The sequence below is a fragment of the Alligator mississippiensis genome, chromosome 1 (genome assembly GCF_030867095.1).
Source record: "Alligator mississippiensis isolate rAllMis1 chromosome 1, rAllMis1, whole genome shotgun sequence".
Classification (NCBI taxonomy): domain Eukaryota; kingdom Metazoa; phylum Chordata; order Crocodylia; family Alligatoridae; genus Alligator; species Alligator mississippiensis.
Genome location: NC_081824.1, coordinates 116882551 through 116954639, shown reverse-complemented (window position 1 = coordinate 116954639; position 72089 = coordinate 116882551). Strand labels below are relative to the sequence as shown.

The following is a 72089-nucleotide window of genomic DNA, read 5'->3' as shown; positions in this document are numbered from 1 at the left end:
GAGAACCCTGCTTCTTCATACATACTTACAGGAATGCTGCACTTTACAAATACTCTATAATTACAGAGAAGTTTTGTAACACAAAAATAAACCCTTTAATTATATGTACTGCTGGCTGCAGATAATGATGGGGATTTAGTTGGGAATGGATTAAAAAGACGTGAATGTATTCTTCACTCAGACACTGATGTTGTTTGTGCCAGCCCATTAGGGCAGCGTAGAAGAGAGAAACCGAATGGCCATTGTCTCCGCATTCATCCTTATGTAGCTGAGATGGTGTCTATCTTGTTTTTCCCCCCCTTAAAAGTTCCTTCTGCTGCAGTCATTAGTGAGACAGCTGGTGCAGACCAGTCACTAGAGCAGGACTACCCAAAAGCTAAAAGTGTTGGTTGCCACTTGGCCACTCTTGCTACTCCAGTTGGAACTGGGTAAGAGGGAATTAAAAAAAAAATGCTTCATGTTAGTAAGATGTATGAGCTATGTTGTTTGTCTGAAGCTCTTAAAATGAAATAGATAGTTGATTCTGTTGAGTTAGCAGGATAGTACACTGGGTAAGAAGGCCAGAAAGCTCAGTTTTTAGGATCCAATTCAACTGGCTGTCTTTGGGCCTGATGCCTTTATGCAAATTTTACATCAAATGACTCTGTTGAGCATGTGGTAACAGAAAATGCATAGTAATTCTCTTCACCCTTGTATCTAGGATCACATCAGGAGACATCAGGGCTGGCTTTAGGGAAAATGGCGCCTTGTCTGAACTCATATTTTTGATCCTTTTCTTTAAGTATTTAGTAGTATTAGCAAAAGTTTCAGAAATAAAACCCCGGGGGAACTGCTGGGTTGGATTGGGAGACTTGCTTCTCCAGAGGCAGGCACTGCCACTGCTGTGGGGGAGCAAAGTGGGTGGACCAGAGCAGGATGGTTATCTTCCTGAGCAGCAACTGGAGGTGAGGGCAGGCTGGGCTGGGCAAAACTTCACCTGCCTGGGACAAGGATTGGGTGGGATGGGCCAGGGCGAGAACACTACTGCGAGTGTGTGCTGATCACACGTGTGTGTGTGTGTGTGTGTGTGTGTGTGTGGTGCTCCCTGACCATGGTGGCCTGGGCAATTGCCCACATGGCCCACCTGCAAGGTTGGCCCTGGACATCAGGGCAAGGAGAGAGGGCAGCTGAATTCCATCAATACTCAAGTGCCACATGGTTCCATAAATAAAGGCTGTATGCAGCTAGTACAAGATACACTTTTCTCCAAACTGATGAAGTTCATGCCACAGCCAGATCCAAAGCCTGCCTACAGTAGCTGATAAGAGTTAGGAGCTATGATAAGTTCTCGGATGCACCCTACCTCCCCTTGCTCCAATCAAATTGCAGTTCAGGAGAGAACCTGCCACTTTGCCCCACTGAGCACCAGACACCCTCCTCACCCACATCCTTGAACTCCTTGCCAGTTGAGTTTTCCCTTCACTTTCCAGCTAGAGAATTATCTAGCAACTTTTCAATGCAGAGATTTTATGAAAGACTCATGTAAGTCTTAAGTTGTACTAAGCTGGTTTTGCAGGCTCTAGTTTGAAAAGGTCCATGGACAACTGATGGCAAAAAAATATTTGACCTTACTAGGCCACATTCATCTTGGCTGTAACCTCCCTAACATCACTGTGGATACATCAGAGATGGGTTTGGGTTTTTTGGCAAATGAAATATGCAGAGAAATTTCAAAGCTGCATGAAGGAAAAGGACTGTAAAATGAAAGGTTTGGGTTTGGAAAACCATAATGATTTAAATTAAGAACATGTTTAGATACTTTATTAAATGATTTACTCAGCTTCAGTTTAAACATAGAGCTGGACCCTTAGCTGGCATAGCTCCATTGAACTCCACTGTACTTTACTACAGTTACAATGATTGGAATAATCTGAGAAGCCTAGAAAGTTTAACCACATATTGGCACAGTTTAGGTGTCACAGTATCCTGAGTGTGGACATAGTTATGGCAATACCATCGTGTTTGTGTCAGTATAGCTGTCCTCATATGGGAAAGGGAAGAAATGTTATGGGCCAGATCCTACTTAATCTTCTAGGTGCCTAAGTGGTATCCTACATTAGCCTCCTTGAGTACCTGCAAATCTATTAATGAATCTATTTTTGTATCTATTTAGGTGTCAGCAATGAGAAGGCGAACCCAATCACATTTCATATTAACAGTTTGCCAAGGCCTCAAGTATCGTGGAATAAGATCACACTTAGGCACCTAGGTGGTAGAGGAGGATCTGACCCTATGTGTGTAGTTGCACTTATGCTGCCACTTATACTTGCCTTAGGGCTGTTACTAGTATAACTGTTTTGATATTAAGAAAACAGAAAAAAAAAGAAAAGAAAAATCACATGCCTGACCAGGCCATAGTGGATGGAACACTTATTGAAGTCAAGGTCACTAAAATAGGAAGGGTCTATGCCAGGGGTTCAACCCACATTTTGTAGGCTAGATCTGGCCTGCATCCCCATGCCATCCAGCCAACATGGCTCCCCATGGGTCAGGGGTGGGCCCAGGACCCAATTCATACATGCTAGGGAAAGAGGGGACAGTGCAAGGCCCCTGGGAACCAATCCCAGTGCGAGGGAACAGTGCAGGCTCCAGGGACCAATCCAGACATGTAGGGTCAGAAGGGGACAGTGCTGGGCTCCAGGGCCTGATCCAGGTTCATGGGGCTTGATCTAGCCCATGGACCAGCCCCATCCCATTCATTTGGCCCACAGGGCCAAAAAGTTGAGCACCACTGGCCTATGTTATATTAAACACAACTATTAGTAGTTTTTCCTGCAGTGTGCTTGGACCCTGCTTAGTGAATCTAACCTGGTACTAATTCAACTGTGGAATAGGTGTGATTAGAAAGACTAAAGAGTTTGTTTCATTTGACCTTTTTTGACCCTTCACCTGATGGTCTCCAAGCACTGTACAGCACCTGTATGAGGTAGGTAGGCAGTATTATGGTTATGAATGGGGAAGCAGAAGCTCCCTGTGCACCTAAGTTACATTTTTTATATTTATTTCTGGCCTTTTCCTGATTTTTATCCAGACCATTATGTCACCAGTTTACATCACATCTAGACCTTGATCTATATTTCTATTGTGTACTTCTATTGCACTGCCATGGAGCCTTTACCTTCATCTAAATTCATGATCAAATCATGATCAAGCCCTGTCCTTGTGTTCTCTCTACCTTTCAGATGATTCCTTCCCACTCAAATTCTTGATCATGTCTGAGAACCTTTCTTACTGTTCCTGATTTTTTTTGTCCCTTCTCCCTTTCCAGATATCCAAGCTGCTTCTCTGCACATTTATTTTGTTCTGAGATTCTTCTGGTAAGAGGGAATATTTAAACTTTCAGTATATTATTTAGACAAAAGGACAGAATGACGTGGTGAAATCTTAGGTGACTCAGTGTTCTTTTGACTTTAGCTGATACTTATTGACCTTGATAATCAGAAGTAATTAAAATCATTTCTGGCCAGGGATCTCTGAACACTCATTGAATATTAATTAAGCATCATAATACTTCTGCGGGATGAACTAAGTTAACATATTCATTTTACAAAGGGAAGAAAGCAAATCACAAAGTGGTTAAGTGACAGTCTCACAACTATACAACAAATGAGTGTCAGAGTTTGGGAGCTAAGGAAGAGGGTGGCCTTTATAAATCCAATGACTAGGACATCTAGTTTCTTTTCCTGACTGATAATGATTTTGCTTGTGACCTTAGACAAGCCAGAATTTTTTGGTGTTCAGGCCCCCCTCTACCTATTACACTTAAGGTGTGATTAACCAAATACTCATATTTTAAACTGTGACCCAGCTACATGTTTGACTAATTAATAGCATGATAAAACAAACAATAAGCTACAAAGATATTCCAAAAAAAAAGTTTAATGACTTTGTAGCTTGTTCTAATCACTACATTAATTGAATGTATGACCAAGTGCTCCCCGGTGGCTGGGAGTCCCATCAACTGAAGGGCTCCCAGCCACAGCCAGGTGTCATATGAAGCCAGTCCCTCAGCTGACAAGACTCATATGTGGCAGGTGTGGGGCTCGCAGAGGGGATAGCAGGGAGAACACTGCCATCTCTGTGATCCTCATGAGATGCAGGGCTCACAGCAGCCACAGTGTTCCCTTTGCTGCCCCTGCTGTGAGCCCTGCAGCCAAATTCAGATGCAGGGCTTGCAGTGGAGGCAGTGCAGGAAATGCTGCCCTCACTGCGAGCCCCACCAAGCCCCATCAGGCTTCTTCAGGCAACCTCTGCTCCAGTGATAAGGTGCAATGGGATCTAATGTGTGATCCCACAATCACACCTCTTGCCATGCCACATGCGCATGGCAGGAGATGCACTTGTGGGCACATCTGCACAAGACTTTACTGTGGAGCTGAACTAGTGCTGCAGTAAACATCTCAGCATCTACACATATGCCACTATTAGGGCAAAGACAACTAATAAACTCTGCAGCAGGGCAGTACTTGTAAATACAAATACTACTCTGCTGCAGAGTTTTTTCATGCACAGCAGCACACGTGTGAACGCTGACCCAACTGCTTGGGGCACACATGTTCTTCAGTGCAGGGACTGCCTGCCAGCTCGCCCCGCTGCCTAGCACCCTCTAGCCCTAGCCAGTCTTCCCATGGCACACTGAGCCTGGTCGGAGCAGCCCCTGGGCCCCCCAACAGTCAAGGCTCCCCCTCCCTGGCTCAGTGTGCTGTGTTCTGGGCACACATAAATGGTGCGCCAGGGAGCTTCCCGGGACCAAGAAGCTCCGGGGTTCATTGCTATGCATTAATGGCATGTGTAGATGCACCCTGTGGTGTCGCACATTACATTCCATCATGCCTTTACCTGCACATGGGTCCTCAGTTTCTCCATGCTTAATAGTGAAATAGTAATGCTTTCCTATCTCTTATTTCATTGTAAAGTGCATTGAGATCATCACCCAGATTGTCAAAAGGTTTTAAAACACAACAGTAATGACCAAACTGCTTCTACAGCTGTCCTAATTCTGGGTTCTGATGCCAGAATTGATTTCCCAGCCCTATACCTGCTGTTCTGTATTCATACTAGTCCTGAGGAGTACAGAATTATAGTTTTCAGTATGATTGTGTGAACGGGTTTGTTGTTGTTGTTGTTGTTTTGGGGTGTCTTTTTTTAAGAAACAACACTTCTTTTCTATGGACAGTATATTTTGCACATCTATACAAATTCATGTAGCTGTTGCTGTAAAGTATTTAAAAAAAATTAGATGCTTCATATTTGTGATGCCTGAATCCATACTTGGGAACCTAAATAAATGACCATATGCACTGAGCAACTAGCAGCTCCAAATACCCATATTTTATAGCTTTGGCTTTCAGAAATGTTATTTAAACCAGAATGATCTAGGAATAAATACATGTGTATTTAGTAAAATGACTAGCATGTGCATACAGGCATAACTTCTCAATTTCAACAGCTGTAATATTTCTGCCCCAATAGGAAAACATTTCCTGGTATTAAGCACTTCTGAAGTGACATGGAAAAGAGAAAGCCTTTCTGTTTTATTCCGCTTCTCCTTTTGGATGGAAACTCACAGCAGTTCATTGTAGCTGAGTCAATAAATCCCCAGCTGGGACTCAAAGCTTATGACATCAGAGAACAAAGCATTTTTGCTGTTCTAATGTAGGCAATGATGATGTGTCATAGACTACCACGCACATATTACTGTACCACAAGAGTTTATTGCTGTTTTGGTGACAGGGAGCCACCTAATACTTTGGTATTAGTTAGACACTAATTCTATTCACTGCCTCTCTCTTTTTCTGTGTAATAGCTCTCACATACAAAGCAGTAATATGGAAGATTAGTTCAGCTGATGAATGAGTCATTTCAGTTCTTTCATTTCATTAGTTTTACCATCCTTAAAAAACCCTCAAAAAAACAAAACAAGCTTCTTTCCTATGGGAAAGGGATACTAACTGAGAGTTAAATGCAAGATTATATATAAACAGACATGCTGGAACTTACCATACTATGGAATTTGGAGAAAGCTGAAGGTTGGAAATAGTATACAGAATATGTTTTGTTCTAATTATGAAAAAGTAAGAGTCCTAGAACCCCAAATGGGACCAAAGGAACTTGCATGCTAGATCAAATCAGTGATGTATCTAGTCCAGTGTCTTGTCATCAGCAGTGACCTGTAACCAGCTTTTCCAGAGGAAGGTTCATTAATCCCCAAGTAAATAAATTAGTCTGGATATTGCAGTAGTAATTGAAAGATCTGGTCATAGACTAGGTTTCAACTGTGGTAGACTTTGTAGAGACCTGGAACAAAAAGATTGCCACAGATGCTGCCTTAAAGTATTTACATACAAGTGATCAATTATCTGTCCTGGGGACAGTTTCCTCCAGAGCAAATCACTAACACAAGGATGGGTGGGCAAACAGGGTATGAGCCCTGAGGGAGCCTCATCCTCTGGTGCCCCACTCCTCTTCCTCCTGCATCTTCCAACTTCAGCTCCAGTGATGGTGCAGGAAGGTGCATGAATGGGCCAAGGGGATCCTAAGAAATGTAGTTCTATCATGTGGCAATTTATGGCAATGAAGGGAGAGTAGCTGGAGTTCACTGCTAATGGGGGGAGACATTGCCCCATCTTTTTGCCATCAAAAGCAGTTCTTTTGACCACTCAGCATAGGCATCTGCAGCAAAAAAAAAATGAGGTGACACCTTTCCTCAGCAGCAGAAAACTCTAGCTAATGCTCCTTTCATTCTGCCCACTGCTGAAGGCTCTGGAGCCAGAGCCCTGCAAAGAAGATTCAGGAGGATTGGTCATGAGCAGGGATCCTGGTTTTCTCTGATTAAAAATTGCAAATTCTGTGATTTAAAATTGCAGATTATCTGATTAAAAACCCAAAATTCATGATAAAAATTAAAGGCCCCCACAGTCTCCCCCAGCACTGCTAGTGCCCCACACTCCCCCCACAGCCTCAACAGCCCTCCTGATGCCCCTAGCAACAGCCCCCCAGACCCACAGGCACAGACATGCAGACACAGCCACTGACACCCACCCCAGCAGGTCAGTGTGTGTAAGGGGAAGGGAAGGTGCTGGGAGGGGTAGATCAAGAATGGGGGGTGGGGGGAGTGTGCCCCTGTACCCACTCCCAGGAGCAGGGCCAGGGGGTGAGGGCAGGGGTGCCACTCTGTGGGCCACACACATGCCAGCTGGCCTGACAGGAGGTTTGCACACGGAGTCCACCACCACAACTCTGCCACTGCACCCTGCGCTACCATCCCACGGCCACCTGCACAGCTTTGTGGGCAAGTGGCGCAGGCCACGGCAGCACAGTGGCTACCACTGTGTGCGGGCCATATATGTGCCACCTGGCTGAGGGGTGAAATGGGGGCTTACATACAGCGGCATGCCCCACAACCGGCTGCATGGCTCCATTGCGGCGCGGGGTGATGGTGGCTGCATGCTGGTGGGAGGGACTTTGCGGACAAGTGCTGCCACCGCGAAGCCATGCCCTTCACCCCTGGATCCTAGAGGTAAGTGGAGCTTGGGGGCTGTGGGGCAGGGTGGGGGAAGATGGTTGGGGGCTGAGGGAGTGGGGGGTGTTGCTGGCACCAGGCAGCACACCACAGCTGGGAGCAGGGCCAGGGGGTGAGGGCGGGGGTGCCCCCTCTGTAGGGGGGCTTTGTAGGCAAGTGATGCAGGGTGCAGTGTGGTTGTGCCTGCCGTGTGCAGGCCGCACACATGCTGCCTGGCTGCTTGCCCAGGGGAGGGGGAGAGGGAGGCTGGCATGCGGCCGGAGCAGAGCTCTGCAGCCACAGTGAGGGACGGGGACGCGGGGTGGGGGGTGGGGGGGGCGAGGGCTTGCACGTGACGGCTGCTGCCACTTACCTGGAAGGCAGTGATGGACTCTGCTTACAAAACCTCCAGCTGCCACCGCAGAACTGTGCTCGGAGCTGTGCGGCTGGCAGCAGCAGTGCAGCAGGGTGTGGGGTGGTGGTGGGGATGGCTGCGTGCTCTCCGGCCACCACCACACTGCCGCTGCCACCCGGCGGCCGGCTGCACAGCTCTAGGCATGGCTCCATGGCAGCAGCAGGAAGTTTTGTAGGTAGCAGCTGTCATGGCCCTCCAGATAAGCAGCAGCGGCTGCTGCGTGTGAACCCTCACCCCTTCCTCCCCGTGCCCCCATCCCTCACTGCGGCTGCAAAGCCGGTCATGGAGCTGTGCTCCGGCTGCATGCCAGCCTCCCTCTCCCCCTCCCCCAGGCAGGTGGCTGGGTGGCATGTGTGCAGCCTGCACATGGTGGGCACCACCATACTGCCCCGCATCGTTTGCCTGCAAATCTCTCCCACAGAGGGGCATCCGTGCCCTGAGCCCCTGGCCCTGCTCCCAGCTGTGGTGTGCTGCCTGGGGCTGGTAACACCCCCCACTCCCTAAGCCCCCAACCATCTTCCCCAGCCCTTCCCCACAGCCTCATTTTTCTCCATGCTCCAGGGGCGTAGGGCAAGTCTAAGCCTAGCCCACCCTTGGCTGCCTCAGAGGCTCAGGCCCTGCCCTCCCCCCTCTCCCTCCCCCTCCAGCCAGGGCTGGGGGTTTCCCGCCCTTTCTGCAATTGGCTCTTGCAGGCTGGAGCTGTGCCAGCCTGCAAGAGCACTTTGCAAAAGCAGAGAATCCACAGATTCCTCTGCTAAAAAGGGAAATCTGCGTTTTCTCCAATAAAAACAGAGAATCCATAGTTTTCCATGTTTTTCCATGGGAAACAGAAAACCCGGATCCCTGGTCATGAGGAAGGGGCCCAATGTGCAGCCCTGGCCAGTTACACCTCTGAAGTGAATCCCAACATTTTAGTGGGATTATTGCTGTTATTACAATTACTACTACAATTCAGGGTCTTCTCTGCATCCCCTCATCTCTCTAACTGTATTATTAGCTGTAAAGCAGACCCTAAGGGAATCTCTCTCTCTAAATGACACAATTAAAGTAAAGATAGGATGGTGAGCTGTATAGGATTTGCAGTCATTACTGAAGGAGTTTGTAGTCCTCATTAAATGGTCTATGTTAAATATTATCATGGAAAGCAGATTCATACTATGTCACAAGTTGTAAGAGTGCAAATTCTCAGCATTAGAAAGTTCACAATATGAAGTGACAAAGGATGTCCCAGACACTAGAAGCTGTTAAAGACATTCTTCTCCAGTGATATGGTAGCAAATAATGGTGATTATACACATGCATTAAAGAGAAACTCGAGAATGCCTAGTACAAAATAGTCTCCATAATTAATTTCTGTGTTTAGGCACAGAGAAAAGGCCTTGAATTTACAGCCCTCTGCATGGGAACAAAGTGTCAACATTTCAATGTAATGATTACAATACTGTTGGCACTTAAAATAATACTGCAATAACTGCCATCTGTGAAGAATGGAAGGGTAGCGTGCTAAAAATCAAATGTAAACTAATCTAAGGTTTGTACTTCAGTTTTTGTTGTTGCTTTCATAACAAACAGTTGGCATACAGGCAAAATTACACTTTGATCTTATCAGGAAAAAAAATCTTGAACTGCTGAAAAGAAAATATATATGGAGGGGCTAGAGGAACATATAATTTAACTTCTGAACCCATATACAGCACACTGTCTTAACTCCATACTGTAACTCACTCAGGCTTTTCTGAGTGATAGAATAGTCTAGGGAGACTGTGTGGTTATCTTTTCTGTCAAAGATAGAGTGATAATCCCTGTGGTAACCTGAAATGTTCACAGTGCAATCAAGTGCTGGTAAGGAAAGAATTGGAAAGCCCAGAGATCATTTGGGGGAGGGGGAGTGGGGAGGAAGCTTGAGACAAAGTGTTTCCATGCACATTATTCCCAGCAGAAATGTGGAAACCTGTTTAGCTATTTATTTTTAAGAGGAATATGAGAGGCAAGAATGTTTATGGCTTTGTTGGAAGCTGCACTTGAGATTTCTCTGCATTTAGGACAACTTGAGAACAGAGGTGTAACAATGCAGCCAGGTGTCCAGGGCAGCTTCCACTTGCTGCCATATTGCACAACTGTGTGGCTGCAAAAGCAGCCATTTTTCCCTGCTCCTCCCATCTGCCCCTATCAAATCAGCCCAGGGTATAGATCCAGTTGTCCCACCCCAGTCACCCCTTTGCTTGAGAAGCATAGGTTGAGTCACTTACCCAGTGAGGCATTAAAGGGTAAACTACTATAACAGAGACTGTGCAAAGTTATGTGTATCTGTATACATAATATCAATGAGATTGCATAGCCAATATACAGAATTATAGTAAAGGGTTTCGTCCTGGGGATGTTTCTGTTCAATATCTTCACCAACAATCTGGAAGATGGGATGGAGTGTACCCTCAGCAAGTTTGTGGATGACCCCAAGATGGGGGGAACAGTAGATATGCTGGAGGGTCAGGCTTGGATTCAGAGAGACCTAGAAAAATTGGAGGACTGGACCAAAAGAAATCTCATAAAGTTCAATGAGGACAAGTACAAAGTCCTGTGCTTGGGATGGACAATCCCATATACTGGTACAGGCTGCAGATCAACTGGCTAAGCAGCAGTTCCACAGAAAAGGACCTGGAGGTTACAGTGGACAAGAAGCTGAATATGAGCCAACAGTGTACCCTTATTGCAAAAAAGGCTAATGGCATACTGGGCTGCATGGGTAGGAGTATTGCCAGCAGATTGAGGGACGTGATTCTTCCCCTCTATTTGGCATGGGTGAGGTCACATCTGAAGTACTGTGTCCAGTTTTGGGTCCCCCATTACAGAAAGGATGTGGACAAATTGGAGAGAGTCCAGTGGAGGGCAACAAAAATGGTGAGGGGGCTAGGGCACATGACTTATGAAGAAAGACAGAGGGAACTGGGCTTATTTAGCCTACAAAAGAGGAGGCTACAAGGGGATTTAATAGCAGCCTTCAACTACCTGGCGAAGGGTTTGAAAGAGGATGGAGCTAAACTGTTCTCAGTGGTGGCAGATGACAGAACAAGGAGCAATGGACTCAAAGTTGCAACAAGAGTTTAGGTTAGATATTAGGAAACATTCTCTCACTAGGAGAATAGTAAAACACTGGAACAGGTTACCCAGAGAGGTGGTGGAATCTCCATCCTTGCATTTTTTTAAGACTTGGATAGACAAAGCCTTTGGTGGGATGATGTAATGGGGAAGGTTCTGGTTTGAAAAGGGGACTGGACTAGATGACCTCCTGATGTCCCTTTCAACCCTAATTTTCTATGATTCTAAAGCTGTGCTACAGATCAGGAGTATCCAGTCTTTCAAACCTAATGGCTAAGTGAATCATTTCAAAGAAGTCCAAGAACCACAGTAAGTACTTTGTAGTAGATCCTTTATCCCTTCCACTCTTTTTGTGTACTAATCAGGTCAAATTTTGCCGTTTAGCAAGTAGAATTTTACAGTGAAATCTAATACTGCTCCCTCCCCCTGCCAATATCCCAGTTTAGCCTTGCTGGCTAAATGCTTGTCCAAACAGGAAGATGTCCAAGTTTATCAAGAGTAACCCCATGTAGAATGCACTGCAATAGTCTAGCAGCAAGAAAGGGACAAGTCAGTTAGTGTACTTCAAGCTGCTCCTGGAGCTGCAAGCCAGGTATGGGGAACTGGCTGTAGTGGCAGTGCCCCTTGCCTTTCTCTCTGTATCAGGACCTTTAAAATCCACAGGGGGTGGTTCAGGGAGATCATTTTCATAATGAACATTTTCCCAGCCCTGAGTGACTATGGCTAGGGCAGAAATTACACATAAACTGGTTTAGGTGATCAAAAACTGGTTTAAACTAGTAATAGAACAGATGTTCGGTGAACATAAACCAGTTTGGAAATGGCTAAAACCGGTTTGAGATAAACCTGGTTGAATGTAATATCAGACTTGACTGATTTGGGTCAAACCGGGTTATGCAATGTCTGTTCCAGACCCCTTACTGGTTTAAGATAAACCAGACACCCCCAGCATCCTGGCATGCTCTCTGGGCCTCCCCCCTGCTCCCTGGCTGCAGCTCTGGCAGAGACTGCAGCTGCTGCCCCCTGTCCCTCACTACTCCCTGCTAAGCAGGAATTCCTCCCTTCCCCCTGCCTTGCTGAGAGGTGTCTGTGTATTAGCTAGCAGACCACATGCTGGCTACGGTCTGTGCTGAGTCAACAGGTAGAATCAATAGGCAGAATCAACAGGTATCTGGTAATGTCCCTCTGTTGCTTCCTTAATGGTGTGATAAACACTATTTTAGGGGTGATAAACACTGTTATCAAGTCCCTGCTGGGCTAATCAGAGAGAAGTGCTGGGGCCTGGCCACACCCCCCTCAGCTCAACACCGTGAAAGGGAATGGAAGGCTGCTCTAGTGCTCCCCGCCTTCTAGCCTGAGCCTGCAGGCATGTGCTTGCAGGTATGGGATGTCTATGAAGTTGCAAAGTGATTTAGCCTAGCCTAGTTAGACTAACCTGCAAAGATTGAATCAATTCAGGCTCAGGCTTTTTGAACGTCTGTCACTACCTAAAGGGCCTTGAAGACCACAAATAATCAATCCCTAAGCCAGAGGTTGGACAACTCGGTTGTTTCATTAGATCCCAGGTACAGTACTGTGAATTACTGTAAGTTATCCCACACACAAAACAGTAAGAAAATGGTCCTTATTGAGCATGCTGAGAGTCCATCTTTACATGCTGCAGTCCCAATGTTTGTATGCTAGCAGCCTGACCCTGGCTTATGTTTTTGGACCCTTGTATGACACCAGGCCTTGTTTCTTCAAACCTACTCATCCTTGTACAGTTGGAACATAATGTTTATGGAGATTCACAATATTGGTCAAGGCTGCTTAAATATAAAGTTATGCCGCATGGAAGCACAATAACTGAAATAGATTTCATAGACATTAGGGCTGGAAGGGACCTCGGATCATCGAGTCCAGCCCCCTGCCCCAGGTACAGGAAGTCAGCTGGGGTCATAGGATCCCAGCAAGATAAACATCCAAATTTCTCTTGAAGGTGTTCAAAGTAGGTGCTTGAACCACCTCCGGTGGCAGCCTATTCCAGACCTTGGGGGCTCGGACAGTGAAGTTCTTCCTTATGTCCAGCCTGAGACGGTCATGGAGGAGTTTGTGACCTTTCAACCTGGTCATCCTTTGGGGTGCTCTGGTGACCAAACGTCCCTCAGATCCTGGTGAGCACCCCTGATAAACTTATAGGCAGCCATCAGATCACCCCTGAGCCTGCGCTTTTCCAGGCTGAAGAGCCCCATAGCTCTCAGCCTCTCATCATGAGGTCTGTTTTCCTGACCTTTGATCACGCGTGTGGCTGTCCTCTGGGCTCTCAATAGGAATCACAATAGGAAGAATGTAGGGTAAACTAGTTTTGTATTTTTTTTTAATATTGACATTCTGCAACTAAAGCATAAGGTTACAGAGATAGTATATAAAGCAAAGTATTTTAATTTTCAAACTAGATTAATAATATATCTGTTCCATACTCCATAAAATTCTATATTTTTTAAACTGTACAAAAGCTTCTTTGTGGTCTCAGACCCGTAAATTGCTGATCAGACCCCACTCCCACTGAACCCAATACTTTCTGCACTGAGACCTTTATGTAGTTTTCAAGAGGTACTCAGGAACTTGTAGAACCATGTCTACCCCGTTTGATATGCTCAGATAGGCTAAAATATGGTCAAACAGCTAAATTGTTGGACATCTCTCCAAAACGAATCCAAGCTCAGAAGCTTGCAAAAATTGTACATCAATTATTTAAACTCCCCCCACCTTTTAAGAATTCAAGAGGTATCTAATTTAACACATTTATTTCTATAGGTCTTCTCAATAGGATTGTTTTGTCAGCAGAGGCTATTTTTCTATTGATGAATATTTTAGGAGAAAAAAAATATCTAGGAACTGACATGGCCCCATTTCTTACTCTCTCTTGGGAAATGATATGCCAATTCTTAGAAAAACACGTACAGAAGATAAAGTCTGTTTTGAATTTGGTTTGTATCCTATTCATATCAAAGTGTAGGCAACAATTTTGCTTGAAAAGTGTTAACAAGTTGTTGAGATAAAGTACACTTCACGTGTTGATGTTCTAGAGAGAAAGGCAGGCCTCGAATAACCAAGGTCACATCAGGACCAGTTGCTGAACCCCACGCTAACCACTAGAGGCAGTCAAGGAAAGGGATTTTATTTTGAGAAAACTTAACATGTCTGTAAAAAAGCAGAGGAATTTTCCATCAGGTGGAAACAACAATAGAAAAGCCATGACCTTGGGATGGCGCCAGGAGGCTGAACAGTTTGGCTATTGTGTGGAAACAGCTGACTTGCACAGGAAACAATCACTGTTGATTAGAGACTGCAAAACCTCTGCCTCTCTCTGTCTCCTCTTCTTCTTCTTTTTTTATAAAAAGGAAAGCTTCCTGAGGGCTCTTTGACATCTCTTAACTTCATCCACTTGGCTGCTACATTGACACTGGTACGGGTCAACCTCCCATAAACCAACAGACACTAGAGGAAGATACTCGGATGGATACTTTACTCTTCCACAGTAGACATGGCAGGAGTTGTATGTTATATATATGGGAACAGCTTAGGAGAATGTTACCATTCTGTCCCTGTTATTTCGGTACTCGCTGCTCTGTTATTGCCTACTAATGTTATATATTTCCCTTTCCTACCCCACACTGCTCACTTTTTCCAGATTCTTTGCTGGAGTAAATGGAGAAACACCCGTGAGTGGCAGTAAGTATTTGAGCACTATTTTTGAGTAACAAAGTAAGTTTGTTCTAGAATTTCACAGGCTAGGAAGCAATTTCTTTTTGTTTTTAACATTAATAAACTTTCCCTCCTGTGATATCTCCATAGACATTAGAGAATAGAGAATAAATAAACAAGACACAGGGCAAGGGTAGGAGAGGAAAATATGTATGATTCTTCCATACCTGGTTCTTGGATAGGATCTTGTAAATATTATCATTTCATGCAGGAAAACTGGCTCATTCCAAAGATGTGAGAGTGCTGTGCCCCCAGATGAGGTCAAATGGGAGGGACAGAGAGCAAAGACAGGCCTCGCAGTATGTTGGATACGTTTTTACTTTCATCCCGGTACAACTACCAGGAAAGAAAATGGCAGGGTTAGTGGGGCAAGTTCTAGTTAATGGACCTATGAGAATTAACTGGAGGTCCAGTGAAAATTAAACAGGATTGACTACATGTACCAAATAGAGCCTAGTACAAGAGAGCTAATAAAATAAAGGAAAAGGAAGGAGGGAGACAAACTAGGTAAAACAAAACCATCCAACATAGTCAGTCTTGATCTTTGTGTCTTTTAGTTCATGGGAAATAATCAGACTACCCATTATAGTCTTTTCACTGGGGCCTGTTTTTACCCTTTACCTTGGCCTATGAAAAGGGCAAAGTTGAAATAGCCTAGTAAAATGAAGAAAGGTCCATTTTGCAAAACAAGATTTCTCAGCATCCTTTTAGCTACATGAATTAAAACCTTTCACTGAGCATTCTCAGATAACAGTTCTACTGCCTGTACATGTTAGAGACAATGTATGGTTTCTTTCCTTCAGATGGTAGAATCTGCTTGTCTGATACAAAATGGGTTCAGTTTTCTTTTAGTGAAAATCTTAAAGGGCTCACAATAATTTTTCTCCCCCCAGGATTAAAAGTGTCATTAGCTTTATGTCCTGGCTCAGTTCCAATGTGGTTATTGTGGTCTTCATAAATTTCCTGTAATATTACAGTCACGTATATTATGCAAGTCCTATCAATTGTTTTTTAGAGTTGCTGTGAGTTTTTACACAGTGGTTGTGTTTCAACTCACACATGACAAAATTTCAACAGCAGTTGAAATCATCTCTATATATGATAGAAAAGTGACAGCAGACAGAAAACATGGTTCTGGAAGCTGCACATTATACCTCTTTGCATAGGATAAGTCTTGCTTCCCAGAGGGGTATTCATCCCAAGTGGAATGCAACTGTTGTTATCATTGTCACACTTCATAAAACTTTCTGCTAGAGAGGCAACTTTAAATTCTCTAAGGGGCAACAGGGACTGCTGGGGGAGTTGTTAAATGGGCTAGGGTTAACAATGCAAGCGTTATTTCTTAGGCACCTTATTTCAATGAGGTAAGGAGACCAGTTGGGGAGGCACTGAGGTCCTGGAGGGGAGGGGAGTTGGGAGTCCAGGAAAAGTAGTCATTCCTTAAGGAGACAATCCTCCAAGCCCAAAGTGGTCACCCCCACACGGATCAAAGGGGGCAAGAGTGCTCAAAAGCTCCCATGGCTCACCAAAAGCACCCAGGGACATCTGAAAGCTAAAAAAGCGATGTACACACAATGGAAGGGAGGGGCTATCACCAAGTAGAATTATACCTCCATTGCTCAAGATTGTAGGGGGGCTGCTAGGAAGGCTAAGGCGGAGATGGAACTGGGACTAGCAACCCGGATCAAGGACAACAAGAAGTCCTTTTTTTAAATACATAGTGGGTAAAAAGAAGGTACTGGGTGACATAGGGTCCCTGCAGGGTACACTAGGAAATCTGGTGGTCATGCCAGATGAAAAAGCTAACCTCTTTAACAATTTCTTTGCTTCCATCTTTTTGAGCAGGGACTGGGGCATCCCCCCCACTGGGACCCCCAATGGACCCAGGGGAGGTGCAGCCAGGCCCAGGGTCAGTGAGGACCTAGTCAGAGAACTTCTGGTGGGTCTAGATGTGTTCAAGTCAGCAGGTCCTGATGATCTACAACCCAGAGATGCTGAGGGAATTAGCAGAGGTCATTGCGGGACCCCTGGCACAGCTTTACGAGCACTCATGGTGCTCTGGCCAGGTGCCAGAGGACTGGAAAAGGGCCAATGTGACCCCCATTTTCAAAAAAAGGGAGGAAGAAGGACCCAGGAAACTATAGGCCCATTAGTCTTACCTCAGTCCTGGGGAAGCTCTTTGAGAAAATTATCCAGGAGCACATCTGCGAGGGACCAGCAAGGGAAACCATGCTTAGGGGCAATGAACATGGGTTCGTTCGAGGCAGGTCCTGTCAGACCAACCTGGTTGCCTTCTACAACCAGGTGACAAAACCCTTGGATGCAGGTGTTGCGGTAGGCTTTCTGGACTTCATGAAGGCCTTCGACACTGTCTCTCACCCCATTCTCATTAAGAAATTAGGTGGCTGTGGCGTCAATTCCTACACAGTCAGATGGGTTGCAAATTGGCTGGAGGTCCACACCCAGAGCGTGGTGGTGGATGGGTCTTTTTCGACCTGGAGGGATGTGGGCAGTGGGGTCCCCTAGGGCTTGGTCCTCAGGCCCGCACTGTTCAACATCTTCATCAGCGACTTGGACAAGGGGGTGAAAAGCACCTTGTTCCAATTTGCAGATGACACTAAAATGTGGGGAGAAGTGGGCACACTGGAGGAGAGCGACAGGCTGCAACTAGATCTGGACAGGTTACAGGGGTGGGTGGATGAGAACAGGATGGGATTCAATACGGACAAGTGCAAGGTAGTGCACCTGGGGAGGAAGAACCAGCAGCATACCTACAGGCTGGGGAACTCCCTTCTTGTCAGCACAGAGGCAGAAAAGGGTCTTGGTGTCATTATTGATTCCAAAATGAAAATGGGCCGCCAACTTGGGGATGTGGTCAGGAAGGCTAACCGCACCTTGTCATACATCCAGAGATGCATCATGAGCAGGTCCAAGGAGGTGATCCTCCCCCTCTATGCGACACTTGTCAGTCTGCAGTTGGAGTACTGCATCCAGTTCTGGGCGCTGCACTTCAGGAGGGATGTGAACAGCATTGAGAAGGTACAGAGGAGGGCCACTCGCATGATCAGGGGGCAGCAAGGCAGGTCCTACGAGCAGAGTCTATGGGACCTGAACCTGTTCAGCCTCCACAAGAGAAGGCTGAGAGGGGATCTGGTGGCCATCTATAAACTTACCAAGGAGGACCAGCGGGGAATGGGAGAGACCCTGTTCACCTGAGCACTACCAAGAGTAGCTAGGAATAATGGCCATAAGTTGACCAAGAGTAGATTCAGGCTAGATATCAGGAGGCACTACTTCACAGTCAGGGCAGCTTGGATCTGGAACCAACTTCCAAGGGAAGTGGTGCTCACTCCTACCCTGGGGATCTTCAAAAGGAGGCTAGATAATCACCTTGTTGGGGTTGTTTGACCCCAGCTTTCTTTCCTGCCAATGGCAGGGGGTTGGACTTGATGATCTGCTCAGGTCCCTTCCGACCCTACCAACTATGAAACTATGAAATTATAAGCAGCTGGATGAATGGGGTGTCTTAGGTATCTAAGAATGGGATTTACAGGATCTGTCCATAGGGCTACAGCTGACCCAAGCAGGGTGCGGGGTCTGGGGCAAATCAGCCCATGTGGGGCCCTACCCCCACTCTGATCCTGTGGGCTTTGCACCTGAAGAAGGAGGGGTGGGATTTACGAGCAGCTGGATATGGAGCCATTGCTCTGCCCAGCTCTACACCATCACTACTCTGCCAAGCTCCGCAGGGCCTCCCAAAGCACGGGACCCGAGGTGGTTGCCCTGATTCACACCCCCCCAGGGATGGCCCTGCTTATGGCTACTCCAAGCTTACCTGTTAGCCCAAACTTGTTGACTATCCACACAAAACCACATAGCTCATCCCTTGTTAGCAGTCCAGTCCACCCACCTACAGAAGGTCTCCTGAGTATCAAGGCCTGAGGTCACGCCTGCTTTTCCCCTACAGTTTTCAGCATTCAACTCTGTACAGGATGCAGCACAGGGACTCTGAATAGAGCCTTTTTGTGCCCCACCTCCTTTTGCCCACAATTCGAATCAAGTACAGAAGGAAAGATAAGTAATGTGGTTGATTCCTTGAAGGGCTTGATTTGAATTTCCTATCCCTCCTCTTCTAGGACTTTGCACACTACTTCATAGAATCATAGAAAATGAGAGTTGGAAGGGATCTCAAGAGGTCATTGAGTCCAACCTCCTGCTCAAAGCAGGACCATTCCCAACGACACTATCCTAGTCAAAATTCTGTCTAGTCAGGTCTTAAAAACTATAATCTCTCTGGGTAACCTGTTCCAGCATCCAATTCAGCCATTACTACTACCTAAGCTGCCCTTGCTGCAACTTGAGACCATTGCTCCTTATTCTGTCATCTGCCACCACTGAAAACAGTCTAGCTCCATCCTCTTTCAAACCTCCCTTCAGGTAACTGAAGGCTGCTATTAAATCCCCTCTCAGTCTTCTCTTCTCCAGATTAAATAAATTCAGTTCCCTCAGCCTCTCCTCATAAGTCATGTGCCCCAGCTGCCTAACCAATTTCATTGCCCTCCGCTGGACTCTCTCCAATTTGTTCACATTCTTTCTGTAGTGGGAGGCCCAAAACTGGACACAGTACTCCAGATGTGGCCTCACCAGTGCCGAATAGAGGGAAAGAATCACTTCTCTTGATCTACTGGCAATGCTCCTACTAATGCAGCCCAATATGCCATTGGACTTAATGGCAAAAAGGGCACACTGTGGGCTCATATTCAGCTTCTTGTCCACTGTAACCTCCAGGTCCTTTTCTGCAGAGCTGCTGCTTAGCCAGTTGGTTTACAGCCTGTACAAGTGCATGGGATTTTTCTGTCCTAAGTACAGGACTTTGTACTTGTCCTTCTTTAAACTCATGTGATTTCTTTGTCTAAGTCTATGAATCCTATTCTTACCCTCCAGCATATCTACTACTTCCTTCAGCTTGATGTCATCTACAAGCTTTCTGAGGGTGCACCCCATCCCATCTTCCAGGTTGCTGATGCAAATAGTAAACAAAACTAGCCCCAGGACTGACCCCTGGGGGACTCTCCTTGATACCTGCTGCCAGCTAGAAATCAAGCCATTGATTACTACCCTCTGAGCCTGACAATCCAGCCAGCTTTCTATCCACCTTATGGTCCATTCAGCCAGCCCATACTTCCTTAACGTGTTTGCAAGAATTTTGTGGAAGACCATATCAAAAGCCTTGCTAAAGTTAAGGTATAACATGTCCACTGCTCTTCCCACATCCACAGAGCCAGTTATCTCATCATAGGAGGCAATCAGATTGGTAAGACCTAACTTGCCTTTTGTGAATCCATGATGACTGTTTCTAATCACCTTCTCCTCCTCTTCCAAGTGTTTAGAAATGGACTCCCTGAGGACCTGCTCCATGATTTTTCCAGGGACTGAGGTGAGGCTGGTCTGTAGTTCTCTGGATCCTCCTTCTTCCCTTTCTTAAACATGGGCACTATATTTGCTTTTTCCAGTCATCCGGGACCTCTCCCAATGCCCATTATTTTTCAAAGATAGTGGCCAGAATCTCTGCAATCATACTGGAGAGCTTGTCTCTCCTATGCTTCCTTCATGTTGCTGCAGCAAGGTAACATGGATGTGGAAATGTGGCTCATAACTCTGGGTAGCAGAGGACGGAGCCATTTGCTACTTGTTTAATCCAGGATCCAGCATGCAGAGCAAGGATCTTTTTCTTCTCTTGTCTTGACACTACGTTTGACCATTTTGATATACATGCTTGTGCTCATTTATTGTACTTTGCAGGATCTTTCATTGTACATGAGCCTTCGAGCAGTGGGCATTGAAGCAGGTATTGCATAGTCTGGGGCTATGTACCACAGTCACAGATGGTTGAACCAATGGTATAGCCCCACTTCTTCACTAGTTCCTTGGAACGTCCACCTGTGCTATGTAGGCAGTTGAGACATCACCACCTTTGCCACGGTGTGCAAGGATTGAAGAAGATAGCTAATTGGAAATGCTGAGGAGAGGGGTCCAGCTTAAATCATTTTTCCTAAAGTTAGTTAGGTACTAAGGTAGAGGGAGGCACCTTCCTTCACTTGGGACTGACATCCATGAACTCTGTCATAGATTTGAACTTGTGTCCCACATCCCAAGTAGGGATTGGTAATTGGGAATAAGGAAAGGGCAGCACCACAACCATTTCCTTCTCAGGGTGGCCTTTTGCGAAAGGTCTGACATGGTGCCTGTGCTCTCAGAAAGACAACCAGACAGTTTCCCATAGCTGATGCAGAAGGGAAATGCCTACCTTAAGAATCTTGTTTGGGCTTAAGCAGTGGGATTTGGGTTGGTATGTGCAAGACCAATAGAAAAAAATGTATGTACCCTGGGGGCTTTACTGGGAATTTAGTTTTTCTCTCAGGTTTAAGCCTCAGGTACTTAAAGTAGCAGCTGAGACTCTAAGGGTACATATATATATGAACAACTTACCACAGAGTATGAGGAAGCAGAGCTTTGCAGCACATTGGCTGCTTCACAGCAACTCCCATATTCACATTCTTATTCTACAGTATGCAAAGTTAAATGTCACTAATTTAGCTCTGTTTCATTGACTTCCACTTCCACTGCAAGGTCAGAGCATCCATTTAGACAGTTAATGCCCAACAGCTGATGTGTGGTAAACCCCACGCTAAATTGTCTGTATACCCATACTCTTATGTCCCTTTGGAGAGCTAATAATTAGCCCTTAGTCTTCCTGGCCATGCCCCTTTTTGTCCAGCACCACCCATTTTGGGGAATGTAACAGGGAGCCAGAAGGCTTCTGTTACTTCAAGAGAAAACTGTAGCAGGCAGGGATGGCAGCTAAGAGGCAAGCTAGTTGCTAATAAGCTGGTTGCCGATGGCTAGCCACAGGTAGAAGCTAACCCTAGGAGGGTAACTCACCCAGGGAGTAGGGGCAGAGCTTCCTGAGTGAGTTACCTTCCTAGGGTTAGCCTAGGAGACAGGTAAGCAGCTCATAAGCAAAGGGATGCAGATAGCTGAGCTAAGCCATAGCGAAGAAAGCAGCTGGGTCATCAGGCATAGAAGGGCAACACCTGTGAGTGGCTGCAGAGGCACATGACTAGCTGGGCCAGGGCTTAAGAGGCACATAAAGGCAGTGCCTGAGAGCAAGCAGTCAGTCTGGCCCTGTAGGTTGTAGAGAAGTCAGCTCCTAAGCAGAGGTAGCAATGGACAGCCAGGGTGTCTCCTGAGCTGCCATGGGCTACTGCAAGTAAGGAATAGATGGCTTGCAGAGGAATGTGACCAGAGTATGGGCAGGTGTGAGTTTCTCCACCAAGGAGCTGGGGTATCTGTTTGGATGCAGTATAGAGCAGTTTGTATTACAGCCAGAGGGCTTATGATTTTTTTTTATAGTTTAAACTGCTGGTTTGGGTTAGGATTGTTTAAGGGTGGTCTGGAGGTCACTTTTGTGTACATGGCAGTTTTAAGCATTGCCTGGGGCTAGGCTCAAGATGAAGGCAGACAGGGCGAGGGCAGCCAGTAGCTGAGAGGACTGGAAACTAAGAGAGAGAAAGTGAGAGCTAAGAGATGGCCTGAGGCCAAGAATGCTAAGGCCAGTATCCAGAAGAGGTGGAGACCAGAGCCAGGGGCCTGAAGCCTGACAGAGGGAGGACTAGAGAGAGAGAGAGATGTGCCAGGGGCCCAGAGAGAGACACACACACGCAAGGGCCCAGGGCCCAGAGATACTGACAGCCAACAGGGCTGAGGCTCAGAGAGCTGGACCCAGAACAGTGGGTCCAGGCTGGATGCTTGCAGTCGGAGAAAAGGGAGGCTAAAGCCAAGAGTGCTGGGGTCTCTACAAGGAACAGAACTGTGTGTTTGAAAAAAACCTGTGGGGTGTGGACATGGTTCTAGGGGAGTTTGGAGACTCTGAATAGCTCAGAAGGCAGCAGGTGCCCTGGGGGACACACATGGGTCAGGAGCATCCATTTAGTGTAAGGATAGGATTTGAGGCTAGAGGGATTCAGAGAGGGGATCCACTATAGGACTGAGGTTTGCTCTAGGACCCTTAGGCAACTTCCTTTAAAACTGACCAATTATATCAAGGCATGGCAGAAAAACGTTAAAGGAAGGGTACCTTAGAGCCAGAGCTGGGCAGCTGCCATTAGGCCACCAGGGGGGCATCAAATTACAGGTGTGGGGGTTGCTATCTATCTACATCCCACCTGACCTGGTGTTGTTGAGACTGTGGCCACTTTGCCTCACTGCTTCCTTGTTCTTACAAAGATTTTCTGCTAGTAGATACTTCTGGTAACCCCTCTTGCTCTAAAGACCCAAATTAGCTGACCACACTTTTTTACAATCTGTTATGAAAATTTGCAAAGCAGATTAGGATCAATTTTGAAAATGGGCACTTTCTGAATGAGGTGTTGCTGACACTTAATTTTACTTTATGTGATTTGGATTTGAGTATCAGCTTACAGAAAGAGTGACCTGGAGTAAAAATTCCTTCTCCAAATGGTCTTCCTTGTGAGGTTAATTTACATAGCATCCTAGATCATGGTGAGAAAACAGGAATATAAACAGTGGCCATGATGCTGTGCATGCCACTTTGTTATTCTATTTGACAGGTTAAACTTTTGGTTAATAAGATGCTGCCAGCCATGATAATAGTATAACTTAATTATCACCATGATTTAACGTCATGTTGCGGGGGGAGGGGGAAATAAACAAAATACAAAAGTAGGAACAGCTGCTGAGTCCTGGCAAGACCATAGAAGGAAAGCTATTGCAGGAGTTGAAAAAAATAACATCACAACAAGAAACAAGAGCACTGTTCAAACTCACATAAAAGACACTGGCTTGTCCCTCCATCTGTCTATTGGACCCCCCCTCCTGTGCTTTCCACCTCGCTTTTCTGGCTCAACATCTAACTGAGGCACTCACTGTCATGCCAGTGGGAATCTTATATATTTCCAATCCTCCTGAAAGAATGAATTTGGAATTTAGGAGAATTTAGTGACAGAAATGTTAACAGTAATGAAAATACAGCACATCCGGGTATTGGATTCGGTCATCAAAAGAAGGATTACATTTAGAGAACTGTTTCTCTTAAAGCCTTTAAAACTTCATTGCATCTAGTCCTGTTCCAACCCTGTGTCAGAGTTACGCCAGAGAAGATGCAGGTTTACATTTACTTTCCAAATCAGGGATGACCAAGATCTGATCTACAGAGCTATATTATTCAGCTCACAGGGTTCCCCATGGCTCCAGAAATTTGATGTTGGGGGAATGGTGGCATCATTAATTTCCATGGCCCCTGGAGTGGCAGCATTAATTTCCATGGCTCCTGGAGTGGCAGCAATTAATCATAGAAAATTGGGGTTGGAAGGGACCTCAGGTCATCTAGTCCAACCTCCTGCTCAAAACAGGACCATCCGCAACTAGATCATTCCAGCCAGGGCTTTGTCTAGGCAGGCCATAAAAACTTCCAAGGTTGGAGATTCCACCACCTCTCTAGGTAACCTGTTCTGGTGCTTCAACACCCATGTGGTGAGAGAGTTTTTCCTAGTATCCAAACTAAATCTCCACCCTTCTGTCAAATTTATGAGTGGGGAGCCCTGTGGGCCAGACAACGCAGGTTCACATGCTGGGTCAGGCTTGTACACCAACTCCATGGGCTGGATAGGGATCAAGGACCAAATCTGCACACCAGATATGGCCTACAGACTGTCTCTACAACAGTCATATGGCCTGCATGGCTGGATGACTTGAGCACAACTCTTTTAAATGGAGACTAAATTCAAAGATCTCTCTTATTTTGAGGAAATGGAAATACACAGAGGGTCTCTGCGGCATCTAGCCTTTGCCAGTAATATCTCCTTAAATCTCACATGGTCTATTCTTGGGGGGAACAGACCACCTCTCAGCAGCACATAACTGTTAGTAGGATCTCCTACCATGCTAAGCTTGAAGACTATTATGACTCAATTTCCTGTTCTAGGTTCTTTATGGTACTAATTGCTATTTCCAGCTGATTTGGTTGTGTTTCTTAATAGGACAACCACATCATGAACAGCAGCAACCCCTGTTCAGTACACCAACCTAGCAATCAACTACATCCTGAGATAGCTGAAGAATAATTCAGCTTTCTTTTGTTCTTTGGCTTCTCCCTGGAAAATATTAACAAGGATGAAAATCACATTAGTGGGTTCATGATTATGGCTCTAGATTAGTGGTTCTCAACCTTTGGCACCTTACGTACCCCCTGCTGATTGACACGGCAAAAGCAAAACCAGAAGTCCCACCATGGCACTTCTGGTTTTGCTGCCATGAGCCGAGTCCCACTTTTTCCACTGCAGCCCGGGGCAAAGCAGACTGTGCAGGGCCTCCCTCCCTGTCCTCTGGCACACTGACGCTGGGAAGTGAAGGTCCCGGCACACCAGACACGGCGGGAGGGGTGGCAGCCAGAACTTCTGGCCCAAGCAGGCAAAGACCAAAACACAGCACCTGTGTACCCCCTGCCCATGTCTTGCATACCCGTAGGGGTACGCATACGATGGGTTGAGAAACACTGCTCTAGATGATATGTCCACTCAGGCAGACAGCCAAATAACTACCAGATAGTACTGGTGTTTGGCTACTGCCACTATAAGATGATTCTAATCTGCTGAAAATGCTAAATTGCTGAAACGTGAAGGCAGAGAAATTCCTCACCATCCCTCTCATTTAAAAATGAACTACAGGGGCTATAGCAAAGCAAAAAAAAAAAAAAAAAAAAAATCAGTTGCAGCAATTCTACCCACAACAGCTATAAACCATTTCATAGAATCACATAATCGAAGGTCCAGAAGGGACCTGTAAGATCATCAAGTCCAGTCCCCTGCCATGGGCATTGGGCAGGAGGTTACTGGGCTCAAATGATTTCAACAAGGTGCTTCCTCTTGAACACCTCCAAGGATGGTGACTGTGCCAACTCTGCTGGGAGTGTGTTCCAGATTCTAGTTGCTCATATGGAAAAGAAGTTTTTCCTTATGTCCAGCCTAAATTTTTCCTTTTGTTGTTAGCTTGTGCCCATTGGTCCTCATCCTCCCAAGGGGTGCCTTCCTGAAGAGTTGCTCCCCTAGATCTTGGTGTTTACCCTGACATACTTGTAGGTGGCTATCAAGTCACCTCTCAGTCTTCTCTTACTCAGACTGAACAGACCCAGTTCCCAGAATCTCTCCTCATAGGGCCTATCCTGCAGGTCCCTAATCATATAGGTGGTCCTTCTTTGTACCCTCTCAAGCTTATCCACATCCTTCCTGAAGTGCAGTGTCAAGAACTGGACACAGTACTCCAACTGCAGCCTCACCAAGGCAGAGTAGAGAGGAAGAAGCACCTCTCTGGATCTGCTGGCAACATATCGGCTGATACACACCAGAGTTCTATTCGCCCTGCTGACGACTTCGTTGCACTGTTGGCTCACGTTCATCTTCTGGTCGATTGTCACCCATAGGCCCCTTTCAGCTGCAGATGCCATTTCATAGTGGTTCAGGCACATGCTGGCACATGAATAACTAACTGATTCAGAGAGGCATGAGCTTTCATTGGTATGGTTCAGAGGTTAGTAGAATAGACTGATTTAGGTTCATAGTAGACTAACTACCTATTATAGCTAGAAAATGTTAATGTCCTGAATACAAGATGGATTTTTACTGTTCACATATACCCAAGAATAATTTGGCATAGAATGGTAGTTAGCTGTGTTAGTCTGAAGTTAGGCAGAAGACAGTATAGAGGTACGCCTTATAGACCAAGAGTATCAAACTCCTTTGGCCCTCTGGGAAAGATAAGGGGTGTGGGGCTGGTCTAAAGATTGGATCAGGGCCACAGACCAGCCCTGCATGCTGGATCCAGCATACAGAGCCAGTCTGGCATGGGTGCTGCATGCAGTACACTGGCCCAGGCCTATGCACTGTAGGTTGGATTACAGGGCTCCATGGGCTGCATTTTGACACCCTAGTTATAAACTAATTGAATCAGAGAGGCTTGAGCTTCTGTGTGCAACAGCTCATTTCATCTGATATTATTATTTAGACAAATGATACGGTGGCTAGATGTGATAATTTAGTACTCATCTACTTATTAGGATCCAGAATCCATCTTGTTTTATGATGGACTGCTGCTTACGGTGTGGTTTTGAGTCTTTTGTCAAACCTGTTGTTAAATGACTGTGGTAGGAAAGCCTTAAAACATGTCTAGAGAGATGTTATGTTATTCCTGTGAGGGCCGCGCCCTGATCCCACCTTTGTCGCCATGTGCGGTGGCGATTCCGATCTCATTCCCGTCGCCATGTGCGAGCCGGGGGCGAGCCGGGCCCGTCTTCATTGCACAAGGGCTGTGGCCGGCAGCCTGGGCACACGGGGCTGGAGAGAACCGCGGGGCAGTTTAGCGCGCGCGAGTTAGAATTAGTTATGGAGGCGTAATGGTTGATTGAAAAGATTGTTTACTTACACCCAAAGATGGTATTGGTGTAGGCTGGACAGGTTTCCAGGCACAGCTCCCGCTTGGATCCTCACTAGAGGAACACGACAAATCGATTGCTCCCACAGCATTGTTCAGGCTCCGCAGGTCCGGTTTGGTTAGATTCGAAAAGTTTCCCCGGAGTTACTTAGGCTCCATGGGTCTGAAGTTACAGGAAAGGGATACGTCTAGGATTGCGCTCGGCAACGGGGAGAGGCGAGAAGCGAAAGCTCCGTAGGCTCGGTTCTATTGCCTCTATTGCCTGCTTAGGGGAGGCGCGTCGGGTCCGTGAGGGTCCACAGCGCTTGGAGATCTTCACACAGAATCTCTCTCGTCCTCCCTCCTCCGACTTGGGCGGAAACTACCCAAGCCTTTTGTACGGCTAGCAAGCCAATCGCTAGCCGCCACGTGTGCCTACATTAGGAATGAGCCAATAATGTGGCGCGAATCCTAATACAAATGGTGGGAACTTCTTTGCAGCGTGTATCACTATGATGCAAAAGAAATGCACCCTGCAAAGAAGCTGTAATCTGGCGGGAAATCCCCCGTTGCACCAGAGTTCTATCTTGCAGCAGAGAACTGTACCGTGCAAAGAAAGCGACAAATAGCGGGAAAATAATTTAGCAGTGCCGAAGCACACACACAAACAAAAAATCACACCTTTGGGTTGTGACAATTCCATAGTGTAAAAGTTCTTTGAACAAGGGTTGTGTGTTTGTGCAGCACCTAACGCAAGGAGGCCCAAATGTGGTTGATGCCTTTGAACCCTACTACAATACCGATGATTACTAATGTGCCTCACACATCAGCCTGAATTATCCTTTGATTATTGGTCTGAACCTTGCCACTTTCTTTGCCCCTGCCTTCTGGCCACTTGTTTTCAGTCAGCACCCAGGGAGTGAGGAAAACAACACTTCAAAGTTACAGAGCGTTTAAAGGCCATTTGAGTTCCGTCTTTGACTCATAACTTCTAATTTGTTTTCCTCTGATCTTGTGGTTCACTTCTCTGTTTTTACTGATTTTTCCATTGGCTCCTGTCTAGCACAGCTGCCGTACATTCCTTACTCCCACCGCAGTTCATCACTTACTCATGAAGTCTCATGACATCTGGTATTTGAGATGAAGGTGCTCAAGAGCAGGATAAGATTCTTCTTCCTTCTGCCCTCCCCTTCCCGCAAAGCTGAGTAATACTTATTCACTAGAGGCTGCTGGAGCTCAGACTCCTTTCTCACAAATTCTCTGTGGGCAGCACGGCAGGGGTTTGTCGGTGAAGTGTTTAGAGATATGACATTTTTAAAATAAACTTTGTTTCTAAAATGAGCTGTGAAATGATTCTATTTTGGAAACCGCTAATCTCCCACCCGCCCACGTGCACACAATCTCCTTCTGGCCTGGAATTCTCTTTTCTGACTGATAAATTGTCAGCATGGTAAGTAGTGGCATAGGGCCCAAACGTCAAAATACATTTTCAGATCTGGATTGCAGATCTGTTTCAAGTGCAGGCCTAGTCTGGTCCAAGGTTTGGTGTCAGGCCCAGATCTAATGAGTAGTGTACTGAAGCAGAGTTCCCTCTTATCGAGGTCATCCTGCTGCAGTTTGAATCCTTTTGACTCATTTTCTGATTAAGGGATGCCAAAGAAGAAGTAGACGTGCCTGTGTCTTTATGCTGTGCCCTGCTGTGCTTGTAACACAACGGGCAATTTATTCCCTGGGACTCACCAAGAACATTAGCTTCTTAGAAGCTCCTACTGTCCTTATACTGGCATACTTGATCATATACCTACATGTTGCACATAAACAGTAACACATAATGGTAATGCAGCTTTGTCCATGAAAGCAACTCTTTGCTTAGATATTTGCTAAGCACTTACAAGTGCATTTGATTATAATTTTTTGCAAATGACAACAAAGCCAACAAAACCTGAAATAGCACTTTAAGTTGTAGCACTGTGAAAAGTAAAGCACTAAGTAAAAGTAGAAGCATGGAGTTATAGTTTCATGGGTAAAATGACTTTTCCTTGATGATGGTGATTTTCTACACTGGCTTGGCCAACCTGTGGCAGGTGTGCCAGAAATGGCATGGGCAAGCAGCACAGCAGTAGAAAGGGGAGGAAGCAGAAAGCACAGCCTGAGTTTTGGGCAGGGTGCACAGAATAGGGAACAGAAAACAAGAGTGGCAGATTGGGCAGAGGAAAAGGATTGGAGTGGCATTTCGGGAAGGTGTGAAGCTAATTTGTGGCACACTTGCCAAAGATTTTGGGCCCCACTGTTCTACACCATCTGTAACATGCAAAACATAGTGATGTAACTGTAAATCATAGCAGTTTCTAAGTAGCTATAGTTTCCTCCATGTAATAGCACTATTCTCAAGCCACGTACCCTTTAAGTCTTACAGCAATGTGAGCATACATGACCTTTGCTTGTAGTGAAAAACTATCCACTAAGCGCAGATTCTCACAGGATGATTGGCAATAGATTCACATGCCTTCAACCTGTTTTATCAACTAGTGCAGTACTCATTAAACAAGTGCAATATTCATGCAGAGAGGGGAGGAGATGGGGTGACAATTAGGAATATCATCTGCTTTCACTATAGGCTAAGACACATTTGTTACCTCACCCTAATATTTTCCAAAGCACAGACTAATGCTTTTTACTTAATTATACTGTGTGTCTGCTTTAAGGTGCTGCTATCCCTCTGGAACAAACAAAGGAAATGCATCAGAAGAACGCAGCTACACATGGAATGCACATCACCAAGCGGTAGTTAACACTATGAGATTCCTCAGATGAAAGCCAATTTCAATGAACATTGTGTTTCAAGGCCCACTTCCTTTTGCTCTGTAAGGCTTAGGATGGAACATCCCACTTGTGTCTGCCGACACAAAGGAATGCTGTGGCTTGAGCGATGTTATCAGGGCTTCCCGTGCCCCTGCAACACTGTTCCAGTTGTGTGTCATAAGAATTACTCATTGTTTCAAGGGAGGACTGACTCCTTTGGGTGGGATCCCATGGCATCTAATTCATTGGAAGTAGGTGGTGCTGGGAGGTCAGCCAGGCGCATGACACAGATCTCCAGCTACAGAGGAGCCAAATAAGGGAGCCAAGCTAACAAAGCTCTTAGTAATCATAGATTTGGAGATTGATTCATAAAATGCATACTTTTATGTATTTTTTCAAATATAGTTAGGAACAAAAAAAAAATCATTGAATAATGCTAGAAATACTTTCCTAAGACTGCAACGCCCTTGTTCAGGCTGTTCTCTTTTCAGTTGCAGAGGCAATGTTAACTTCTATAAACTGTTTAGCCTATTTCTTAGGGTGAGGCTCAATTCTCTCACCATATCCTGAAGTGGGAAAATAACTTGATTTGAAGTTAGATGCTTTTGAGTAGATTTATAGGCAAATTCCCAAAGGCTCTGTATTCAGGTTTCTTTCACAGCAGTGTGGATGCATATTCAAATTACCCAAGTCTATTTAGTCTCTAAATTTAGACTGGAAGTACTATAAAAGGCTTCCTTGTAAGATTTCTGTGCTGGTATCTCCAGTGCCAGCTGGAGTATGTAGTGATCAATAGCTTTTCTCATGTGACCTCTAGAGAACTGGAAAGGTAAAAAAAAACAAAAACAAAAAAGAAAGAAAATAAAAGGAAAAGGATCTGAACATTTCAGGGTTTCTGTTCACCTTTGATTCTCAGTGGCAGGTTTGTGCTTACACTAAGGTCTCCTTCCTTCCTTCCTTCCTTCCTTCCTTCCTTCCTTCCTGTAAGTATTTCTAGTGTGTTTAAGGAGGTCAGTGGCATATCAACTGCAAAGGAAAAGATGATTCTTCATAGGAAACTGATAGAGATTGAATAAGATATTTTTTTATTGGAAGGAAATGGACACAGGCTTTCCAAAAAGAAAATGTTTAGTTCGCCTTCAGAGCAATGAAATTTCCAAGTTTAGACATCATGCTGCAGGCTAACACACAACATTGTTGGCTAAACAGCATGGAAAAAAAGCCTCTTATAATTTGGTCACTCTTGCCAGAGGAATGAAGCAAAGCCACTCAAACACATTCAAGTGAAGTGCTAATTTTCTCCTGACATTCAGCCTATGTGTTGTCATCTAGTATCAGTATTGCATGCTTGCTCTTATTCCATAGAAACATATTGTATCATCCAGTAAAATCAAACCTCACAAGTTTTCCATCAATGGGAATTCAGTAAGCTAACTATCATTCCAACAAACAGCCTTATTAATGACTAAGTGAGCTCCATGGACTAGTGACAGGAGTTAATTGCATAGCTCTCTTAAAATAACACTGTTATTTTGTGAAAACTATGCAATAACTCCATGGCAACTCAACTGAAGGAGATGGTGACTAAATGGTGACAGTGGTGCTGTATGATATACTGATAACTCCCATGTCCCAATTTCTAAATGCAGTCAGACTGGTCAGATGCCCATGACATGTTGCCATCAGCCCAACAGACTAAAAGGGAGAGACAGGACCATACCATACCTTATAAAAGAACTGTCAGCATATAAAGTCAGAATGTCCCCTGAGATAATTCAGGAATGCCCATGGATATGTTCAAATGCTTTATCAAGGATTAATGTTATCTATGGGCAGAGCCGGACTTAGAGAAAATGGTGCCCTGAGTGAACTTGTATTTTGGTGCCTCCCCACAAGTCAGCAGTGCTGCTGCAGGCAGGAGCAAGGTGGGTGGACTGAAGCAGGTGCCACCCCACCTGCCTGTGCCCAGCTTGGCTCCTGAGCAGCAGTTGGAGTTGGGTGGTGGGCTGGGCTGGGCAGTGCTCCTTCTGCCTGGGGGCGGGGATTGGCCAGGGCAGTGTCGGGGGAGAGCACTGTTGTGAGCATGGGCTGATCACACGTGTGTGTGTGTGTGTGTGTGTGTGTGTGTGGTGCCCCCCTGACCATGGTGCCCTGGGCGGTTGCCCACGTCACCCAGTCTTAAGACCAGTTCTGTCTGTGGGAAGAAGGGGAAGAAAACTTGCAACCTGTAGTCACTGGAACTAGGTGTTATGCTATTTATAACGGGCTTAGGAAAGTACTAGTAATAGCTGACATGATAACTGGGTGCTATATGAAACATAATAAAAATACTTGCAAGGACAAAAGACTCCCAGGTGAAATCAGTGGTTCAGATCCAGAGCTGTAACTGGCAAGTGGTTGGCACAGAGTATAGGAAGGGGAAGGTGTAAAACATTTATTCTCCTTGATCTTGCAGGCCTCCATGTCAGGCTGGTTTCTAATGCAGAGTACAGCCAACAATATCAGTTACCATTGGCCTCAAGGGACCTTTCCACTAGTTAAGAATGTGTGCAGCAGAAGGGAGCTCTGGGATTGCCAGAAAATGGCAGGGTACACTGTGTAGCCCCTGAGGACTCCCTTTGGATGGTGGAATCATCTTGCTTCCTTTTAAACCAGCCAGACATTAAGCTAATTTCTGTACATGCCATGGAGTGAAATTCTGTCTACATATCCTTGAAGTCCAACACATGGGAGTATGTGGATATAGCTGAGGATTAAATTTGACCAACTGAATCTAAAGCACATGAGTGAAACCTTGCCTTCGCTGATAACATATGACTAAACTTTTAACAGTGCTCAGGCTTTTCATGAATGTTTGAAACCAGCTAAATGCTGGATCTATAAAAGGACCTAGGCCTTGCTAGTATAACAAAATCCACACCCATCTGTTAGGAACCTGTTTTACTATGCAGTGAATAGAAAGAGTTAGCTGTATCAAAAAGGCATTCCTAACATGCTGGCATGCTGAGTGAGGTACTGCCTAAACTAGCTACAGAGATGCCACAGGTTGAAGTGAGTCTTTTAAATCCTGCACTTCTGTTGGATAGAGTCACCTCACTTTGGGCTGCAGAAAGATGCCTCTCTAACTAGATTTCACTGATGCAGGATTTTGGAAACTTGAATTAATTTTTCTTCCCTCCTGGCTAGGGTTCAAACTCTTATCCTTCCCCCACCGCCAAGAGGGCCCCAATCACTGGGCTTAGACTGGGAGAGAAGAGAAGCTTCCAGTCCCTCATGTCAAACTGATTCACTTAGCATGGATTAATTAAGGATTCACTGGACTAAAAAGAGGGAGTATACAAAAATGAACATGGTGGACTTACATGCCTAACTCCTTTTGTGGATCTGGTTTGTGGATCCATTAGGTACCTGATGGCATCTCTGGGGACTTTAAAAAATCTGGTCTGCTGTCTGTGGCTATGGACTGAAGAATTTCATGGAGGGCATGTTTTTTAAATCAGATAGATTAATCTCTAGTCTTCATCCACACCCATCTGTGGATGTCTTCATCAGTGACTTGGACGAGGGAGTGAAATGTACTCTGTCCAAGTTTGCAGATGACACAAAGCTATGGGGAGAAGTGGACACGCCGGAGGGCAGGGAACAGCTGCAAGCAGACCTGGACAGGTTGGACAAATGGGCAGAAAACAACAGGATGCAGTTCAACAAGGAGAAATGCAAAGTGCTGCACCTAGGGAGGAAAAATGTCCAGCATACCTACTGCCTAGGAAATGACCTGCTGGGTGGCACGGAATTGGAAAGGGATCTTGGAGTCCTAGTGGACTCCAAGATGAACATGAGTCGGCAGTGTGACGAAACCATCAGAAAAGCCAATGGCACTTTATCGTGCATCAGCAGATGCATGACAAATAGGTCCAAGGAGGTGATACTTCCCCTCTACCGGGCACTGGTCAGACCACAGTTGGAGTACTGTGTGCAATTCTGGGCACCACACTTCAAGAAGGATGCGGATAACCTGGAGAGGGTCCAGAGAAGGGCCACTTGTATGGTTAAGGGCCTGAAGACCAAGCCCTATGAGGAGAGACTAGAGAAACTGGACCTTTTCAGCCTCCGCAAGAGAAGGTTGAGAGGCGACCTTGTGGCTGCCTATAAGTTCATCATGGGGGCACAGAAGGGAATTGGTGAGTATTTATTCATCAAGGTGCCACAGGGGGTTACAAGAAATAATAGCCACAAGCTAGCAGAGAGCAGATTTAGATTGGACATTAGGAAGAACTTCTTCACAGTTTGAGTGGCCAAGGTCTGGAACGGGCTCCCAAGGGAGGTGGTGCTCTCCCCTACCCTGGGGGTCTTCAAGAGGAGGTTAGATGAGTATCTAGCTGGGGTCATTTAGACCCAGCACTCTTTCCTGCTTATGCAGGGGGTCGGACTCGATGATCTATTGAGGTCCCTTCCGACCCTAGCATCTATGAATCTAGTAGTAGTCTGCCTACTTTATGTCAATGGCAAAATGTTATGTTTTACTTAGAAGTACATAGTCCAAGGTGTGGAGGCTTCAAAAACTCCAATCTAAGAAGTATTAGGCTTGGGCACACTGAGTGATAATAAGGGAGTAGCAGCTTTCCTGAAACCCAGCAAACCCCTTGGGAGCCATGCTAGTTTTAGCAAGATAGCGACAAATGCTGACAATTTTTGGACTGAGGTAAAGAGCAGCTAAAAAAAAATTAACTTATCATAGCCTTATCCATGAGGAATTTAAAACCCTTGTGTTACTGTTTTTGATTGTCTCATCGCAGCCCAAATGATTTCAAGATAATTTTAAACTAGCAAGATTCGTAGGACTGATGAGGAAGATAGACCAGAAGGGTACAAGTTTTTAACAATGGTGCAAAAAAAGGCTGGAAAATGCCCCCCCTACCCTAGGGTTACCTTATGTCCACATTTTCCCGGACATGTCCTCTTTTATGGTCCCCTGTACTCATGTCTGGGCAGGTTTTTAAAATGTTAGCAAGAGGTTTTTCCTTTGCCTCTGCTTTTCCCAGGAATGGGCAGCTTGGATGCTTGGGGCTGGGAGCAGCAGGTGAGGTAATTGGCTGTCAGGGGTCACGTGCTCTGCATGCAGGCCCTGGTAAGTAAATGTGTGTGTGTGTGTGTGTGTGTGTGTGTGTGCACGTGCACAGGCAGTAGTTGCATGGGCAGCAGGGCCAGGGGCAGGGGCTGTGGGTCGAGAGTGAGGGGCACTGGCAGCACTGGGGGAGAGGGGGCAGGGCTGTGGCTTGGGAGTGAGGGGCACTGGCAGGACCTGGGGGGCAGGAGCTTAGGAGTGAGGGGCAGAGGCAGGGCACAGGCATATTACTGCCCCCCCAACAATCATATACCCATCCCTTCCTCTCCCCCGCCCCCCGCCAGCCCTCTATCCCCTCCCCAGCACAGGTATCCACTTTTTTGATCCTGGAAATATGGTAACCCTAAAAAAAAACAACACAGCAACAAAAAAAAGCAATTTAGTTAAACATTTCTTTTCTTTAAAAATGCTTCTTTCCCCATCACAAACCTTCCCACAGATTACCCCCAGAGCCCCAAGTTTCTCCTTGCTGTCCTGCCACTTCTCCCAAAGAAAAGACCAAGGTTTTCTCTGGGATGACTTCTTATCCTTGTAAGCCTCAGCTCCACTGCCGTTACAGCAGACCTCACAGATCCAGCAATCTGCCAGCCTTAGGTGTCCTCCCTTTTGGGTTGTGAAAGACATTTTAGGTCCCCCTTTCTGTAGAATGGGTAAGTTTGAAATATCACTCATTCAGAGATCACTCTTTGCCATAGGTAATCAGAGACAAAACAAAAGTATTTCTTATATAGGAGAAAAGAATTACACAAAAATACCAGATTATAAATTTGAAGACAGAAAAAAGAGACAAATACAATTTCTTATCCTATCATCTGGCTATATCCCAGTCCTTTGGAGACACCTGCCAGTATTTTCAGAGGTTAGCCTTCCTGTTGATTCTGCCAGCCCTGACTGCTGGGCACTTTGACTTTCCAAAACCTGGGGGACCCTGATTTTATCACAGATATACTCTAAATGACCTCCAAGCCAGGCCCTGCACCTTCATCTCCCTGGAACACCTGGCATTCCTCTGGCCTGATGGACCATTTCTTGCAGGTGCCTTCACTATTGTGCAGTTGTTTTTCCCATTACACGCAGACAATAATGTGGGTGCCCATCCCATCGGTGATTCTATGTGTGATTTGGAGTTCTTGCCCTGGTATCAGAATACCAAGAATTACTAAGCATTTGTGCCTACTCCCTTTTTTCTTTTGGCTAAACCACAATCAAAATCATAAAGATATAGACAGATAGCATAACATAATCTATACAGGGATAGATAAATCCAACATAAATGGATGCAGCAAAACATTGGCTTTCCCGTGGGCCTATGCCTGCTCTATCAGCACAACAGACACAAGGAAACCTGCATGACCCCTCTCCACCAAGCCCTGAAACCAGGATGGGTTTGTGATATCCCACCCAAAAGTTCCAACAATGATATGCATGTTTTACAGCTTCCACATGAAGCACATGATAAATAATGATGTAATGAAAAAAATATTCTTTTGCTTGAGTTTCTATCTATCTTTTGTCTGGTCCAGATGTTTCTGGACATCTTGAATGATTTCAAACGAGATAGGAGATGTATCAGCAGCTGTGATACTGAGCTTCCATTTTCAGTTGCCACTGAAGAAAAGGTCAGCTGGCATCCCCTACTGTGGCTGGTAATACCACTTTGTCCCCAAAGACATTTTAAGCCTTAGTGAAGTACAATGGAGAGCTGATGAACAAAGTAGGGCCATTTTGTTTCCAATAAATACTACCCATCTTGTCCTGACAAGTTTTATTCTAAGGTGTTTCTAGGCAACATGTTTTACCCAGAAAAGAAAGCATGAAAGACAAACGCAACAGTGCAAAGCCCTGAGGGCTATACAAGTACTATAATGGCAGGTCTAGCTGTAGGCCCTAGATTTTCTACTATGGTTGAAATCCATTCTGCATGAGAGATGGAAGGGAGCTTTTAGGCAGTCAGCTAATGTACCTTGTTCCTTTGCTTGGTTACACCCCAGCAGTATCATAGTGGGGCCAAGCTGCCCAGGTCTATATGTGGGCAATCATCTTTAAAACCATAATCCACAATAACTGTTTGATTCATCACACTTCCTATCTCCCAAACTCACACCCCACTCCCATCTTGAAAATCTTCCTTGATGAATAATCCTTTCCCTCCCCCATTATTTGTCCAGCTCTACTCCCAACTGAGTGGAATCAAAGAAGTAGCAGGAAACTGCACATGTTGTCCAAGGTCTGATGGTATTCAAATATCTTTGAAGCAGGTTCAAGGCTGCCCACTGCATTGTTAGAATATTTACAGGGCTTTAACAGCTGTGGGAAAACCCTGTATCCCAGTCTCAACAAGCAATGTTAGATTAATTTAAGTAAAAACCTAATGCCAGATTTTATGATGACTAAATAATATTTATAGCTTTGCAAGGTGATAAGGGTAATCCTGTCTCATACTTCAGGACATAAAGTGAGGGTTATAAAAAAAGCTTTTCACTCCATATACAGCATTGCACAATTGTCTGGGTACAGCACATTTTGTTTCAGGTTCCTGTGGAGTGTTGAGTGTTATCAGTTTCTTCACAAGTGTTGTGAAAGGCTGGAGATATTCAGTCAGTGATTGCTTTGCCTATCACAAGCCTTCAATATTGAGACTGCTGTAGCCTGGGTTAAGAGCATGATTTGGCTTGCTGCTGCTTTGGTTTCCCTAGAAGGATACTCATGGAGTATAGCATGGACATAGCAGAATCAGTGACCAAGTATAATTTTAGTTATTTTTTAAAGTAAATCAATGCAGGCTCTTATCGTGCCTAATTCAAATTTAACAAGCTTGTTTCAGCTCTGTTTCTCCTAAATAACTTACTCTTTTGTATCATCTTGTTCTATCTGTTCCACCACTTCAGTCACCTATTTGTACGCTTGTATAATGATCTTTTTGAATTGTTGCATGCTTTAATATATAGAACTTCTTCCTTGAGCTAATCTCTAAAACTATTAACCATCTTCACCATCAAATTCCTTCTCAAAACTTATTTCTGCTGTGAATTGCAAAAACCCCAAACAAACAACCCCCCCCCCCCCCTTCAACCCCAGCTAATCTAGGTTGCATGGCATAATAGACAAAGTTTGAGACTAAACTCAAATGACCTGAATTCTGTTCTCAATGCTGCCTTTGGCTTGCTGACTTTGAGAAGGTCTGTATACCTGTCTGTGTCTCAGTTTCCCCATCTGTAAAAAAAAAAAAAAAAAAAAAAGAAGTCAGATGATACTGGCCTCATTTTTAAGTTCTTTGAAATCTTTGAAACAGATGTATCAACCCCTGCAACCCCAAGGAACTGGCACAGGGAGCCGGCAAGGGAAGTTCCCACTTTCATATAGGGGATGCTGGGGATTAGGGTCACAATGGGATAAGGAGTAGGGATGTGAAAAGTTAAACAGTTAATCATTTAACTGATAAGTATAGTGATAACTTGTTAGCTTACTGGTTATCCTTTGGCTCAGGACAGGCAGTCTGGCAGGGAAGGTGGGAAGGGACACCATGAGAAGCCCCAACAGAAATCAGAAGGAGAAAGGGAGGGACAAGGAGGACTAGTACCCATAGCCTAAAAGGAAAAGCAGCAGCCAAATGACTCATCAGTTAAGCAATTAAACACCTGCTTGTTGCTGAATTGCTATCCCCCAGGCAGGGCTTCACATGAGCTGGTTGGGCTTGCCTCTTCCACATCCCCTGGTCATAGGGCCCCGGGAGCCCAGAGTGGCTCCCACCAGCATCTGTGTCATTGGTTAATTGTTTAACTAATATATTTAGAGAAGGTTAAATTAATATTTTAAAATGATATTTACATCCCTACTAAGGAAAGGGGGACAGACAGGTAAATAATTGTTAACTTTAAGGTATATACACTTAGGATCTGGGTAACAGGAAGTAAACAGTGACACTGTGGTGAAATCACCCAAGATCAGATAAGTGGTAGAAAACACTAACACCATGATATATACACTTGAGAACCTTAAACCCTCCCACAACTCTGGAGGGCTCCAAACCAGTCTCTGTTCCCATAAAACCCTAAGCTACCATCTGCACAAGTTCCATATCTGAGCCCTGCTGCTGCAGCTCACAGTCCTAGCTCCACCGCTCCTTCCAACTCCCTGGCCACATGTCTCCCTCTCCCTGCCACAGCAACCCACACTCCAGCATTGCTCCTTCCTCTTCATCCTGCTCCCTGCTGTCTTCTGGGAGCTGTAATGCACATTGCAGTTCATTCCTCAAGTCCCCTGGAGGCTTCTGGGCATTCTACTTCATGTTATAACCTTATAATATATAACATATATTATAGGGAGAGAGAGGCTGCAATTAGATTTAGACAGACTACAGAAGTGGGCGGATGGTAATAGGGTGGGCTTCAGTGTGGATACGTGCAGGGTGCTGCACCTGGGGAGGAGGAATCCACAGCATACATACAAGCTGGGGAGCCCCCCCCCCCCCCCCCCCCTTGAGAGCACAGAGGCGGAAAGGGATCTTGGAGTCATTATTGACTCCAAGATGAACATGAGCTGCCAATGCCAGACCGCAGCCAGCAAAGCCAACCACACCTTGTCGTGTATCCAAAGATGCATCTCAAGCCGGTCCAGAAAGGTGATACTCCTTCTCTACGTGACATTGGTCTGGCCTCAATTGTAGTACTGTGTCCAGTTCTGGGTGCTGCACTTTAAGAAGGATGTGGCCTGCCTTGAGAGGGTTCAGAGGAGGGCCACCCGCTTGGTTGGAGGGCAACAGGGCAGGCCCTATGATGAGAGGCTGAGGGACCTGACCCTGTTCAGCCTCAGCAAATGGAGGCTGAGGGGGGATTTGGTGACTGCCTACAAACTCATCAGGGGAGATCAGCAGCAAATAGGAGGGGTCCTATTCCCCCCAGCACCACCTGGGGTGATGAGGAACAATGGCCAGAAACTGCTGGAGAATAGGTTCATGTTAAAGAGTAGGAGGCACTACTTCACTGTTAGGGTGGCTAGGATCTGGAACCAACTTCCTAGGGCAATGGTCCTCGCTCCTACCTTGGGTAAATTCAGAAAAAGGTTGGATGAACACCTGTCTGGCGTCATGTGGTCCCAGCGTGTGCTCCAGCCAGTGGCAGGGGCTCAGACTAGATGATCTATTTAGGTCCCTTCTGACTCCAAACTACTATGAAACTATGAAAAACTCAACATTACAATACATTAAACAGCTCTTAGTACCATAAGACCCAGGTCTTGTTCAGGATGTCTGAGCAATATCCTAATGTAATTATTCAATACTAATAATCTATATATTGCCACCTTATTTCAGATTATGCTTAATATAGCAGCATTTGAGCCAGGGACTGAGAGCTAAGGCCCAAGACATTGTAGCTTGATGTACACTGCCAGTTGAAATTGTGACAGACTTAAAGCCTCTAATCCTATTGTTGCCAGAGAGTCTTTGGCTAAAATGAGGCCACTCATGGACATCCACTAAGAAACTTCTGGACAAGAAGACAATCTATGCCTATACAATTTAAACATAGTGTAACTACTCTTGAGGCTCCTGCTGAAGAGCATGGCTCCACCTCTCAGAAATGAGAGGGTAAAAGTGCTCCAAGAGCATTCATAGTTGCTCTCTAGATTTCTGTTTCCCATGGGCTAGGAAGCCACAGGCAGGGGACATCACTAATATCTACACTGCTGTGTTCTGGGTTTGGCACACATAAGCAGCATCGGATGGATAGGTCATGGTAGGCTTGACAGCACTGGAGACGTGGCCTAGACATACTCTGAAGAAGGATTCCAATGGCAACTGGGATAGAAGCAGCTAATCTGTGCATGTTCAGCAGCTACATTGCATAGGCCCAACCTTACCACTTCAGTGGCAGTACTAGGAAGGAATAACAATACACCTGCTGAATTTTCTGCTTGGCATTTTCATGGAGATTTTGAGCCCTTTGCAACATAACCCAGTTTGAGAATTTGGCTTAACTGTTTATTCCTGAATATTTCCAAAATATAAGCACCAAGTGCTAATTTAAAATTCCATATAGGTGTCAGTTCAACAATAACACATTTTAAGTTAAGTAATAATATTGATATAGAGGTAGCTATAATAATGGTACAGGTGGTAGATTTTTTTTACCTGGTCAAAAAATCTTTTTTAAAGGAAATTTCAGTAGGAAATGTTCTCTTGTGATTAAATGTTAAGTGTTTATAACAAAAGAAAATGTCTTTGATAGTTACATATTTGTTCAATTCATTAAAAAACAAAAAACAAAGACAACATTTGCCAATATTAAAGCAGGTTTTATTTTTTTCCATTAAAAAAATCAGGGTCTCCTCCAGTGAAAAATAATAACAGTTACTTTTTAATATGGGTAATTGTACCTACAGCAATCAAATTCAGGCCCTCAAAGTTTGATTTAATTATGACTTTAAAATAGCAAAAGTTTCTCGAGTAATTCCAATGCCTTATTAAACCCAGGGTCATCAAAATATATCACTATATCACTATGCAACAGTGTAATTGAATGGGGTTGAGAACACTGCGCAGGAAATGATTTTCCCATTCTGTTGCAATATCTCAGTATGTACAGAGGCATACATGAAAGTCTCTTCTTGGTTGAGGTCCAAACTAACATTATTCAATAGAGATTAAAATCCTCATGTTCAGAAAGCCACTTATTTTGTTTTCATTAGAACAGCTAGAAAGTATCCTATTGTAGAACAAAACCTCATTCACTTCAGCAGCCAGTCTAGGCCTTCTGTGCTTGGCAAGCATGATGACACAGTTTGATGATTTGTATCAGCCTCATTTATTTCCTTCAGGAAGGGATAGTAGATAATTTGGCTGGATCAAGTTTAAATGAAGTTACTGAGCACATCTGATGAAATAGATGCAAAGAAGTTGGGGTTCCTGCTCCTGCTCTAATGGTTGCTGATGCATTTTACATTAAACAGTCATTGAATAAACAGAAGATAGAACCCAGGTGATGCCAGAACTGGTAGATTCGAGATTCATGCTCACTTTTGCTCCCTCTCTCTGGCCTAGTGAATCATTCCTTCTTTTCTACATCATGGGACAGCTTCAAAAGCAGGGTTGGCAAGTTTCTTTCTGCTCAACTGCAGCCTAACTTCCAGCCTGGTGATCAAATTACTCTCTGGGGAAGTGGAAGATATGGGTTTGAATTTCCCCAAGGAGAAAACTGAGTTCAGCTTTCTCATATGCTGGATGAGTGCTCTAGCTAGTGGGCTGATATTGCAAAGGCAGACACTTCTGGATTGAAATGAATTAGCTACATAACCCTAGGAGAATTCCCCGAAGGAGGCAGGCATTTCCCTGCAGCTTTAAGCAAGAGGCTTAGGGTGTGGTGATCAAGATATAATCCTCTTTTAATTTCAGCTTGTTTGTTATGCTAAGTATTCCTCAGTTTACCACCCTGGATGCTGTGAATCCCATTTAAAAACTTCCCCTTTTCCCTGTGCATTGCATAACAAGCCTAGGTGCCTATCTCAAGACCATAAATTCCACTTCGAGAGTCTCTGAAAGTAATCTAAGTGATACAGTGCTTTGTGTCCCAATGCCTGTTTCTTTATGGCTCAAACTCCTAGTTTCTTGTTCCAAAAATTCAGTGGTTTATGTTTATATTGGTTTTGGACAACCAGTCCATGCCTTCTACCGTCCTTTTCCCTAGCAAACCTACTCAGTGAGTCTCTCTCTGTGTACTTATTCCAATGGGATGGAGACATTTAGCAATATAAATAATGAAACAAAGGAAAAAGGGCACTTTCTTTTGTCTGTGTTTTGTTTTGCTCCAGGAAGTGAAGAGACACTAGTCCAGACAGCAGAAATGACAGGTCATGGTGTGGGCATTTCCTACGAGACAGGAAGCTGTATCAATCTTTATATGGAACGCTGGCTGGCCACTGATTTCCACTTGGTCCTTTGTACTTTTTTGCATTGTTTGCAGTGGAAGCTTGGAAAGGCTGTTACAGTTGGAAAGACAATGCACTGTGAAAGAAACTTTTTGTATAGCTTTGCATTTAGTGTCAGGTATCATAATCAAACACAAGTCTCCAACCAAGTTATGAAGAGCCATGTGACGAACTCAAGGGCTAACAGAAGTTACACATGAACCAGTTTAAGTGATCAGAAACTGGTTTAAACCTCTAACAGTACATATGTGAAATGCACATAAATCCGTTTCAAAATGGCCGAAACTGATTTACGATAAACCTGGCTGAATGTAGTATCAGACTTAACTGATTTGGGTCAAACTGGTTTATGGAACTTCTGTCCCAGACCTCTTCCTTGTTTAAGTTAAACCAGGGTTCCCCAGCATCCCAGAATGCTTTTCAGCCCTGGACTGGGCTGTGCTATCTGCTCCAAAGAGGAGGGATGGCCCTGTCCCTCTGCTCTCTAACTGAAGCAGGGGCAAGGGCATGGCCAGGTCCCAGCCTGGCATGTCCCCCTGTGGTGAAGGGGCAGGGAGGGGGTTTATTTCCCCTTCCCTCACCTCTCCCTCGAGGGCACCAGGCTGGGGTCTGCTTGGTTATGGCAGAGCAGCCCCCATCAGGCATTTCCCCCCTCCCCCACAAATGGTGAGGGTTATGCCCAGCCCAGTTGGCAGCCTGAAGCAAATCGGGGGAGGGGGATTTAATCCCCCCTCCCTCCCCTTTCCCACCAGCATGGACCCCAGCTGGGGTCTGCCTGACTGGAGTTCATGCTCGTGGGATAGAGGAGAGAGAGGGGCTCAGGCTGCCAATGGGGCTGGCCACAACCTTCCCCCCCCCCAAACAGCAAGGGGTGGGGGAAATGCATGAGGTCCTGGGAGGACCTGGGGGGAGAGAGTAAGGAAGGAGGAATAACCCCTCTCCCTGCCCCTTCGTCTTAGGGGACCATGGTGGACTGATGTCTGACCATGCTTCTCCCCCCTGCCAAAAAAAAAGCCTGCTTCCCACCTCCTACTCCAGGCACACCCTGGCTGGGGTCCCTGGAGGTTTAAACCCCTCCCCAATCATACTGCTGGGGGCCTGGACACACTCCCCCAACCCCAGTTCAGCTGCCTTCCACCTGGCCACTGAGGAAGGGAAGGGAGAGCTCTCTTTAGTGCCCCCAGCTTCTGGCCTGAGCCACTACAGGCATGTGCCTGCATTTTCAGAATCAAAAGTGAATGTTTATTTACTTGCAAATCAGTTCAATCTTTGCAGGTTAAACTAACCTGCAAAGATTGAATCAGTTCAGGCTTGGTCTTTTTGAATGTTTATACTTACCAAGTGCTCTAAATCCCAGGAATATAGATTGTATATGTGAAAGTTTTAGAGACTTCTGAGGATATTGCAGTAGTTTTCAATATTCTCTTTTGAAGGAATAATATTGTTTTAATCAGAAATTGCTGCTGTGCATTCCCAGAATTAATTTGTTGGAAATTAGTTTCGATAAATTAATTGGAAGCGAATTCACCACCAGTATAGATTAAAGCGAATTGAAGGCCCCTCTGATCTGCACTAATTGGTTATAGCCACTTGTATCTGGACATTGTCCCCAGCATGACTAGGATGTCTAGAGGAATGTTTGACATGTAGCAGCTTCCTGCTCACTGATGGCTTCCCAGATGCAGGTGGAGTCCTCAGTAAGGGAGATCTTTCTGCTTTTGAAACCCGTTGTGTTGCATGTCACTTGTTGGGTTGTCACTTTTTGTAGCAGTCCTTTGTTGTAGCAACACTGTGTTAATCTTCTGTATAACTCTGTGGTATCAAGGGTGGCCATAATTAAGATGTGGCACGGGGTCCTAAAGATTAATATCTAGTGTTGCATTGGGACAAAATGCAATGAGCATATTATTTGTTAACCTAGTAAAGCTAAAACTTGTCAGCTACTATAAGGAAATTCCAAAATCAAAGCACTTTTTATTAACCTTGCAGCTCATGAAATTATCAAAATAAATGGGTGTGGTTAATGAAACCATGACATCCATAAGGTAAAGTATTTCAAAAGCAAAATCACAGTGTGGCAGGTGGAAAGTTGAGATGTTTTGTGGCTTGCATTGGAAAGAACACAATCATCAAGGGAAAAGAGGCCTAATTAAGAGATGGGGATTTATATACCACTGAGATCCAGTACAGAATGGAACAGATGCTCTTTTCAGATTTAGGGGCAGAAAATGGGAGGAGTGGGAGGATGGGGAAACTGGCAGCCACAGGAGTTATGGTAGTTCCTTTTAGATAAACAGCCAAATGTGCAGATACTTAGCAAAGTGTGTTTCCAAACTGAGGAACATACTTTCCTACAAGATACTCTTCTTTTTTTGACACATCGTGATTTCAGCCAAGCTGAAAATATTGCAGAAATAGCTTTTCTCATGCTGCTTTTCATTTCTAACTAAGTCTAAGTAGGTTTTAACAAGGAAGGAATAAAGGGTGCAAAGGCTGTTCAGTGAATTTTGGATCTTAAAGTACATATGATTCAAGTCAGACTTACCAAGTAGAGCTAGTCAGAAAATCATTAAAATGTTTCAGGTATATTTCGAAACATTTTGTTTCTTTTTAAAAAAATAATTTGAATTGTCCAAACATTTCAACATTCATTATAGCCAATCAAAGAAAATCAGTATTTTTTCCCAGAATATTTCAGAGCAAAAATCAAATTTTCTTGAGATCATTTTCAATAACCCGTTTAAAGAGTAAATTTTCATTACATCATATGATTTCAGCTTTACAAAAGCAGGCCATCCCTGTATCTGTTTTCCCTTTCACAGACTTCAAAGGGGTTAAAAATGCTTTTGAGTGGGAGAAAATCTGAAAGAATATGCATGCTACCCACAGGCAAACACCTATTATGCAGTCCTGGTTCTTATTCCTACATAAAGCAACATGATTACTTTTTGAAAGCTTGAAGTACTAACATATCAGACTACCTTGCATGCATTATTTTCAGCAGATCAAGTTACTCTACCTGGTCCTGGGGTACAGGTTGTAGCTGTGTTGGTCTAAGGACATAGGCAGACAAGGTTCTTTGGGTAAATCTGATATCTAAAGAAGCCAGAGGGGGTGGTATGCATGCAAGAAAGTCACTGGCTTTCTTGCATGCATACCAGCTTCTGGCTTCTTTACTATTCATTCCATCCAGGAAGAGCACACACCAACTGCAGATGCTTCCTCAGCCTGACAAAGGGTATTTATACCTGAAAGCTTGAAAATAATTTTCCAACTCTTTTAGTTGGTCTAATAAAAGATATCAGATTTATCCAAAGATCCTTGTCTACCTGATCCTGATTCTTGACTGCCATGTATATTTTGTGCAAAGCTTGTTTAAAGTGGCTGGATACGTCACTTTACAGCTGGTTTGTATTGAAAGAGCTCTACGAAGTAGTTGGAGGGCACTGACTCTAAATATTGATTGCTGGATACATTCCACACATATGCTATTCACACATAAATAGGATATATACTTAAAAATAAGACTCAAATCAATAGAAATGTAATGATTTTAAACTAAAAGTTATGATAGTGCTACATATTTAATCTCTGTGGGCCCTATGGATGCATCTACATGTATAATTAGTGCACATGAATAAAGTCTGGGGCTTGTTGCTCTGGAGCATTTTGCTCCTGGCCACGCTATTTGAATGTGCCTGGTGGTAATTAACTTTATTTATACTCAGCATGTAGAGCACAGTCAGAGCAGCCCCAGCTGGTAAAGGGCCCTGGGAGTCAGCTAGCAGGCAGCCCCCACACTGAAGGACTCTTATGCCCCAGCCAGCTGGGTCAATGGCTGCCCGTGTGCTGCTGCACATGAAAAAACTCCGCAGCAAGGTACTACTTATAAATACCCTGCTGCAGAGTTTATTATTTTCTCATGCCCTAATGGGGAAGTCCTGTAGATGCTGAGATGTTTACTGTGGAACTAATTAGTCAGCTTCACACTAAATGTCTTGTATAGATATGCCCATAGTTATAGGGACTGATCCAAAGTTCACTGATGCTGATGGAAAGACTCTATTGATTTCAATGGGTTTCAGAACAAAATAATAGCTTATAACTTAGCCTAAATTTTACCCTTAAACAGTAAGATATCCTGTTCCTTGTTTGTTTCTACCCCTTTCCTCCACCTTTATAGTGTTTTGTATTCAGTAAATAGTTGATAACATTTTTTTTCAAGAATACATATCAGGTTTTCTATTCTGCTCCAGTATGCTTCTTGTCATGGTGGGGTCCTACAGGAGGGCCGTGATCTCCTTAAGGCCCCCTCTTCCATGCCAAGTTGGCCCAAGGGCACCCTCGGTTTCTCGCCCGCCACGTCTTTGATGTTTAAATCAGTTGGGAGGCTGTCTTATGTCTCCTTGGACACAGTTATTTCTGGCCCCATGAATTCCCAGACCCCTTATGGGTTCTGCTCTACCATGGGTGCTTCCTGGGCACCCTAGCCTTATGGGCTATGCGTGGCTCCAACCACCCCTTATACCACACCCCAAGCCTTGCAGTTGGAATGGACGTTGGTCTGTCTCTCTATCTGTACTCACGCCCGTTTCTTGGGCCTCCTCGGTACTGCCACCCTTTACTTGAGCCTTCTCGGTATTGCCGCCCCCTCCTGGGGTTCTGTGCCCAGCCTGGGCCTCCTCCGCAGTGCTGTCCCCTTCTCCGGGGCCTTCTCTGTACAGTTGCCCTCTCTCTGGGTCCTCCGTGGCCCCACTGGGCCTTCTCAATCATGCCCCCTCTCTGGGGCTCGCCACACCCACACTGGGGCTTCTCAAATGCCCCTCTCTGGGCTGGGGTCTAAGCACCCTGTAAGCTGTGCCCCTACTGGCACTGGGGTCCCCACGCTACTGTGGGTCCCCTATGAGGTTTCCTCCAACCCCTAATAGTCTCACCCAAACCACCGGCGTAATACATAACAACAAAGCAAACACAAGCCTCTTGGCTACAACTTAACTTAAGGCCGCCTGGCTATAACAACATTGCTCCAATGTCCTGGAGTCGCCATCCTTTACTCGGCTTGAGTAGTACCAGCGGTTCTCACATCTTAGCTTCAGGAGCTCCTCTCTGTCTGGCTGCTGGCAGGTAACTGCTAGCCTGGCCTCAGCCCTGGGCTTTATGATGGCCAGGCCCTGCCCCTTCTGGTCAGCTGACTTCCCAGTTGCCCTGGGCAACCCACAGCTGTGCTCCTTATTCCCTGCCAGGGCTGTCTCCCTGGCAGTTTCCTCTCTCTAGGAGCAGGGCACCTCAGTTTTCTGCGACACTTCTCCAATCCTGGGTCATGCAGTTTCCTGTGATCTGTATATTAACCACTCAAAGTCACTGCTTCCTTTGAGGTTACCTACCTTCTACATACTCTGATATGACTAAAATCAAACCATTGGCCTCATTTTGCAAATAAAAGGAACTTTGGGTGCTTTCCCATGGGTATTAGTTTATCAGTCAATGTTTGTAAAACCCTTTCAATATGAGAAACACTACCTCCAATCTTTATTTTTATTAAAAGGGGTTTTTTCTCCCTAGAGGAACTGCATATATAAATCAAACCTATTTGTTTGTAAATATTTGCAACATTGTTGCAGTGTGTGGCAGCACACTGGTTGTACCTGCCACCTTAAGACCATCTGGCAGGCTGTGGAGTAATTGGCAGGTGGGTTCAGGCCCAGTAAGGTAGTCACCTAATTGGCTTTATTGAAGGAGGGCCATCTGATTGGAGGAGGGCTATGCAGACAGAGTATAAACCCAGACTTCCCAGTTACACCTGGGGAACTGGAGGAGTAATTATGCAGCCTGAAAACTGCAGATTTTGGAACACCTGGAGGTTGAGGATAGGAATTATGGGGATGAAGGAGGTTCCTTTTGGTCCTGGGTAAGACCTGAAACTGCACCCTGCTGGGGTTGGTTGGTGTGGTGGGGCTGCTGGTGGTGGAGCAGCCCCCAGGAAATGCCACACCTGCACTTTCTCAATGAAAGATTGGGGGGCGGGGGGCAGAAAGCATCAGCCCCCACTGCCTTGTGGGTCACCCTGTAGAGGGGAAAGGCTTGGGTTCAAGGTCCACTGGGAGGGACTTGAGGCCTACAGAACATGAAGTGTGGCCTGGAGGGGGTGAAGTGAGTGTGTGTGGCCCAGGGAGGGGGCAGAGTATGGCCTGAGGAGGGGCCAAGGAGTAGTCCAGTGAGGGGTCAAGGCCCACTGAGTGGGGCGTTAAGGCCTGAGTGGGCCAAAGGATGAGTGTGGCTCAGAAAGGGTCTGGAAAAGTAGTATGTAGAATTGGCTGCTATCTGTGAGGCATGGGACATAGTGTAGGGATGGCTCAGAGCTATGTGATAGGCTTAATACACCAGAGCCACAAAGGGGGCAGCCTGCCACATTATACATATTCATTTTACATCAAGGCGTGGCAGAAGAGTGCAGGGGCAGTCTGCCCTAAAACAGGGGCATCTCTCTCTTCCAGGACCTGGGCATTGTTACACAGTACTTTTGCCTTTATTTTCATCAGCTAATGTGGACTGTTGCTATGAGGAAAGTAATTTTTTTTCTCCTGGGACCAATCCAGGAATTTTCCTCAACCCCTTTTTTCTAACAAAGGATAGTTTTGTAACTGTGACCACTGCTCCTTTTGTTGGAAAAAAATAATCAAAGCAAGAATAAATACCATTCCTTTTTCACCATCACATGATGAAAGACAGATTCAGAGATTTCTTGTCAAAAGATTCATGGTCCCATGCTCGATGTCAGTCAGTTGCGGAAGACTTTATGAAATATTAAAGCAAATGTCAAAATCAGTGATTTGGGGGAAAAGCATATGAAGTAGATGGCAAAATCTCTCTCACAATGTGACTCAATTAGTTCCTCAACGAAGTGGCTTTCCAGTGATTAACTGCTTGCCTTGCAGTAACAGGACTATGTAAATGCAGACCCTGTGAATGTGATACCCAACTATCTTTCAACAGATGCAGCGTGATCCAAAGTAAAGAAGGGTGTCAAATGAGTAAAGAGAAGTGATGTGTTTTTCCAGTAACCATGAAGGGTCAAAGTCATCCATCCTGTAAACTCATTGAAGCTGTTGGTTATGTAAAAGATTAAATGGGCCTGGAGAGCTTTGTTGGTGCTATTGTATCACACCACTGCTACTTGCACCTATGTAATTGAATCTATGCAAAATACAAATGGTCTACTTGCATTAGTCATCCTGTTTTAGGTGCTGTATTGTCCTTACAGTTACACAACACATGCCTTTCAAATATTGTCCTGAGAGTTGAAGGTTATTCTTTTCTCATAACTTTTAACTCAAGTCTGTGGAGCAGGTACATAATGCCTATGGTATATAAAGTCTGATTGCAACACTTTGGCAATGGTGTAATTGTGGGGAGTGGGGGAGGGGCAGGGAAGGGAAGGGAAGAATGCATGGACCAGCCCCTGTGCTGACTTAAGATGCTAGAAGGGCATCCTTCACTGTGCCACCCTGCTGTAGGAGCCAGGCAGGACCACCCCTATGCTGTCCAGCAGCCCTCCTTTCCCTCCCTCTTTCCCTACTCTCTGCTGCAGGGTTCTCCCAAAGGCACAAAATGTGGTATTTAAACTTCTGCACTTCAGGGTTTGACTTGTTCCAATGGATACTTTGAATGACTCTGTCCTGTCTAAGAATGCACGTGTTGTCTAGCATGCATTGCCATAGCAGAGGGTCACCAGCTCCTACCCCACGCATTGCCAAAACTACTTTGGGAATGGAGACCTAGGGTTTTCCACAGTGAAAGCCAGCAAATTTGAGTAACAGTGCTCATTTGGGGTGCGGAGGGTAAAGCCCTGATACTTCTGTTACTGTTCTTTCAATCTGTTATATAATGTTATGTTATGTTTGCTTTCCTGGTTTCTTTTCTTGTTTTTCTGAGTTGTAATTTTGCTGAGCAACTGCATTTCTGAAGATGAGATGAAACAGGACACTCCATCAGATGAATTGACTTCTGCTCCTTCTTCTCTTCATGTAGGGGGAAAGCCACAGGCCATGTGCATATAGTTAGTAGAGCTGCAGGTGGCGGGTTGCTGGGTGAGGGGTTTGAGGCATTTAATTTCACATGTTCAGCACTGTGTTGTTTCTAATTAAATGAAATGGAAAAAGAAAAGTAAAAGGGAGAACAGCTCTTGGAAAACGTGACTCAATAAGAAACCCTGGAACCTGTTTTTAATTCTGTGTTTTGATCTTTCCTATTTCTACAACCTACCTATCCTCTTTCTACAGGAGATGAGAAAAGCCCATTGCAATCAATGGGAGTTACCCGTATTTGATGATGAAAAAACAGAGTCCAAGCAAGTACTCGGTTTCATTTCAGTTCTTACTCCAGCTTTTTCTTTATAGCAGCTGAAGAAGATATTTTGCTGCCAAGAAAAATCTCTACTTTATACAAGTAAGAGGTTTCCTTTTGGACACCAGGTAACCTTATCTTTTCATAACAGAGTTGGACTAAGCTTTAAATGCAGTATTATAGATTCTTACCTGGCTACATTTACATCTGTCCATGCACAGCTATTAACTATTATTAACAATTATTAATATTTGCATAGCACCTTCCATCTTTGAAAGAGGACTTTACTAACTTAACAAACTGATTTTATGGAATAGCAACATCATGATAGGTAAGAGTAAAACTCATTTTCCTTTATAAACATATCCCAGTGCATATCTCCTGACTATTTGGAAATCAAAACTATAGGGATATAAAGTTGTGTAGTATTATATTTCATATTTGTCAGTAGAGTAGGTAGTACAGTTCCCTCTGTCATTCTGGCTTAATGTCAGTAAGGGGGAATATACATTGTCTAAAAAATGTATAGCAGAATTAGAGTAACAAAAGTAACAGCTATAAATCAGCAGCTGTTTTGATGAAGAGGGAATAAAGTATTTTGAAGTATAACACAGCTATTTAATTTTTAATTTTTTTTTAATAAAATGAAACCACATTCCAAGCTCCATTTCTGTTTTCTTGGTATTCCCACTGGCAGTCTTTTGGTATGAATAATTCAACATTCTTAGTGGCCTATGCCAAGTATAACCCCCAAACTCAAAACTTACAAAACTCAATTTAAAGTTTCTCACCTTAAGCAATACATTTAATGAATTATATATTTTCCTCTAATATGCATTTTTGAATGGATTGCAAATAACCCAGGCACTATCCCTTGATACTATTAATTTTAACATTAAAGCAAGAGAAAAGCTGAATATGTTATAAATATCCCCTTAGCCAAAAGCCATAGTGCCTATCCTCTGAAAATTTGGACATAGAGAAAAGTCATTATTGGCTCCTGCAATCATCACTAGTTACCATTGCATGAAGAACATGAGAGGTAAACATCAAACTAAATGCATAATGATCTCTTTGGAATAATTTTCCAAAGATATAATGTATTCTGACTTTAACTGAGAATAGTATGGAAAAAGAAATAATAAACTAATGAGGTATGTTGCCCTTGGTATAGAGAACAAGAAGTTTCAAATGAGAAATGGATTTGAGTTGCACATTTTAAATCTGATTCTGATTTCAAATATTCTGAAGTTCAGTGGAATTTGGAGATAGGATTTTGGTTTAATCCAATATAGAGGTATGGGCTAGCTTTGAATTGAGGACCCCATTCAGATCCTAAAACACCAATGATCAGGTGTTTTCACATTGAAGGTTTAGAATCAGAGTCTATAAATTGATAAGTACAATACAATCTAAGTGCAATGGTAGCCAAGAAAAGGGACTATGACACTTGAAGGCTAGATGGTCATAGCCTTTCTTCAGTGGCACAAATTTCCCTGCTTGCCCAGACTGGACTGCATCTCTAGTGCACTGGGGAAAACAGTGGCTACTCTTCTGATTCTCCTTCCAGTGAGCAAATAGGAGACTGAGGGGAGTTTTGGTTCTGCCCTTCAAGTATAGCTACCTGGATGCTTCTTTCCTCCTAAGCCAGTGAGTACTGAGGCAGAATTATGCCTTCCTCAGGGCAGATTGTAAAGTTACAATGTAGCCCTTGGTGTCTGTGATACAAACTTTGGTTAAATGTTCCAACTTTTTGTTTTCCAGTCCTGGAAAACCAAACCTGGAAAAAAAAGTAGGAACTGTATTTGGTCATCTCTTCCACTTTCATCTTCTCCTTCTGGAACTGAATAATCAGAAAACCTATTCCTGAGTAGTCAGAAAATCTATTAGTGCCTGTGTTAGTAACAGGTCATTGCTCTTATGCATCTCTGTTAGGTGAATTGGCTAATTTCAATTAGGTTCATGGGTGGAAGCATAGCACTGGCTTACCACACAGATCCTTTTTCTCAATGGCTCATCTAATTTCTTTATGTTTGCACTTTGGGTCCCAAAGGGAAGCATTATACTTTACCCTGCTGCTAAATTAAATTTAAAGATATAAAATGACTTTATAAACCCTTCTCAAAATGACTGTTTTACATTTTTAAATGCAGTCAGCTGTGTGGTTTCAGGGTAGAAATTGTTTGGGTTGGTTAAGTGAATTGCACTAATGACTGGTTATGAGTCACTTAGCAGTAGTAGAGTGATCCTTAATTATTAATATTAAAATTATTAATCAGGAAACCTAATTGGAGTCCTATCCATTGGGCTTAGTACTGTACAACCATGGACCCAGAATCAGGTGAAGTGACAGAACATATTTGTGGGTTCCTGTGCATAAGTCCAGGAGTTAGACTGTGTATTCAATAATCCAAGAATGGGAGATCCCCCACTGATTTCAATAAGTTTACTGGAAAAGCTAAATACTGTACTATACTGTGTGAGTATCCCTCACTCCTTTTGATGGGGAAATGACATAAGAAGACAGGCCTTTGGACCACAAATGGGAGTGAGGGTTTGCAGTGTGGCCGAAGTATCCAGATGGAATATGATAGGAAAGAAGTATATAACTACTGGTGTAAAGAATTCCACGTATAGGAGAAATCATCCAAATGGAAGAAGGAACATAGCAAAATGATTCATTCTGGGAAGACCTGACAGAAATCCAGCCCAGTATCCCTTATTAATAAATGTTCTTCTTATTCAATCAAACTATGGGCACTTTTACTACTACTTTGTGCACCATTACTGATGCTTAAAACCTTTCCCTGTGGCATTACTGAGGAAAATGAAATAAATTCTTCATCGTCTTTTGTCTTTAGTTCAGTTTTCAATGCATTTTACTACCTTGCAAAGCACTGTGTGCAGCAACAGGAACTAAGTGGTCACTTAAACCCTCTTGGAAGATCCACTTGAGTTGACATTATTTGTTCAGTCCTATTGTGAGCGATGAAATATGGTTAAAAATATCTAATCTCCATCTAGCAGATGTAGCCTTTGTATTTTGATACCTTTCACAAACAGCTGCTATGTTTCATACACCAGAGTCTCCCAGCCCTTTCAAGATATAAGTTAATTAAGAGAAATAAACTACAAAACATAACGCTAAATGATACCCTGCCCCTGTCTATAAAAGACCCCATTGCAGAAAAAGAAAGGTGTGCAGATAGCACAAAAGGCACTATACACATGCTGCAACATGTTCTGATTAGATGTGTTGGAGCAAACTCAATAAATTTGAGTCTGCTGGAGCATTGTACTTTGAACACTCCGGCGAGTTGCAGCATTTGGTGTACTCAAAGTCCCGCATTTCAAAATGGCAGCAGTGGCACTTTAACTAAAGATTATCAAACAAGCTTTAATTAAAGTGTCCCCCCCCCCCAATTTTAAATGCAGGATGCTGAATACATGAGACACTGTGACATTTTAATTAGAGTGGCTCCTGGAAGCCACTCTTATTAAAACTCCTCCCTCTCCCTCCCGCAACCACGCCAAAGCATGTGTATAGGCACCCTAAGAGTTTTTATCATTCTGATGCAAATCAGGCACATAGGACCACATAAAGGATGGCAGTCATGAATCTGAAGTGAAACCTGTTCCAAGCACCAAAAGATATTGGCACCTCTGTAAAGTGAGCCAATGGCCCCTCTCCCCTTTCTTTATTCCACAAATAGTAGAGCTCTGGGGCCACGCTGCTCTGGGACTGCCCCCTCCCATGTCTATGCCTACCTCCTCCTCCCTTTCAGAGGGAATGGCTACTGCACAGTGCTAAGGGTGCTGTGAGCAGGACATCACCTAGGTACCTCTAGGCACTGGCACTCTGCGCACTGTGTGAATGAGAGCAAGAATGTATTATATTTCCTGTTCCTGACCTGTGGTTACAAAAGGATTTTTTTCCCTTCAGATTCAGACTCTAGCTTTCTGGCATTCAGAATGATTTAACAGATCAAAACATCCAAGCAATCCCCAGGGCATGCTGTCTTTTGGAGGGAATATCAAGTATGAATAATGGTTAATACCCTTGGCATACGAGACAATGTAAGGTAAGTGAAGTTCTATGAGAGTGTTAAATAGGACCTCCTGCATGCTTGTCTCCTATCAGATTCAAAGCACATTTTCTCTAACTAAACTCAGAGGCCTGCAGAGGCCTTTGACTTTAAAAAGAAAAAAAAAAAATCAAGGAATTCACAGTAAATGGATGAACTCCAAATATCTGATCATAATTGACTAAAAAAGAACCAGGCAAAGTGAAAACTGCAGGAGGAAGTCAGAAGCTTGGATCATTTTGTTCTGGATGTTAGTTATTTGCACCTTTTCAGAGCCATCAGAAACCTTCCAGGAAACTGCTCCCAGTCTCTAATTAATATATAATATGCAAAGGCACATAAAGAAATTACAAAAAAAAAGTACTTTCTGCAAAAGAAAGCAATATGGAGCTTTAAGTGATAGACAAGGTCTCTTGAAATGCACAGGGCCTTAAGCTGAAACTATGGAGTGTGGAAACATACAGAGAAAAACCCAGTATGGCACAGAAATGCCCCGTCTGTCATGAGACTTTCATTCACTTTAAATTTAGGCTGACACTGCAAAGAAACCACCTCCACAAACCCCGTCTGCTACCTGCTATGCAGTAACTTTTAAATATGTGACAGTGCCATCCCGTGAGTCAGGGTTCAATGCAGTCAGGACTGAGAAACAGTGAACTGGTTTAATTAAAAATGAGTGTTGGGGAATTTTGCTGAAGGAAATTTCTGCTCTGTACTCTGCTCAATGCTGAAACACAGTTACACAGATCTGCCTCTTTCGGTGGAGCATTTAATACATGCAGCATTTCTGGCTCATCTGTGAAGGCACACGGGACAAAAAGGCTTTTCCTTCAGAGCAAGTGCCCCTTCATAAAGTCTTGCCCTGATCTGTGGACATATTGTGCTATGTAGTTTCCTGTCTATCACTTGCACTACTCTAAACCCTCTGGCTGGCTATTTTAGGCACTGCAAAAATGGGATTATGTATGTATTTACTCAATTTTAAGATAAGGTTTATTTCCCCATTTAACATGGGACAGGTGGCTGTTGCAGCCCTGGCCCTGGCCCCAGGTTGGGACTGGAGATGCAGCTGCTGCTTGTCCCCCACTCTGCTGCCACTGCACCCCTGCCTCTCCTTTCAGCAGACTTGGGCCCCAGATCTCCCTTTCCCCTGAAGTGCCACTTCTGTCTCCATGCAGCCTTGAGCCCCTGCTCCCCCTACCCCCTTCCACACCACCTGCTGTTTACCTTTGCTCTGGCACCCGCAGGCTCCACCTGGGCTTCTGCCTGGGCTATGGACCATGGCCCTGGCTGTGGCCTTGGTCCTGGCCCCAACTGTGGGGAGGATACGAGGAAGGGACAGGGGAAGACAGCTGGTGGGAGCCTGAGACTGGCAGGCGGCAGAGTCTGTGAGGGGAGGTAGGAGCAAGGGGGGCAGGATATGTGGAAGGGGAAAGGTGACAGGGAGCAAGGTGCCTGTTCCCCCCTTCCTGTAGCACTGCCTGTCTCCACTGCCCCCCCACCACCTGTCCCCCTTCTGCCTGTCCCCCACTGCTTCCTCTATTACCTGCCCCCTTACTACTTCCCCCACTGCCTTATTCCCACCATCTTCCCCCCACCACTGCTTTCTCTGCTGCAGTGGGAGTGGGGATGAATTTAAGATTGTCCTCTAATAATTAGTTTCTATACATGGAAAATTATAACAAACATAATTCTTAAACTTAGGGTTGTCTTCAATTTTGAAAAATATGCTATTTTGCATGGCCACATACAGACAGAATACATGGGTGCTTGTCTTGTGATTACTGATGAGTGATCTGTAAATGCCTCTTGGATACTACTTTGTGTTCCATGTCTGTTTGATCTCAGGCAAGTATCATCAGATGCAAAGAGGTCATCGTGTGGGTGAGATTAAAAAAAAAGGGACTTGGATCCCAACAGTACTTTCCCAACAGGCATTTAGCACTTTCAGCCCACAAACTCATGAACATGAGCCTTCAGTATGAACATAAGCCTTCAGCGTGATGCTGCGGCTAGTAAAGCGAGCAAAATGCTGGCTTGCATCTGTAGATGCTTCTCAAGCAAATCCCGGGACGTCATTCTCCCATTGTACTCCGTCTTGGTGAGGCCGCAGCTGGAGTACTGCATCCAGTTTTGGGCTCCACAATTCAAAAAGGATGTGGAGAAGCTTGAGAGAGTGCAGAGGAGAGCCACACACATGATCAGAGATCAGGAAAACAGGCCTTATGAAGAGAGGCTGAGAGCCATGGGGCTCTTCAGCCTGGCAAAGTGCAGGCTCAGGGCTGATCTGGTGGCCACCTATAAGTTTATCGGGGTGCTCATCAGGACCTGGGGAATGTCTGTTCACCAGAGCGCCCCAAGGGATGACAAGATCGAACAGTCACAAACTCCACTGCGACCGATTCAGGCTGGACATAAGAAAGAACTTCTTCACTGTCCGAGCCCCCAAGGTTTGGAATAGACTGCCGCCGGAGGTGGTTCAAGCACACACTTTGAACGCCTTCAAGAAACATTTGGATGCTTATCTTGCCGGGATCCTATGATCCCTGCTGACTTCCTGCCCTTGGGGCAGGATGCTGGACTTGATGATCCTCCGGGGTCCCTTCCAGCCCAAATGTTTATGAAATCTATGAAACACTATATAAAACAAAAGCTTTTGTGGTATATTTATCTACTCTGATTGGTCTATCCTAAATCTAATCCTAAAACTAAACTCCATAGGTGTCTTACAATGGAATGGAAGAGATATAAGCTACTGTGGGCTAGTTTTCATTTACTACAGGGTAAGAGTGTACATGTAAAAAGTTAATACAGAGCAGCTGACATGCTCTAGCACCCTAACCTGCTTTATCTCACATAGCTTATTCCTGTGCCCTTTGGGGTACTTGATCAGCTGATATAAATTGTCATAGTTCTGTTGGCTTCACTAGAGCTATGACAATTTACCTCTGCTGAAGATATGGTTTGTTTCTGGTATAAAACTTCTTTACAGAACTCCTGGTTACTTATGATCATTGAAGATAGGGTTAGTGGAGCAGGTCACTTGGGGTCCATCATATTTGGCAGTAGAATTTCCAGGGTGGAGTTTTGCCCATAATCATAGCAACTTTTTTATTAATTAAACTTGTAACCTTATTCTTGTGCAATAAATACAATTGTGTATGTGTATATATCTATAGATATCTATAATTTATTTATCTATATATTCATGTAAATGCATGTGTATGTAATGTATAGAATTTTGTATCATTTGTATGTGTAATTATTTTATGCTTACATGTTGTTTACTCTGCAGTGAAGTTCAGTAATATTAGAGATAGCCCAAGGAATGTGCAAAGTGAGATAAGAATTTTCCCAGACAGATTAGGTACATAGTTAAGTGTTATGAACTTTGTCTTAACCTTCTTTTTTAAATCTTCTTTCCCAGGAACTCCAATAAAGTATGAATAGCAACTGTTTGATTATAATTAACTTGAAAAGCTAAATTCAATCCTGGTGTAATTCCATTGTTTTCACTGAGTTTAGAGCTAAGAAGGATTTGATAACAACATTTAGGGTTTAATTCTGGTGTGGGCATAGTACATACATAGGTTTCTAAATGGATTTAGACATCTGTTGCCAAGACGGCATTATGCTATGCCCTTACTAACAGCAGCCTCCAGCACAAGACTCTATAAACTATTTTTACATAGAACTGAGATAACCTGCTCAGTAAAGCTACGTAGAAAGACCATTTACACTCTTTGGCAGTATGCATGCAAGATGTGTTGACTACACCTGACTCCAGGTGCTCTTCTACAGTGCTCTTAAAGAAAGCCTGAAGAATAGTACCACTGAAGGGTTTTGGAAATGTAATAATGCATAGTCTAAATACTGTATTGGTTTAACTAAACTGATTTTAAATCAATCTATTTAAATGGATGCAAATCACAATCATAAATCCATTTATAATGGATTAACCCTTTCTTAAATCAATTTAGCTTGATTTGGGGTACACTACAGAACATTTTGACATATATATGCTTTTCAATTACTGCAGCCTGTCAAACAAGACTTTACTACTTTGTATATGTCATGCTATATTGACTTTCCAGGGTGTTTTTCTGATGAGAAGATGCTTCTCATTTTAGGAATTGATTTTGATGTTACTAAGAAATAGTTTGGGATCAGACCATTTATGATATTTCTGTTCTTTTTTGTAGTTTTCTTATTAGTAGTTTTGTCATTTTTGTTGTCTTGGGAGTCCTGCATAGTCAACAGCAAAAGTTCTGCATAGGGAATGGAGGAGTCAAAACTGGGTCTGCAGATCCAGCCCACGGCATCTCTTGTCACAGAATTCATCAAGCTTCTCAGTGTGGAAGTTGGTCTGCTACCATTGCTGTGGCCAACACCTTCTTGACTTTGCCCACTTTTCCTGCCCAAGGGCTTGCTCGGGCTGTTCAAAAGATTATCTTACCTTGGGCATTCCATTGCTTCCTATTTACAGTTGGCAACTCAGAAAGAATTAACTAGTAGCTTGCACTTGATCAAATGTCTCTTTAGGATGTCCTTGAAGAGCTTCCTTGGACAATACACATCTCTGTTTCACCATATTGGGGCTGCTTGGGCATTTATATATCATCCAACCAAGCAGGGACCACAGCAGGAGCATTCACATCGTGGCCCTGTCTGATTCCTTGAATCTGTGAATCCTACATACATATTACCTATCACTTATCCATCTAAGCCACATATCCTACCCAGGCCCTTTATTGTTAATAATTGTAGTAGGACCTTTATTGTTAATAATTTTATGGATATGCAGCCTGCATGATGGATATGCAGCCTGCATGCCACAGGACTTTGTCATTGATCAGACCGTTCTACCACCTCATTTGGAGTATGGCCTGAAAACACCTCTGATAGAACTTCTCCAGCTGATGGATGTAAAGTATCCAAGTTTCCCACCTGTGAGATAAAGTGATAGGCATGACAGCTTTTTAGATCTTTAGCTGGCAGGGGAGCTTGGCAAAGGTATGGTGTGTGATAAGAATCAGGTGTGTCTGGATTTTCAATTTAGGGAAATATGCAATTGCACTCACCTCAGTTTTGCATGCAAATACCCCAAGTATGAACATAAACAGCTAATTTGCATATCCTGCGTTGCATTGTTTTTATAGAGCTTAAATGTATTCGTTTGGTCTACTTGTTGACTGCCCAAGAATTGTTACAAACCAAATTAAATGGTATGATATGGTATGAACAAAAGATTAAGTATGCAATTAGCAAGAAATACAGCAAATAAACATAACAAGCACATTTGAGCACTGACTATTTTTACCTAAAATGTACTTGAGCCAGGCTGATTTAATTTGATCATATGTGTTGGCATCACATTCAGGGACAGAAACACGTGTAATGTGCTCTTCAAGCAGGAACAATAGAGCTGTCATTCTGAATGGGAGAAATAATGAGACAAGAGTTAGCAGGGTAGTAATAATATAATTGCCTGCTAATTATCATTATTTTTAATTCCATGCAAGAAGTTTAGTTATATAAGCATATACATCAAGATGATAAAATCAAAATGAAGTGCTTTGACCTTATCAAAACAAATGACTTTGGTAATTTTTCATAGAAAGCATTGCTGAAATGTTACATTCCTGTGAAGTATTTTGATTTCATCAAACCAGAGGTTTGTGTCAGAATAGTTTTCCATTAGAAAATACTCAACCAGTTATACTCCTGATTGTTCCCTACAGTTATCATCCTTGCTAATCTGGAGAAACTTTTAGTGGAATTTTTCTCTGAGTATTTATGGAAACTCTCTTTTGTTCTGTTTTTTTCCATTGCCTTGTTAGGATTTTTGACCTATCCTTTTAGCTGACAAGACTTATGAATTCAAATATTCTAAAAAATGTATTGTTCAAACTGTTCTGAACTTTTGGAGTCCTAATCCTCTTAGTTAATGAGTATGTTCTAATTTCTTTCTTTCAGTCTCTCTCCCTCTCCTTTTGCTGAAAGAAGGATGATAGTGCCATATTTAAAAAAAAAATCACAAGTTCATCTCAGAACTGTGATTTTCCAGCATCAATCAATTGCTTGTTCCTATTGATGTTGCACAAAAGTTCATGAAAGGGCTGGTACTGATAATATTTGGACAGGAAATTATGTTCTACAGTTTACTCATCAAGACATTAGAATGCATGCTGCTGTTATTCAGAGCTCATTGATTTGTCCAATATTTGTTTTAAAGTGTTTTCCAAAAGCAAGTCATTTTCATTATGTACAGACTAGACTTGGCTCTTTACTAAGCAGTTTTTCTCTCTCTTTTTTCTTGTACTGTACTATAATTTAAAAGTGAACTGTAGAAGAGCTTGCCAAGCAGTGGGCATGTGGAGAAGGCTTTAGTGCTTCAGCTGACTTGAATTTTCTGGTTTCATACTTGGAAAAATTGCCACACCAACTACAAAAGTGTGGCCTTTTGCCCAGTGGTGACTAAGCAACTTGAAACTAATGCCTTTGTGATATAGAAGAGGGGTCATATTATATGTCCTTTCCATCCCTTGAGAACGCTTTTCTCCATACAAGTTTAAAGTGCTGTTTGAGATTCTCTTCTCTCTGAAGCATTGATATCCCAGCTGAGCAACACAATATAAATGTAGCAGAGTGCAGCAGCATGGATCCTATAAACCAGTGGTTCTCAACTTTTTTTGTACCAGGACCCATTTGTAAACATTGATGGTCAGTCCCAACCTAGGAAATCGTTTAAATAGAAAACAGCCCCCTGAACCTGCCAGTGCCCCTCACTTCCAACCCACAACCCCCCAGCCCTCCTAGTGCTCCTCACTTCTGACCCATTGCCCCCTGCCTCCAAGCCACAACCTCCGCAGTGTGTGGGGCAGAAGGTGGGTATGTGGGGCAAGGGGTGTAAGGCATGGGTAGCATGTGCCCCAACAGATTTGTGCACCCACAGCAGGCATGGGGCTGCAGCCTGGCTGGACAGGCATGGGTAGGAGCTGCCTCTGCAGCCCAGTGGGCAGGATCTGCTGTGGGAGGGTGGAGTGGGGTGGGCAGACTCATTACTCCCACTGCTGCCACTGGGACTGCCATGCTACCTGCACTGCCAACAGCACACAAAATAACAGACAGGACAGGGGACCATGCTGCCCTCAGCTCCTCCCACTGCCAGCAGCTTGTGCACCAGGCATGGCACTATCTTGTGCCATGGCCTGGCTACCACTGCCAGCATCATCACTGTCCTCAGGCTGCATGCACTGCCCGCCACCCCACATCCCCTCAAGGGCAGCCTGAGGGAAGTGGTGTCGGTGGCGGCAGCTGGGCTATGATGGCAGAGCATAGCCGCGGCCTGGTGAGTGAGTGGCTGGTGGGGGGAGGAGGTGAGGGCAGTGTGGTTGTCCCCCCACCGTTCATTACTTCTTGCACTGCTGGTGGCACAACTGGTGTGGGGGTCCCAGTGGTGGCACTGGGAACAACGTGTCTCACCACCCCACTCTGACCTCCCATGCTGGGTCCTGCCACTGGGCTGCAGAGGTGAATCCTGCCCATGCTGGCCCAGTCAGGCTGCAGCCCCTTGCCCACTGTGGGCACACAAAGCTGGCGAGGCACATGCCCCCACATCCCTATGACATGTATCTTGTGCCCCTCTGCCCCCCTGATGCATCATCTATCCCCTCCCCCCCGCCCAATTCTGCCCTGTAGACTTACCTGTGGGAGCTACTCTCCACACTGCCTGGTTGTCACATGCATGTGTGCATATACTCATACACGTGTACATGCACGTGATGCCCTCTGCCTGATCACCCTCTTTCCACTCCCCTTAGCCCTGAGTAGCTTCTTGTAGGCTGGAATTCTGCTAGTCTGCAAGTGGAAACCTGTGGTTTCCCATGTTTTTCTCCTTTAAAGGAGGATCCATTTTTATTTCATATATCCTTGTGACCCACTTTCGGGTCATGACCCATGGGTTGAGAAACACTGATATAAACAACAGGAAATTGCCAGTATCTCAACAACTGCAGTTCGCCAAGAAACCAAGAAACAAAATATGATAGGTTCCTGCTCCTATTCATTTGGTGTTTTTGGTGATAGTGAGTGCCTTTCCATGTGCCATTAAGGTAACATGATCAATTCTGGCACAGTTCTCTCTGGACCTGGCTGCTCCCAGATGCAGCATCTAAATGTCCACCTGCGACTGCAGCGGTTTGAGCTGGGGCAGAACAGCTCTGGGCTGGTAGGAGACCCAGGAGGGTGGAGGTCAGCCCTGGGCTCTGGGAAGCAGTGTTAGGCGGGAGAGAGGGGCATGAGGGTGCTAAAGTGCAGGACTAGGCACCAGACAGCCCTACATCCTTTAGCACCCTTGTGCCCCAGCCAGCTCCTGTCACCTTCTACATGCGTGTTTCAGTGGAGTTAAGTACTCCGCCATAAGGTAGTACTATCTTATGGTGGCATTAATTTACTGAGCCCTAATATCAGTGCACCTGTAGATTGTGATGCTTTACTGCGGAGCTAATTAGTTAACTGCAGTAAAGCACACATGTAGATGTACCCAGTATTGATGTTTAGCCTGGAAATAAGAATAGGGTGTCTGGACTGCTGAAGTGAGCCTATGAAGAAAGGATAGTGTATATCTATTATATGGTTATCCTTTATTCAATTAATTTGCCTAGTAATCTAATTTTTTTCTAAATTTCTGCACAGTGATTGTTTACACTGTCAACATTGAAGCCATCTAATTTCCATATAATTATGGAGGAAAACAGGCTTTTGAAACAGATGGTTACAGATTTGTGTATGCCACAAAAGTAGTGGTAACTCCGTACCGAGGAAAGCCAGCTCTGTAAACTGGCCAGAATGGAGAGGTACTGTCAGTGGCCAGGCATAGTAAAGAGACAATATATTAGTTAACTGTATTTTTCACTTTAGTTTCAGATATCCACCTCTTCAGCCTAGGTCACCAAATAACAGGGAAAAAAGAAATACACAGTACTTTCAAATGTAAGCACTGCAAATTTGATGGCTTTATAATTTGCAGAGCTTGATAGTAGCAATTTTAGACAAGGAGGTACAGTACTATCTATAGCAAATAGAATGCATTGGAGTTTCCCATGGCCACCACTCCTCAGAGGACAATAGTGACAAATAGACGGCAAAACATTGTGTGTGGTGAGAATATTTTTCTGCTGCAGGGATGTTGTGCAATTTGAACACATGGTAAGGAGAAAGGGAAGGAAAATCTTTTCTTAATTCTACTGTAAAATTGTCATTGTCCCTTGCTAGAGGAACAATTTGAAAACCCAATTCTGGGTTTTCAAGCATTAATTTTTAAAAATTATATCCACTTCATGATCCACTTCTGTTTCTCTCCACAGGTACCTGATGCTTATATCCTAGTACGTTGTGTTTTCTTTTGTGTAAACACTAAAATGCTCCATAGAAAATTGCAAGAATGATATCACAAAGCATCAGTTACTGAAGTAGAATTGGGATCCTGTCATGGAAAAGAGTGGAGTCAAATAGTTCATTTTATGTCCAGTCCCGCCACAAAAAGAAAACACCTCAAATTAATCTGAATCAATTATTTTTCAGCCTCCCATCAAATACAGTATAACCTCATGAATCCAGATATCAAAAATCCAGAATGCTCAAAAATCTGGTACTTTTTACAAATACACTACTGCCAGATGTGGCAGTGGAAGCTTGTACCCAGCAGCCACCATTGCTATCCACCACCCCATACCACTGCTTCACTTGCGGCTGCTACTCTGGGACCGGCTGCTGCTCCTCCTCGCCCCTCATGGACATGGAGGGAGAAGCTTGCATGTGGCGGCTGCTGGTGCCATCCACCACCCCGCTCCACATGCTGCTGATACTCTGGGACCGGCCACCGCTAATCCCCCACCCCCATCAACCCCTGGTCCACGACCAGCAGCTGCTCTGGTTTGAAAAATCTGGAATTTTCAAATTTCCAGCAGGTGCTTGGTCCTGAGCATGCCAGATTGATGAGGTTACACTGTACACCATTATTCACAATGCTCTAAAGTCAAAATCAGACCTGAAACTGGCAGAATTCACAACTAGCAAAATGCTGTTAGGGATTATCCATGTTTTTCTGCCTTCTTTACTGAAAAAGTGGTGACATACTGTATTCTGTCCCTGTATATACTGTTTGCTCAGTACTTTCTTATATATAGGACAATTACTTTTGTGACATGGCAATTTTTCCCCAAACCAGTTCAGCCTTTCTCAAAGCACCCAGGAACATTGGTTTATTGCAAGACAGAGCCTAGAACAATAACAAACTGTCAACTAAAGTGAAAATTCATATTTATGAGACATGTGTTTTATCCACTCTTCTATATGACTCAAAAACATGGACGATCTATGCCAAACATATCAAATGACTGAATAGCTTTGAATAAGATGGCAAGAAAGGGTGACAAATGCCGAGTGTTCAAATCATGCTGGCTTGTCATTCATGGGAACATTGATTAGTAAGAAAAGACTCAAGTGGCTTGGTCATGTCAAGTAAATGCCAGATCACAGGAGACCAAAGAATGTGCTGCACTCTGAAGCTTGTGAAGGGTCTAGAAAGAGAGGCAGAGTGCTGCAGAGATTTTGAGATGCTTGCCTGGATGACTTAGGATCCTTTGGAATCTCTGCAGATGACTGGGAAAGGAGTGAAGAATGCTGCCCTGGTTGGTGGAGTCAGCTTGCAGATGGAGCGAGGCGCTGAGAGGCAGACTGGATCAAGTTTTGTGATGACCAGTGTCAAAAGAGGAAAGAATCTGCAGCTCAGATTCAGAGCATTGCTAGTAGGTAGGTGTGCCCTACCTGTGGGAGGGACTGTCACTTGAGCATTGGACTTAGCAGCCATTAAACAACGCACTGGCGCACACACCATGCTCTGTAGAGAGCGACAGTGGCAAAAATATATCAAATTATTCTGGCAACCCTGCCCCCAGATGAAGTTGCTGCAGATGGTGGCAAAAAAGCCTTTTTATTTTTTTTGCTGGTATCATGGCATCTATACTTGTACTTTTGACAGCATAACTATGTTCAGTGGAGTGTATTTTTTCTTCATATGGCTAAACAACATAGATATGTCAGGGAAAAAAATGTCATATTAACCCAAACAATTTTTATAGGGTATGCAAGGCCTTGTATACTTTCTAGGTATCTATGATGATCTTCTGTGGACAAGCTATTGGATGAAAGAGACACCCCGACAGAATTCTTCTTTCAGATAAAAGGCGTATTGAATTCAGTGGATTATATGGCTAGTACTGTGTTTATAGGATTAGATCCATAATATGGAAGGAGGGATGGTGAGTGAATGAGCTATGATCACAGGTAATTTGGTTGAAATTTGAATAAAGCCAATTCAGTGAAAGAGCAGGATGAACTCTGGAAAAATAGTTCACAAATGTTTTTATGATTCCTGGATCACATTTCAGTTCAATAAATGTTATACCCCTTCTTTTTTCTCTTCTTCCCCATAACAATTCTGTGAGTGGGTATTTAATTGGATGAAAAGACATTTCTTCCTATCCTTCTAATATATTATTTGGGCTGCTGTCAGACCTAGGAGCCCCTGTTTTGTGCTTGATGCTGTACAAAAAGGAACAAAAAGTTGCTATTTCATGAACTCTATGGCATATTTACAAACCACTTGATAATATTCATGCTTACAAGTGCAATTCATATGGAACTATAGGTATTCACTATTTATAGCTGAAATGTGTTAATCTTTTTTATACAATTTCAGATCTCTTATCAAGTAGGATAGTGTGCGACTTGAGGGACAAATTATACATTATGAATAATTAGTAGCTAATGGTTTGGAACAACCCAGGGGCAGAAAAGCTCTTTAAATATTTGAACACTTAGATGTAGTAAATATTTATGTCAAAACAAAAGTCTGCTTGCTGGTAGAGTGTGAATTTAAAACAAAATGGTTATATTTGTTGGGTTATTCGCTACAAATCAATTGCTTAACTTTCCTAACTATTTCACTTTTAAATTCTCAGAACAGCTAAATTAGATCATTTTAGACTTGGGACCGTCAGTTTAAGAAAGTAATTGAAGACAACATTTGAAATGAAGGGCAAATGAAAAACGAATGACAAGTACTTATATTATGTTATTTCTACGGCACACTTAACCTTCTCTCTAATTTCAGCTTCTTCTTTTGAGGCTGCATGTCTGTGGAAAGAGGCTGAGGTATCTATACTAGGGGCCTCCAACTTCTAAGATACTGGGGGTCTCATGCCCTGAATACCTCACTAGTGTGAGCCACAGGCCCCTGAGCCTCACCCACTCAACACCACTGCACTATGCACAGGCAGCACCCCTACCTACTGTGTGCATGGCCCCACCACAGCTCCTTCACTGTAGTGCACCATGGACTCCACTGGCACCATGGGGTGCACCACTCCACCCACTGTGATGGGAGTAGGAAATGAAAGCTGAGGAAGGGAAGAGACCCCAGAGATCCCAGCAGCAGCCTAGATACCCCAGGTCATTCTGGGTTGAATTTTTAAATGAAGACGTCAGTGACCAGGTGCATAGTTAATCTACCTTGGATAGCTGTTAGTGTTCATCTTATCTTAAAAGTAAAGGTAGGACAGCATAGGCAGAGGGAGAAAAAATGTGGGGGTGGCTGAGTGTGTGCGCACATGTGCATGCCCTCCCCGTGGGAAAGTCTGCAAGGGAAGGGGCAGGGGGAGGGGAAAGGGCCATGGAGGGGAGTGGGACTGGGGCTGTGCTCAGGCTGGGCTGGGTCATGGGACAATCAGAGCCCAGCAGCTCCTCCATCAGTGTGGGTGGGCAGCTCCTGCCGCTGTGTGCACCGCATGTTCCCCCCTCTTGGCTTCCCTGCACCCTGCCCCTAGATGATTGCCCCATGACCCAGCCTGGACTATAGGACAATGATTGCCCCATGACCCCGGGCCGTAGGACAATTGGAACCCAGCAGCTCCTCCAGAAGTGTGACATGCCGTTGGAAACCAAGGTGGGGGGGAAGTGCCCCCATGATCTTTGCATGGGGCAAGGGTGGGCTTCAGCTGTGAGCTGGGCTCTGCCTGCTCCCAGCCTCTGTGCCTTGCTGCTTCTGCTTTGAAAGTGGTGTGGCACGGTGCAGTGCATCTCCATGTGCCTCACTGCAGCAGCGAGACTCATATGGCACCATGCCACGCCGCTTTCGAAGCAGCTGCAACAAGGCATAGAGGCTGGGAGCAGGCAGAGCCCAGCTCACAGCTGTGGCATGTGCCCCCCAGCTTGGCTTCCTGGCAACATGCCATGCCATGCGGAGGATCCACTGGGCTCTGATTGTTCCAGGACTCGGCCCAGCTGGGGCCCCATTCACTGTGAATGGGGCCCCAGCCGGGCGAGGTCATCGGACAATCCCCACAGTGCAGCCGGGAGCGGACAGGGGTGAATGATTCACTCCTGCCTCTACCCCACTGCCTCCTGCAGTGCAGGGGTCTTGATCTGTCCTCCTCCCCAAAGCCCAGATAAAGAAAGAAACCTACCTGCCTCCTGAACTGGCTGTGATCCTGGCTGCACAGGGTATCTGAGTGTGCGTGCCCTTACCCACTGCTGCAGAAGCCAGTGGCCAGGCAGCCCTCCGGCCATACCTGCTTCCCCCTACATTTGGAGGGAGGGACTGAGCCCAGTTAGTTACTCCCTTCCACTGCCTATATAGGGCAGAGAGAAAGACACTGATTCAGCCTGGCAGTATCGTGGGAACAGTGTGCTGTGCATGACAACAGCATTTACTGTTTAGTTTTGCAAATCATTCCAAATTGTGTGTCTCAGGATAGTTTTTCCAGATCAGCTATCCCTGAATTTTTGTAAGACCATCAAACATAAAACCCCCATCAAACATAAAACTTGTTTGCAAACTATAATCAGCACAAAGCAAATCAACCGGAATCATTACAGTTTGATCAATGTAAAACCAGTGCAACGGGGCATCCAAATCTATTGGGCTAGATCTCCACTGCCATGAATGAGTGAAGTGTCTTTGGCTTCAATTGAGCTGTGTTCTTTGCACCAAATAAGGAGCTAACTCTTTGTTTATAAAGTAGTGATTCAGAGCCCCTTTTCCCATTGCCTTGAATGCTATGCCATTGTTTATACTAGTTCAAAATTAATGTAAATGCTTCCATTCAGAACAGTAGAATTTCATACCCATTTTGCATAGGCAAAAAGGACTATGTAAGGAACAGGCAGCAATGAACTGGGGCCTGTCTAAAAGCTGCTATACTGGATCAGACCAGTGACCTACAGATGACCAGACATCAGGGTTTCTGGTTCATGGGAAGTTTAATTTTTTCAAAATGTGATTTTGGTCCAAAGCCAATATGTTTTGAAATATACCACATCTTTCCCAGCTCCCTAAACCCTGTAGCTGTCTGTGTTGATAGAATTGAGCAGCCATTAGGCCTGTCAAAATCTGTGGTGTTGAGGTAGCCTTAGAGCCACACACGGCACAGGAACCTGTACTGGGACTTTCAGGCATTAAGTCTCAGCTCCTCAACAGGGAGTCTAGATGCTCTGAGAGCTGTTATTTCAGCTTGGATTCTCAGGGCTTCTGGGCTTCTTGCTGCAAACCTAGGAGTGGAGTCACAGGTGGAGAGATGGTTCCCAGCACTTTCAGGTCCTGGCTTCACAGAGAGAGCCTGGAAACTCTGCCATGGCTTGTTGCTTATGAACTGAAGACCCTGGACTACACCAGGAACACTGACCCTGGAGTCACACCCTATGGACTGTGCCAGGGCTGGAGGCCTTTGAAGCATAGAGCTGGGCCAGTCTTTCCAGTGTGCTTGCCACAGAGCTGCACACTCTGAACACTGGGTACATGACTCTCAGACAGTTGACCAGGGAGGTCTGTGATGTAGGTACCTTACTTTGCTTGGTGCAATCTACCCCTGATATGGGAGGCGTAGGGCCTATGTGGCAGTCTGCTAGGAATCCACTGATGACCCTGTTGGTTCCCTGGCAATTTGGTGAAGTTCACTGAATCTGAGATAGTTCAAATAAAACATGTTGGGCTCTATAAACTATGATTCTCTAATGAAAATGTCTGACTAGTGGGCCCTTGTCCCCAGTATTCTATCTGTGATAGCAGCCAGTATCAGATGCCTTAGAAAGTGATGTATGAAATGTTGTATCCTAAAGAATTCCAAACAATTAGAGATTATCTTAAGTACAGACTCTTGTTATGCAGGCAATATATCTCATCCTTTTTAACTCCTCCTAAATACTAGACCTCAGTGACATCTTATGTCAATGTGTCCACTAATACTAAGTACTCTGCTGTGGCTGCAACAGCCTCAGTTTGTGTAAGAGTCATGGCAAACTATTGTGTGGTCTCACCGGGAGTACTCTATCTAGAACAGCAAAATTTAAGGAAGATATGGATAAATTAAAAAGAGTCCAAGCACAGTAAAATGATTAGAAGCCTAGAATACATTATATATGCAAAGTTGGGGGAACTAGGTTTATTTAGCCAAGAGAGAAGTCTGAAGGGGATTTTGACAACAGTCTTCAAAAATAAAGAAGTTTATCATGCATAGGATCATAAATAGGGGATGGAACAAGAAATAATGGGGTTAAATTGCAACAAGACTAGATTGGTTTTTAGGAAGCCACCATTGAACACCAACTATGAGGAGGGTCAAACACTGTAACAAACGATTGAGAGAGATTATGAAGTCTCCATCATTGGAAGTTTTAAGTGCAAATTAATTGGAAGTTTTAAGTGCAATTTACATAAACATATCTCTGGAGTCATTTAGATAGAGATGATCCTGCCTGGGGCTGGGGGTTGGCATATATTCCCTTCCACGCTTATTTTCCTATGGTTCTATGATTCAAATTAGATTGAGTTAGTATAAGTCCTTTGAGACAAAGTAGGCACCAAAATAATTTTTTTAAATAGTGAAAAATATTCTGTGCAACAAACCATGAAACTTTGTTGTTAAAAGACAATAACAGAAGGCATGAAATGTGAAACACTTCAGAGTGAAGGTCCAAATTACCAATGTATTATTTGAAGAATGTTTTATGAGTACGTTTTTGCTGAGAGCTGATGATTCAGAAAGGCACTTAAAGTAATTGATTGTTCTCCCTTTCGGAAACAGCACATTATAAACATCTAAAAAACCTGACATTTCTTAGACCGACAATTATAGCATCCATCTAAATAACATACATTGGGCACGAAGCCACCACTGGGGCAGGTACTGTAGTTTAAGAACTTCTCTCTAGTATGGTATAGATAGGTGTCTGTCTCCCAAAATAGGCTATAGATGTTATTTATTTTCAGGTTAGCTTCTCACTGCATAGAGATCTACAGGCCATCTCTGATCTTGCTATATTATTCTCTAGCTTCAAACATACCAATTCATGTGTACTTGTCTATAACTTGTTGAGCTTTGTTCACCTAAACAGCTGCTTGCCCCCCAAAAAGTACTGACTTGCTATTGGTGTATTGGTGGCCCATTTTAAATGTGGGACACAGTTCAG

The 72089-nt window shown here is 44.4% G+C and overlaps 1 long non-coding RNA gene across 1 annotated transcript; it reads right to left on the bottom strand.

Annotated features, from left to right (window-relative positions):
* Positions 1-49903: 49903 nt before the first annotated feature.
* Positions 49904-69295, bottom strand: LOC106737793 (uncharacterized). The gene is made up of 3 exons (XR_001373170.2): positions 69089-69295; positions 60880-60992; positions 49904-51267 (listed from the first exon to the last, which is right to left on the bottom strand). It is a non-coding gene; the product is annotated as an uncharacterized LOC106737793 (long non-coding RNA).
* Positions 69296-72089: the final 2794 nt, after the last annotated feature.